Genomic DNA, 60,948 nt, shown 5'->3' with positions numbered 1-60,948 from the left:
ATGTTATGTGTGAATGAGTGCATATATAGTATAAATGTAATATGACTTTATATAATTTAATAATTAAGAAATATATAGGATTTATTATATATGTGCATATTGTTATCATGTTATAATAATTAACTTTTTGTTATAAAGTTAGTGATTCAAGAAAAAAATAGTAAAGTTGGTGATTGTTCAAACATTTTATTGGTTAAGTAGATACTTAGAGTGTATTTGTTTGGAGGTGAAATAGGGTGGATAGAAAACTTTGAAGAGAAAATAGAAAGGAAAACTTTTTTGAGTGTGTTTGGTTGGGTAGGGAGGAAGGAAAATAAATGGTGGGCCCAGATGTTTTCTCCCCGAACCCACCAAAAAATTTTCTCCCCAAAATGGAGAGAAGGCAAAAGGAAGAAAATAAGGTTGCTTAATGAACAAAAATGCCCATGTCCAGTTCTTTTCTCTCTCTTTCCCCCCCCCCCCCCTTTTTTTTTTTTATGTTTTTTTTTGATTTTCATTCTTGTGGGTGGCACATTGCCTTTTTTTTTTTTTTTGGGTTGTGGAGTGATAGTGTTTTGTTTTGTTTTTTTTTTTTTTTTTTGTTTAACTTGACATGAATTTTTTTTTTGGTTCACAATTTTTTTTAATAAATTGGGTGATTACTTTTTTTTTTTTTTTTGGTTGTTTGTCACTTTTCTGTTTTAATTGGCCATCATTTTTTAACAAGGGTGTATGAGTAAATTTATACAAACTCATTTTTTCCATCCCTCCACTTTTCCACTCCCAACTAAACAAAAAGGAGAGAAATTAAAATCTTTTCTATCCTCCCACTTTTCCACCCCTCCAACCAAACAGACCCTTAATGTATTATTTATATATAAATGAGTATGCTTGGGTTGGTCAATACTGTAATTAATACAGTGCAAGTCATCATTGAAGTATCCAATAAGAGAAACAAGGTGGCCATGGCAAAGTTTAGAAAGCATCTCGATCTCAGTCTTGAACTCCCGAGCACCTTATCGAGACTCAGGGTTCAAGCGCTTGATTGCCATAATCATACTCTCATTGATGAAACCCTTATATACATATCCAAAACCACCTCGGCCAATATGTTGGGAAATTGCCTCAAATTCCAATTGTGACTTGGAAAGTCAATTAAGTTTCCTTATTGGGTTTCCTTGTTATAGAAGGAAAGACTATTCCTTGGTGTGGAAGGAAGTTTATTCCTTGTTAAATAGGTAATGTATTCCTAGTCCAAAAGGAAATAGACTCCTTGTTAAAGAAGTAATGTATTCCTATTCCAAGAGGGAATAGCAAAAAAGTCTTATAAATAAACAATACTACAAAGAATTTGATGGCTTTAACTCAAGGGTCCTTCCTATGGGGAAAGGGAAAATAGAGCTTGAAACCAAGAGAGAGAAAATGGTTTTTCACTTGAGAGGAACACAAGAAGGAGAGAGTAAGGTACTACCGCCTTTGAGAAGATACAAAGAGAGTATTTGCAAGAGCAAAGAAAGAGGAAGCCACACAAGAAAGAAAAAGAAGAGAGAACAACCAAGAGGGAGCCGCATGGAGAAGAAAATAAAAATGAGAGAGCAAAAGGATTGCCGCCTTTGAAAGAGATAATCAGTGTGTGTGAGAGAGGAAAGAAAAACAAGAGAGATTTTTCTTTAGTCGTGAGACATACACAAAAATTATTGTAATTGATTTGATAATAGTGAAATTATTCGGAGTTTGTCCCGTGGTTTTTTCCCTTTAAGAAGAAAGGGTTTTCCATGTAAATTTTTGTGTTCTTGTGTGTAATTGTTATTTTGGATTGCTAATATTGTTGATAATATTATTTGGGTCCCAACACGATAATTAGTTGTTGGTGGAAGTTATCAGTCACTATTTTGATTTGGTCTATTGAGAACTGGCGGCATGGTTCTTCGGGTAATGATGAAGCCTTCTTCCTTGTTGACTTTCCTTTGTATGTATCATGCCAGCAGCAGCACTTTGATAGTTGATAATAATAAATGTAGTGCTCGGACTTCCTTAATTTCAAGAGAACCATGCAACACACTAAAGTGAGTACCACTTCCGTACCCCCAGACCACTTCCAATTGCAATGAATAATGTTTTCTTTGTTTTGGACTCCTTGGTTGAAGAGGCAGCAGGTAGAGAGGGCAGCATTTGATTAGGTTCTGCGAGGTTACCATCTGGGTTGCTCAGTTTGAACACTTCCACACAGGGACGGAGTTGTACACAGGGACCGGAGTTATTCTTGGACCAGGGGGGTAGTGGCCCCTCAGATTTTCAAAAAAAAAAAAAAAATTAGTATATATATAATCTATTATTTTTAGCAATTTGTTTCAATAAAATTTCACTTTACCCCCTTAATAATATTATTGATACTTTTAAATGCTATAAAAAAAAAAAAAAATAGCCCAACAACAAAAATTAATCCCAAACGATACCAAAAAAAAAAAAAATCAAAGCCAGTTCTAATTAGATATCTACCTAGCCTAGGAGTAGGAAACACCCAACTTACCTCACACATATAATAAAAGGGAAAAAAGACAAGGATTTCTAAGCGATAAAGGAAAACCTAACTTACAGCTGAACACAAAGAAGAGAAATTCGGTAGCCAACGACAGAAGAAGCAAAGGTATCCCTCTCAAGTCTCATCTTATATTGAATTCTTGTTTAGGATGACTTATTTTTAATAATGTGTTGACACTTGATACTATGACTTATAAAAAAATCTTAAGAGAGAGCACAGAGCAACTAGGCAACTAGCGTAAGGAGTCAGCCAATCAAGGACACTGGGGCTGGGAGCCTAGGACGAAGAGACCTGAGACTCAAAGATAGAACATACTAGAGAGAAAGAGTCAAAAGAAAGGTAAAAATCAGATCCAAAACCCATCTTTGTCTTTAGCATTCTTTTATAAATGAAAAAGTTGCATCTGACAAATACAACACCACATGCAACAGTCAACACATATTGCTATTGATGTTTTGTAATTTGTTTTTGGTAGTTTTGTCTTTAGCAATAGTCAATAGCCTGTGATGTTTTGTGATATTTTTATTTTTTTTTAATTTTTTTTTTTTTTTTTGTAGTTGTCTTTAGTGTTTTTGTCTATTAGTTAGTGTCTTTTAAAATGTTTGTTTTTTTTTTTGTTTTAATTTTTTTTTATAGGTATTAACTTGTATAAAAATTAGGAATTTGGCAAGGCGTTATTCACTGCACCTGGTAAAATTACTAAGGCGAAGTGACTCAACTTTCTTGCACAAAAACTGTGCCTCCTATTCCACAATAAGATTTATTGGAAACACCCTTTAATCCATATTAATTTTTAGATCAAAGGAAGCTTATAAGAGGTACTTTTTAAAATCAGAATAAACAAAATTTAAAAACAGGTAAACAAACAAATAAAGAGAAACCCATCAGCCAAAAAAATTTAATTCAAAATAAAATTGAGATTTGAGAGAGAGATCTGAAGCTTTGCTATGGCCCGTCTTTTAAAACATTAAAGTTGGATAAATAATTAAAGAGATTATTTGTAACTTTAAAATTTATTGGTTAGTTGTTGAATGTTTGTGTGCATAGTATTTGTCTATTGTGTGTAATGATTGTAGATTATTGACCATATAATAACATAACAATAATTTTGTATATATCTATATATATATATATATATTGTTGAACGTTTATTAAATAAATGTTTATTTGGAGTTTCAAATTATTTTTTATTTATTTATTTATTTTGTTTTTATTTCTGCTCCCCCTAATTCTAAGTTCTGACTTCGTCCCTGCATAGATGAGGATACCATTTGTCATGTATTCGTAGATGAGGATCATCTCACCGTCATCATTGCAGTATCCAATAAGAGAGACAAGGTGACCATGGCGAAGTTGAAAAAGCATCTCGATCTCAGTCCTGAACTCCCGAGCACCTTGTCGAGACTCAGGGTTCAAGCGCTTGTTTGCTACAATCATACTCTCGTCGATGAAACCCTTATATACATACCCAAAACCACCTCGGCCAATAATCAGTTCTTGGTGGAAGTTATCAGTCGCTATTTTGATTTGGTCTATTGAGAATCGGCGGCATAGTTCTTCGCGTAATGATGAAGCCTTCTTCCTTGTTGACTTTCCTTTGTATGGATCATGCCAGCAACAGCACTTTGATAGTTGATAATAATAAACATAGTGCCCGGACTTCCTTAGTTTCAAGAGAACCATGCAACACACTAAAGTGAGTACCACTAAGATCCCCACACCACTTCCAATTGCAATGAATACTGTTTTCTTTATTTTGGACTTCATTTTAGTAATTTTCAAATAATCATTGATAAACATAAATATGATGTTAGTTGTGAGTCTATATTGGAACTAATAAGAATTTGCCACATTGATAATTTGTAAAAATATTGTAAAATAGTTTGTGACTGTAACATTACTCTTTTGAAAATACGTGTGAGTGAAAAAGTATGTGAAAATGTGTATAATGTTATTTAATTACTAAAAAAAGACCCTATATTACATTGCTTTTAAAATTTATTTACAGTAAAGTTTATTTTATCACGTAACCGGCTTTCTTAGAAAAAAAGAAAAAGAAAAAGAAAAAGCAGCATCAATTTATGATTGATATCAATGTATTAAAGATGATGAACTTACCAGAAGGCTCGCCCAATTAGAAAACTTGTTATATTTAGCAACCAAAAAAAATTGAAAGAGGTTGGTCTGGTGAGAAAGAGAGGGGTGTGTGGGGGAAGGGCAGTGAGAATAAGAGAGTGGGAATAAAAGCTGGCGGCTTAAAAAGGAGAGAGGAACAATTTCTTTTTCTTTAATACTATATAGATAAGTTGGTGGGCTAGGGTTTTCTAAACAAAGTCCAATCTCTTACATTTTTATTTTATTTTATTTTATTTTTCAGCCTAAAGTTGCCACTCTCAATGCAAACCATTTATAAAAATTTTAATCTTTTTTATTTTATTTTAATAGAGAATTTCAACCTATAGCGTCCGTTTCTGATAATAGCTCTTTATCATCAGACCAAGACATCAATCAATTTTTTGTGTAGGTAGAAATTGAACCCCATATCTTTTATACGACCATCATAGACTTTACCAGTTGAGTTAACTAGAACCCACAATCTCCTTTTTATGTTGTGTAAAATACGTAATTAATAAAAAAATAATGAATATGTTAAAATTTGCAGGGTATTACACAAGTGTTGGATGGATTCCATTTTACTGTTTTTGCAATATCTTGCTTGTTTCAAGTCTTATTTCGACTTATGAGCCATTTTTTAAAGAGAATTCAATTGTTCATAATGTGAGTCCAAATTTATCAAGACTGAACGGTCAAATCTTGGTCAAACATTGGTTAGACCCAGGTCAACCGTAGCCAAACTTGGGAAAAGTAATAGAAAATGTCAATTTTAATACAAAATGATGAATTTTAGTAGATGAATAAAATTTTGAAGTTGTTTGACCCTCAGTTAATTCGATTAAAACTTGATCAACAAAGGATATTTTGGTCATTTTTCCCTTGGCATTTTTTTTTTTTTTGAGATTGAAAACTACTATTATTATAAAAATCAGCCCGGTTCAGCAAAAAGTACATCAACTAAATGTGGTGAGACATCCTCCACCCACACCGACAAACCTTTGACATTTCTTGCATGTCTAGCTAGGTTGTGGGCTATTCTATTACCACATCTTCGTACATGGGAGAAGCTCATACCATTCATTGGACCGAGTAAAGATTTTGCTAACTCCAACAGGTGGCCAAATGAAGAGAAGGAGGTTTCTTTGCTACGGAGAGAGTTGACCACTACCTCTGTATCTCCTTCCAGTACAAATTTAGTTATCCCCAGTTCTTGTGCAAAGACCAACGCCCTTGCTGCTGCCATGGCTTCCACAATATCCGATGAGAATGGCAGAGGAGCTTGTTCAGACAGTAAGGCGATCATATTTCCTTGACTATCATGAATGACCACACCCAGTCCAACCTTACCCAACTCTGGAAAAGAGGCTCCATCAAAATTCAGTTTAAAGCAATTTGGTGAAGGCGGGCACCATTGTGTGCGAGGCTGGGTTCGCTGTGTTGCTGAAGGTTGACTGAGGGACTGTTGGCTTTGTTGGAAGATAGACAGCGCCTGAGTAGCTTGTTGGATGACCTGTGATCATGGAAAATTATTAGAGCTGACACGCAGTTGGTTGCGTCGATGCCAAATCGTCCACATCACCATGGTCATTAGTTCCAAGTTTTTCCTTTTCTCATGAAACACGTTGATCAGGTCTTTGGTGCTTGAGATTGCATGTTGTCGCCGGTTTTCAAAACCTGGAACGGCCTCCAATATTTCATCAAGCATAGCACATTCCCAAACAGCATGAAGTGCTATCTCAGACTCCACACCACAGTGCTCGCATTTGTCTTCCTTTAAGATCTTCCTCCTTATTAGGTTGTGCTTTGCTGGTACAGTTTCCTTGCATACTCTCCACATGAAATTATGCACCTTATTAGGGACATTAAGGCCCCAAATCTGCTTCCAAAAGCCACTTTGCCGCTGCTGGTTGGCTGTAGGAACCTGCACAGAATTGAGATTAGTTAGAAATTTAGAACCCAAGTTTACAGTATACTTACCTAAGGGGGTGAAGGGCCAAATGATCTTATCCTCCACCGAAGTACGGCTTAAAGGAATGCTAAGAACTAGAGCAGCTTCTTCCGGTGACAATAGTCCGTGTACTAAGTGTGAGTCCCATGTTCTTGTGAGTGGGTTGATGAGGTGAGAGACTCTCCCCTCTTCAAAGCCTAGAACGATATCAGATAGGACTCTTGGATGCTCCACAGATGGTAACCATGCATCGTTCCATACGCTAACTGCCTCTCCACAACCAATCCTCCATCTTGCCCCCTTAAGAAGAACATCTCTACCCTTTAAGATGCTATTCCAAGCATGTGAACTGGTGTTAGATTCTTGTGCCTCCCAAATGCTACAATTTGGAAAACACTTCATTTTAAAGACTTTATAGAAGAGGGAGTCCTTATTATGAAGTAATTTCCAAGCTTGCTTAGCCAAGAGGGCATCGTTGAAATTAGCTAGATCCTTGAAGCCTATACCCCCTTCATTTTTTGGGAGGCAAAGAGTTTCCCATTTCACCCAGTGAATTTTCCTCCTATCACCTTTCTGGCCCCACTAAAATCTTCGTATCAGGCTCTCAATTTCTGAGCAAAGACCCAAAGGAAGTTTGAAACAGCTCATAGTGTAGGTAGGAATAGCTTGGACAACTGCTTTGATTAAGATTTCCCTTCCAGCCTGTGAAAGGAGTTTCTCCTTCCATTCTTGTAATTTTTTCCAGACTCTCTCCTTTATACAGTTAAAGCTTGCTCTTTTGTTTTTGCCCACCAATGATGGTAATCCCAAGTATCTCTCATATTGAACAATTTCAGGAACCCCCAATGCCAACTTTATCTGATTTCTAATGTCATCCCTCGTAGATTTACTGAAGAAGATTGTCGTCTTGCTTCGGTTAATCTGCTGGCTTGAACATCTCCCATAAACTTCCAATATGTCCAGAACTCTTTGGCACTCGTCTATGGTGGCCCTACAAAATAACAAGCTATCATTTGCAAACAAAAGGTGAGTTAACTGAGGACTATTTCTACAGAGAGAATAGCCTTTGATGTGACCCTGTTGAGCGGCTTGGTTGATCAACCCATTTAATCCTTCGGTGCACAGCAAGAATAGGAAAGGTGAGAGTGGGTCTCCTTGTCTAATGCCCCTTGTTGGAGTGATCATGCCTTTAGGTTCCCTATTAACCAATATGAAATATGTCACAGTTTTAACACAAAGCATCATAAGACGGATCCAATGTTCATTGAAACCCATCTTAACCATAACTGAAGACAGATAATCCCACTCCACTCTGTCATATGCTTTGCTCATGTCAAGCTTGATGGCCATATACCCTTCCTTGCCTGTGTGCTTCTGCATACTATGTAAAGATTCAAAAGCTACAAGAATATTGTCAAAAATAAGACGACTTTTGGTGAATGCACTCTGATTTTCAGTTATAATATTGGGCAAAATTTTCTTAAATCTATTTGCTAGCACTTTAGAGAAAATTTTATACAATACATTGCACAAATTGATCGGTCTAAATTTAGAGGCAAATTCAGGGTTTTTCTTTTTGGGAGTAAGAGTAATAAAAGTGTGATTAAGGTGATTAGGTAAAGTAGCAGAGTTAAGGTAATGTAGCACAGAGTTAGAGATATCATGCCCAATTAAGTTCCAATAATGCTGATAAAAGAGAGGAGGCATACCATCCGGTCCAGGAGCCTTAAGTAGGGCCATTTGATTGATGGTCTGCTTTACCTCCAAGAGAGTGAATTCGGATGAGAGCATAGAATTCATGTCCTCAGTAATTACTTTTTGGACGGAATTCGTAGCTACAGAGCAGAGTTGCTGGTTGTGTGATTGAAAAAGGTTCTGGTAGTAGTGCACCAGACAATCAGCTATATCTTCATTGGTGCCCATCATTCTGCCATTTGGATCTTTCAACTTTCGAATCAAATTTTTCCTCTTCCTCTGAGACGCATGGTTGTGAAAGAATTTTGAGTTTCTGTCCCTAAATTTAGCCCACGTAACATTTGCTCTTTGGAACCACAGTCTATTTTCTTTATCAATCAACTCAGGTATCTCCTTCTGCAACACACGGACATGCATATTATTCCCAGTTCTCATGGCTATTTTTTCGGCCTCCGTTAGGTCCTTTCTCTTCCTACTCTGTATTAATTTGACATTCCCAAAGCAGTCTCACTCCCATTTGCAGAGTTCTTTACCACATTTATCTATTTTGCGCATAACATGGTCATGTTCTTCCTCCTCTCCCCTTGACAGCCAAACTGCCTCAACAATATCTAAACACCCACGGTCAAAGAGCCACATTTCATCGAACCTAAATGGTTTAGCAAAAGATGGAATGAAAATATATTGTATTTTTATTTTTATTTTTTGCTCAAATTGGGATTTTACAGGCAAAACAAAGGTGAACAAAATACAGTATCGATTACCACCTTTGATCTACTTTAGTTTCTTTGGCTCTTGATTAACATGTATGCTCCTTAGATCACTAGTACACCTGTTGACTATGACAATTGCAGTGCCATTCAAATCACCCATAATGATGTCTTTATTCAACAAACACATTGAGATCAATTGTGATTTTATTTGTTTAACACTTCTAACAAGGGAGTTTTCACCTATTCTTAGTTTCCTCTTAAGACAAACTGTTGACTTGTTCACCAAGTCTCACCCATTTTTCCGTCTTCAGGATCTCGTCTCAAAAGTCAAGATGGATTCCTCCTTAATTAATTAAGACCTCGAGTTTGAGGGGGTAGTTTAGTATATACAGTACTATATTTTAGATGTCTATTCAATATATATCAGATCCATGATTGAGCTAAAGTTAAGGGAGCATTAATATAATCTTTATTTTAGTCTCACTCAAGGGATTTTGTGTTTGATATATATCAACTCTATTGCGTATATAATCAACCCCTCACAATTTATTTGAATGTACAAAAACCATACAAATTATTTACAATATATACAAGCATAGGCTCATTCAACCTCTGCTCAACATTACCGAGCTTGTCAAATTAACGTCGAAATTGATTTCACAAATCAGCTTAATTCTGATCAGAAGATCGGCCAGACGTCTTGAATCCGAGGCGATTTCGAGCATTCACGCCCTCCCCACTTGCCACCAGGTAGTGCACTTAATTTTACTTTAAAAAAAAAAAAAATCTCACTATTCAAATGAAATTAATAAAATCCATTTCATAGTGTATATTTTATTTATTGTCATTATTGGTATACATGCTACTATGTCATTCAAAATATAAATGACGTTATATTGGAAATACATTTAAATTTATAATATAAATTTATTTTTGTTATTTGAATACAAAATTAGGTCAAATTCAGCTACCTATGAGGCAGAATCCAAATTCTCCTCAAAAATAGCAGATTTAAATATTTGAACCCAAAAATAAATTTTAAAATTCACAAACTGTACTATTAGAGTCAGGTTAAGTCCGGAAACTTACTAAACTAGATTAATTCCCATTCCTACGTTGAAAACTTATAAATATAAATTCTGACATCCAGATGAGTGACACAAGCAGCTCTTTTAAGCAAATTCTTCACAAAAATGCAAATCCTACACTTAGTTATCCTTAATGAGTAGGTACACTTACGCAGTTATGCTGATCATCCACGCAATGATCAAAACTAAAATGTTTGTGATCTTGCTTAATAAAATTTAAAATCTCATCAACAAAATTAAAAGAAATGAATAATAAAATTTCAGTCATAAAACAAAAAATGAGAAATAATTACAGGTCTGCCGTATTGTGATATTAGTAGGGATCGAGTTGCAGAATTAATAGCATATTTTAATTATTTTAAAAAATTAATTAAAAAAAAAAGTTCTTTTCTAAGGCCTTGTACAGCATCAAATGCTAATGCAAAATATATACATTTCACAACCCCCACCCATGATACAGAATAAAGATAAGTAAAATACTCAAACATGAACTGGAAAGCAAAAAGTGATAGACCAACAAACTTGAGTCACATGAATTCACTGCCTTTCGGTCACATAACACTTCCAACAACACCACACCAAACGAGTACACATCGGTTTTCTCATTCATTTGCAGACGCCTTGCATAATCGGGATCCAAATATCCCAGTGTACCCTTAACATTGGTGGTAACAGCAGCTTGATCCAAACCCATTTTGGACAATCCAAAATCTGAAACTTTAGCCCCCCATTTTTCATCCAATAGAATATTGGTGGCCTTCACATCGCGGTGAATGATAGGTTGTTTCATGCAAGTGTGGAGGTAGTGCAAACCACATGTGGACCCAATGCATATCTCAAGTCTTTGTTTCCACGTGAGAGGATCGTTTTTGGTGTCAAATAGATGGTCACTGAGGGTACCATTTGTCATGTATTCGTAGATGAGAATCATCTCACCGTCATCATTGCAATATCCAATAAGAGAGACAAGGTGGCCATGGCGAAGTTGAGAAAGCATCTCGATCTCAGTCCTGAACTCCCGAGCACCTTGTCGAGAATCAGGGTTCAAGTGCTTGATTGCCACAATCATACTCTCGTCGTTGAAACCCTTATATACATACCCAAAACCACCTCGGCCGATAATCAGTTCTTGGTGGAAGTTATCAGTCGCTATTTTGATTTGGTCTATTGAGAACCGGCGGCATAGTTCTTCTGGTAATGATGAAGCCTTCTTCCTTGTTGATTTTCCTTTGTATGGATCATGCCAGCAACAGCACTTTGATAGTTGATAATAATAAACATAGTGCCCGGACTTCCTTAGTTTCAAGAGAACCATGCAACACACTTGTTAATGTATATTATGTTATGGGCTTTAGGCCCAATTAGGTTACTTGTATAGCACACTGGTACTTGTACTACACTCTACTTGTACTGCACACATATGCCTCCTATATAAAGGCAGTGATGTATATTCTTTAATTTATGAAATACAATACAATTATTCTGTATTTCTAACATGCTATCAGAGCCACTGCTCTAATCCTTTGGTGTGCCGCTCTTAAGCAGTCTTGTCTTCTTGGGTGTCCTCTGCAGCTGTTTTTGTGAGCAGCACCGCTGCCTTCACCGCGACTCCAGTACATTAAAGACCACTGCCTTGCCGCCACCACCGCTTCCGCATCTCCGATCAGACCACAGATAGCATCATTGGAAAGTAGTCTCTCCGATCTGCCGTTCTGTAAAAATTCGTCTTCATCGGACCTTCCACGCGCCTCCACGCGCCACCAGAAATCTCGGCATCATCTGCACGCGCCGCCACGCGCCGCCAAAACGCGTCACGCGCCGCCACGCGCCTCCTGTGTCAGTCACGCGCCTCCACGCGCCGCCACGCGCTACCACGCGCCAGACTTTTCGCTGACGTCATCATCTGCTTGCTTACGTCAGCCCTAGCTGACGTCATCTGCATACGTCAGCGCCACATCATCTGCTGACGTCATCCGTTGACTTTGACCAGGTTGACCGTTGACCGTTGACTTTTGACCAGAGTTGACTTTTTGCAGTCCGGGTCCTCCTTACCCAGTTTTTCGCGTAAATTTCATTTTTGCGCTCCATTTTTGCATATTTTGCTTCTAAATGAGAAATAAGGACAGGTCTTCTTCTTGCAATAATCGTCGCCAACAATCCAGCAAACGTCTTTGCAGTTTTTGTAAACGTTTTGGCCACAATATTGAGACTTGCTATCGTCGCAACAAACCAGTTGTGTCTGTATCCGCTGCTACTGTTGCTAACACTGAGAGTGTCCAACCAATGGCTCCCATCTCTGCACAGTCTAAGTCTTCAGGACGCACTTTCACCATGTCCACAGATGACCTTAAAAACATCATCGCCAATGTCATTCGTATGGTTGGTAATGCATCTTATTCCTCTTCTCTCTCAGCTTTATCTGGTATGTCTCCTTCCTCTTGGCTTATGGATTCTGCTTGTTGCAATCACATGACTCCTCATTCGTCCTTATTTTCTGAACTTAAACCTGCACCACACCCTCTTAATATTCACACAGCAAATGGTTCCACTATGTCTGGTCATAATATAGGTTCTGTTTCAACCGCCAATCTCTCGGTTCCTAGTGTCTTTAATGTTCCTGACCTTTCTTACAATTTATTTTCTGTGGGCCAATTAGCTGAGTTAGGTTATCGCATTATCTTTGATTATTCTGGGTGTATTGTGCAGGATCCAAGGATGGGACAGGAGCTTGGGACCGGTCCTAGAGTTGGGCGTATGTTTCCCATGGACAACCTTCGTCTTCCACTTGTTGCTCCTGTTTCTGTTGTTGCAGTTGTTACAGCTTCTTCACTTCCTTCCCTTGCACTTTGGCATGCTCGACTTGGTCATGCATCTTCCTCTCGGGTACAACAATTAGCTTCTAGAGGTCTGTTAGGTTCAGTGTCTACAAAAAATTTTGATTGTGTTTCGTGCCAATTAGGAAAACAACCAGCTTTGCCTTTCAATACTAGTGAATCAATATCCACTGATATCTTTGACCTTATTCATTCTGATGTTTGGGGCCCTTCTTCTGTCTCTAGTATTGGTGGGTCTCGATATTTTGTTGTCTTTGTTGATGATTACTCTCGCTATAGCTGGATTTTTAATATGAAACATCGTTCTGAATTATTGCAAGTATATTCTAATTTTGCAAAAATGGTTGAAACTCAGTTTTCCAAACGCATCAAAATTTTTCGATCTGATAATGCTCTCGAATATACTCAATATGCTTTCCAAGCTGTTTTACATTCCTATGGCACTGTTCATCAACTAACTTGTCCAGGTACCTCTCAGCAAAATGGTAGAGCCGAACGGAAACTTCGTCATATTCTTGACACTGTTCGTGCTCTTCTTCTCTCTGCCAAAGTTCCTGCTCCTTTTTGGGGCGAAGCTGCTTTTCATGCTGTTCATACTATTAATCGCATTCCGAGTCCGGTTATCCAAAATCAAACTCCATATGAGCGCCTTTTTGGGTCATCTCCAGACTATCACCACCTTCGCTCCTTTGGTTCTGCTTGTTTCGTTCTTCTTCAGCCACATGAGCATAACAAACTTGAGCCTCGGTCAAGGCTTTGTTGTTTTCTTGGCTATGGCGAAACTCAAAAGGGGTATCGGTGTTATGACCCTGTCTCTCATCGTCTTCGTGTTTCCCGCAATGTTGTCTTTTGGGAACATCGCCTCTTTGTCGAGCTCTCTCACTTTCGTGCCTCCCTATCTTCCTCCTCTGTTTTAGATCTTTTTCCAGATGAGGCACATATTCCTTCTGTAGCTGCTCCTGATCCTCCTGTAGTTGCTCCTGATTCTCTTGTAGACTTCTCTGTCCAACCACCAGATATCACTGATCCCTTTCCTAGTTCACCCTTTAATGAACAGGTGGAAGATGAACAGGTTGAAGACGAGCTACCCAACCCCAACCCTGAGCTTGGGTCCCCTGCTCCTGCTCCGCCTGAGGATCTTGCACAAGACATTCCACCTCGTCACTCAACTCGAGTAAGATCTATTCCTACACATTTACTTGACTATCATTGTTACACTGCTCTTGCTACATTACATGAGCCTCACACCTATCGTGAGGCTTCCACTGACCCTTTATGGCAGATTGCAATGAAAGAGGAACTTGATGCATTATCTAAAAACCATACTTGGGATTTGGTGACACTCCCTCCCGGGAAATCTGTGGTTGGTTGTAAGTGGATCTACAAGATTAAGACTCGCTCTGATGGGTCCATTGAGCGCTACAAAGCTCGTCTTGTTGCAAAAGGTTTTACACAGGAGTATGGGATTGATTATGAAGAGACCTTTGCTCCGGTTGCTCGTATCTCATCTGTTCGTGCCCTCTTAGCTGTTGCTGCTGCCCGTAAATGGGATCTTTTTCAGATGGATGTCAAAAATGCATTCCTTAATGGGGATTTACATGAAGAAGTTTATATGCAACCTCCTCCTGGTCTCTCTGTTGACTCAAACAAGGTTTGTTACCTTCGACGTGCACTTTATGGCCTTAAACAAGCTCCACGAGCTTGGTTTGCCAAATTCAGCTCTACCATCTCTCATTTGGGTTACATGGCCAGTCATTATGATTCTGCCTTATTTCTTCGTCGCACTGACAAAGGCACTATTTTACTTCTCCTGTATGTGGATGATATGATCATAACTGGTGATGACCTCAGTGGCATTCAAGAACTCAAGGATTTTCTCAGTCAGCAATTTGAGATGAAAGATCTTGGACATCTCAGCTACTTCTTGGGTCTTGAAATCACTCATTCTACTGATGGACTTTATCTTACTCAAGCTAAGTATGCTTCTGAACTCTTGTCTCGAGCTGGACTCACTGATAGCAAGACTGTTGACACTCCAGTTGAGTTTAATGCGCATCTGACTCCCTCAGGGGGGAAACCATTGTCTAATCCCTCTCTTTACAGACGATTGGTTGGCAGCCTAGTTTATCTCACAGTTACTCGTCCAGACATCTCCTATGCTGTTCATCAGGTGAGCCAGTATCTGTCTGCTCCACGATCAACTCACTATGCTGCTGTTCTGCGCATTCTTCGATACTTGAAGGGCACCCTCTTTCATGGCCTTTTCTACTCAGCTCAGTCTCCTCTTGTACTCCGTGCATTCTCTGATGCTGATTGGGCAGGAGATCCTACTGATCGCAGGTCTACTACAGGTTACTGTTTTCTCCTTGGTTCTTCTTTGATTTCTTGGCGAAGCAAGAAACAAACTTTTGTGGCCCGCTCCAGTACTGAAGCAGAATATCGTGCTCTTGCTGATACCACATCTGAGCTCCTTTGGCTACGATGGCTCCTTAAGGATTTGGGTGTGTCCACCTCCTCTGCTACTCCCCTTTATTGTGACAACCAGAGTGCCATTCATATTGCTCATAATGATGTCTTTCATGAACGGACTAAACACATCGAGATTGATTGTCATTTTATCCGTTATCATCTTGTCCATGGTGCTCTTAAGCTTTTCTCCGTCTCCTCCAAAGATCAACTTGCAGATATCTTCACCAAGTCACTTCCTAAGGGACGCACTTGTGATTTGGTAGACAACCTCAAGTTGGTCTCACATCCACCTTGAGTTTGAGGGGGGCTGTTAATGTATATTATGTTATGGGCTTTAGGCCCAATTAGGTTACTTGTATAGCACACTGGTACTTGTACTACACTCTACTTGTACTGCACACATATGCCTCCTATATAAAGGCAGTGATGTATATTCTTTAATTTATGAAATACAATACAATTATTCTGTATTTCTAACAACACTAAAGTGAGTACCACTAAGATCCCCACACCACTTCCAATTGCAATGAATACTGTTTTCTTTGTTTTGGACTCCTTGGTTGTAGAGATAGCAGGTAGAGAGGGCAGCATTTGACTAGGTCCTGCGAGGTTACCATCTGAGTTGCTCAGTTTGAACACTTCCACACCGTTTAAAACTGCATCATCAGAAGTAGCTCCTGTATCAAGGTGTAGATCAATGGAGAGAACATGGTTGTTGTCCTTAACACCCTTGTTTTGGATTTTTACCACATAGTCCTTGTAAAAAGGCGTAACGCGTTCATCAGTCCACAATATTACATCAGCACCTAATTTGGCTAACAGATAGTCTATATATATGATGAACCATCTTTGGCCAACGAAGTATATAAGTTTGTCTATTTCACAGAAATGGAGCCTCACCAGGTAATGAAATCCCGAATCAACTGGTAATTCCCACGTCAAATTAGACATCTTGTTCTTGTTGCTATCTAAGCCCATTGTCCTTGCAGACCGATATACATCATCTGGTGCTGTGTAATTTGATATTTTAGAGTAGTTGGGTATGAAAGATGCATTATGAATAGTTAAGCCTGAACTTTTGAAGTACTTTATATCCGGGGACCATTTTCTAAATAAGCCAGTGTCTTCCGTTGGTGATATCAAGTTCCCACCCACGTTTAATCGATAAACCATCTCGAGTGCCATGTTGTTGCTTATGTAGAACGTAGGACTTTGGCCTACATAAAGTGGGTTTATGGGTGCACCTTTTGGACTGTAATACAGGTTTTCAGGCATGGACACAATCTCAATTCCATTAATGAAAGCATAGAAATTAATCAAAGTAGTTGGAAAAGAGATGAAGGTTAGATTCAAATTTTGATTTGCTGCAACGTTGATGCAGAACTCTTTTACAATCAAGTTTTGCAAAGAATCAGCAAGAATAACGGCAGTAGTGAAGTTTCTAAGCAAGGTGAACGAGCCTGCTTTGACAATGAAAAAGGCCTTAGACCCCTCATAACCATAGTAAGAAACCGGGTTAAAGTGCAACCGAACGAATTTCGGGCCAGCGGGGAGTGGAAATACGTAGGTGAATTGAGAATAAGATATACGTGCTGTCTTGTAGGGAGCTTTTGTTATGGTGCCTTCTCTTGGAGCGTGAGAGGTATTAGATTTCAGATTATGTTCGTCTTTGGGAAAGAACTGTTGAAGTGGGCCGTGTGTGTGGCTTGAATTGCCACAAGCCCACATCCACCTAAATCGGTCACTATTGACCGAATTTAACTAGGAATAACAATTCCTAGTAACAGCCGACTTAGGCATAAATATATATATTGTTAGTTTTTAGACCCCTTACAACACAATTGGATTAACCTAGGTAATTAGCCAAGTTGTTACTTAGTCCAATTTCACAAGTCTAGGTTATCACAATAACAAAGATCAAATCAAGTAAAGCAGCGGAAAATAAATAACACAAGATATGATCACCCAGGAAACCAAACCGGTAAAAACATGGGGAGGATTTGACCTAGCTATCCTCAAGGTAAACTTGAATCCACTATCTTGAAAGAATCGAAGTTCATACAAAAGGACTTACAAGCACCCCCGTTTGACTTCCTAATGCTACCAACCAGTAGAACCTACTGACACGACCACATGCAAGCTCCGAATCTACGGACTCCTTCTTTCTTGGATTCCCACCAGCTACAAGCACGCCCGCTTATGTATTCTTTAAACTTTAATGGCAGTAACTGAATTGATCATAAAGGTGTAGAAAATATCTTCTCCTTGAAAACCCTAAGTTTGTGTAAAGAAAAACTCCTCTAGATCTCACAAGAGATTTACATAAGCCGTAAATATGAGCAACCTTTAGAGAGCCTTTGGGTACAAAACCCTAAAAATAAAAAGAGACACAAGAGGCACTCTAATCTCTCTAAAAACCACTTTAAAAAACGTTCTAGGGTTTCCCTTATATATAGGAGAGTTTTACTTGAACCCTAATACGTTTAAGTAGAGTTTGGGCTGAACTGGAACTCTGCAGAAAAATAAATCTGCACGTGGTTCGATCGATCGAGTCTAATTTTCGATCAATCGAGCCTTGCAGATTTAGTCCAATAAATTCTGCAATCACTCAATTCCAATTTTACAAATAAACATACTTTGAGCAAGCCTAAACCTAGACTCTATGTTTTGATCATGATTTGCCAACATAATACAAATTGAAATTCTAATACATTAGCTCCTAATGTCTTAGAACCTAACAATCTCCCTCTTTGGCAATTCGTGACAAAACATATCACAAACATGAAATGCTCAAAATTACAAATAGCCCAAAAAAATTCAACCTAACTACTATCTATCAGTTGCAAGTGTAGACAGCAGCATGACTGAATCAACCTGTATATTTCCTGAAACACTCAACAAACGCATAAACGCATGTGTGACAGAAAAACAAAAACAGTAAATCAACAAATATGCAATCTAACTCTCCCCCTAAGTTAGATACATCAAAAACAATGTTAACTCAATGTTAACTCACCCTAAACAGAACATTCTTGTACTTTCCACACATTTCATCTAAATCTCTCCCCCTTTTTGTCATTCATTGACAAAGACAACTCAAACAAAGAGTTGACAGAAAACATACGCAACAGAGTAAGAGAAAATAGAGAAAGAAGGGAACACAAAACAATTCAACTCTATAAGAAATAGAGACAACTCCCCCTATTAAGAGCAACAACTCCCCCTATGAACAACAAGGGTTAAAAACAAGCTTCTCCTCCTATAAAAATAGGGAACACAAAACAAGTGTTGGGAAAAACAGTTTTGAGGAAAAATAAAAGGGTTGGGGATAAATAAAAAGACACAAACCAAGTTTTATAAAAAAAACTAAGTTGAGGATACACATGAAGAAAAATATTCTCTCTTTCAATAAAAATGCAAACATGGCACTATGTGACCCATAAACAGTTGCAAGAGTAGAAAAAATATTTGCACATTGATTATCCATCATATCTCTTAAGAAAAATATTTTCTACAGTTCACACATAAAAATAGCATATACTAGAAAGTACCTAACTCAAAAATTAATCAATCAATTTTTTTGATCAAGTTGAGTACCCAATGTAGTAAAGTGTATGCATGTTATGTGTGAAAATAATGAGAGATATGACTGCAAAACTGCAAGATGGATACAAAAACAATCAATGCATTACATGTGAATCCTAAACATAAATAATGCATGGAAAAATCAACTTTTTGAAAAACGGAACAATTTAATGCAGAAACTCCTCAAAGCACAATTTTTTTATGAATGAAATGCATGAGTATGAGATGAAAAGTTTTTCAAAAACACTTGAATACAATCCAGATTTTCAAAAACAAATTTTTCAATCAATTTGTCTCCAAAACTCAAATATTAAAGACATTTTGCATCAAAATCCAGGAACTTTCAATATAATGTACCAAGTTTAGCAAAGAGTAACTTGTGTAGTATGTGCAACTAGCAAAAAACTTGAGATACATGTGAGATGATATGTGAATAGCAATCAATCACAAAGTCTACAAAATTCATCACATAGAATTTACAAAAGACTATCACCTAAAGAGTTACATCATATAACTCCCACATCTCCGAGATCATAAGCTTGCAATCATATAAGTTTCTTGTATTTATGCCTCATAATATACACACCAATTTTAATTCATTTAGAAACTTATTAAAAGGCCAGGATAATGTACACACCAATTTTAATTATGTGATTTTGGCATCAAGCCTAATAGTACACACCAATTTTAGCATTTATAATCGACGCTACACCATATGTTCTTTTTGTGCATGTGCTACACTTTCTCGAGCACAAAATCTTATGATATGCACTAAGGTGTTTATGATTGGCTAGTGAACAGTAGTGAGATGGTTATTTATGCCTTTTTCTAAAGGTTCAAGTCCGACAGTCAAAGACATGTGACTTCAAGATCAAGACAAAGTGATCAAAAGCTATAAAAATGTCGCACACAACATGCACTACAAAGCTTAAACTAGTAAAGTGCAAAAAATAAGCCAATCCAAGCTAAACAAGGTACATACGCATGTTATGTAAAAATAATATGGCCAATCCTTGATTATAAATTCAAGATGTAAAATACAAAACACAAAAATCTTTTTGGTTTTAAAACATTTATGACAAAAAACAAAAAGCGCACATTATGCTAAATGAGTAATGCAAATGCAATGCATGACAGTGCTTAACTAAACTATAGAGGGGATACAAACAAGAAATATCAATTTCTTAATTAACCCATGAGTACATGTACAAACTAGTACATACTCACATAATAACAAAATAGCTTAGCACTTATATAACACATACTATTCAAGTTTCTCCACAATGTCAAGCATGTTCTAAATCAAGAGAGATATCATAATTCATGTAATCCTCAAGAAAAATAAAACAAGACTCAAAATAAAATATTTTTGTCTTTTTGAAAAAAATTTCAATGTTTTTGGATTTTTTTTAATTTAAAAAAACTTAAAAAAAAACAAAACAACCAAAACAGAAACAAGACATGTCCACAATTAATTGAAAGAATTAAATCAGGGACAAGTCAGCAACACTCACCTTAGAGAATTTTTTCTCACCCATATAGCACGAGTCTTCGGCTTTGTAGGTGAAAATCCATGAGAAGCAGAGTGTATTTGAGGGATTACACCAATTTTCTGAGAAAGACTGAAATCCTGCAAATTCCTTTCACAAGCCAACAAGCTCAAATTTTTCAAAAAAATATAAAACAATTTATATGGACTTATGGCAAGAGAAATATCATCACATATCCTAGATTGGAACACTAAATGCTTAAATTTCAATTTATGGCAATTAGGACGAATGTGACCGAAGACACCACAAAAGTGACAAACATGAACAAATTTAGGAACATCAGTATTCCTAATAACAAGTCTAGTCTCAGATTTTGGTTTTTGCCTCAACAAAGAACAATTTGGTCTAGTATGACCAACAACACCACAAAGGTGACAAGTAGGCACAAAAACAGATTTATTATGCTCTCTAACAGTAGGTTCAGACATAGGTTTAGAAACATCAGCGTCAACATCAGAACTTTTACCTTTGTCTAACCTAGCGAAATAAGTCTTTTCTTTATTATTCCTCTTGAAAGGAGGGATATAAACTTTTTCAGTTTTAGGCTTAAGAGAAACAGAAACACTTCTGTTATCAACAGCATGCTTGGTACTAGTCAAATTTTCAATTTTAGTCCTAGATTTAACTAACTCTTGTTCCAAGCTTTTCATCTTCTCATCTTGAGAGGAAATTTGATTTCTCAAAAATTCATTCTTTTTATTAGATTTATCTAATCTAACAACCAATGCCTCTTTTTCAAGATTAGTCAATTTTAACTCTTCCTTGAATTTCTTAGCAATTTTCACGGATTTCAATAATTCCTTACGAAGAGTTTCACAGGCATTAATAAAATCAACAGAAGCATAAGCAGAAACATGATCAGAAAGACACTTCAAATTATCCATGACAACAGGGGTCAAGGATCAGCTATTAGATCAAAAGATCTAAAACAAAAGAGTAACCTACTCTGATACCACTTGACAGTTTTTAGACCCCTTACAACACAATTGGATTAACCTAGGTAATAAGTCAAGTTGTTACTTAGTCTAATTTCATAAGTCTAGGTTATCACAATAACAAAGATCAAATCAAGTAAAGCAGCAGAAAATAAATAACACAAGATATGATCACCCAAGAAACCAAACCGGTAAAAACCTGGGGAGGATTTGACCTAGCTATCCTTAAGGTAAACTTGAATCCACTATCTTGAAAGAATCGAAGTTCATACAAAACGACTTACAAGCACCCCCGCTTGACTTCCTAATGCTACCAACCAGTAGAACTTACTGACACGACCTCGTGCAAGCTCCGAATTTACGGACTCCTTCTTTCTTAGATCCCCACCAGCTACAAGTACACCCGCTTGTGTATTCTTTAAACTTTAATGGCAGCAACTGAATTGATCATAAAGGTGTAGAAAATATCTTCTCCTTGAAAACCCTAAGTTTGTGTAAAGAAAAACTCTTCTAGATCTCATAAGAGATTTACGCAAACCGTAAATATGGGCAACCTTTGGAGAGCCTTTGAGTACAAAACCCTAAAAATAAAAAAAGGCACAAGAGGCACTCTAATCTCTCTAAAAACCACTTTAAAAAACGTTCTAGGGTTTCCCTTATATATAGGAGAGTTTTACTTGAACCCTAATATGTTTAAGTAGAGTTTGGGCTGAACTGGAACTCTGCAGAAAAATAAATCTGCACGTGGTTCGATCGATCGAGTCTAATTTTCGATCGATCGAGCCTTACAGATTTAGTCCAATAAATTCTGCAATCACTCGATTCCAATTTTACAAATAAACATACTTTGAGCAAGCCTAAACCTAGACTCTATGTTTTGATCACGGTTTGCCAACATAATACAAATTGAAATTCTAATACATTAGCTCCTAATTTCTTAGAACCTAACATATATATATATATATATATATTATGTTTGAGATGAAGTGCAGCCGTGAGATTATAGAGAAATTTCAATTAACCTAGTGAGCAGCCGCATGAGAGAAAATAGAGAAAAGAGAGGCAGCCAGCTTCTATTCTTATTTTTTCTGTGAGAGAGTGCTAGGGTGTAATTGAGATTTGGGATTCTTGAGAGTGTTCTTGTACACTATTGTATTTTCCCTGATAATAGTGAAATCCCTACAACTCTATGGACGTAGAAAAATTGTCAACCACGTAAATATTGTCTTGTGCGTGTGATTGTTTTTCTTTAGCGTGTGTTTTCTCTATTTGTTTTGTTTCTCACAGGTTGGGATTTTGATTAAATTCCCTACAACTAGTATCAGTGCCAGGTTAGGTTTGAGTGGGAGCAATGGCATAGGAAGCGGGAAAGGCATCTGGAATAGAAAAGTTCAATGGCACAACCTTTGGATTTTGGATGATGCAAATCGAGAATTACCTTTATGGGAGGAAATTGCATCTGCTGCTTCTAGGGGAAAAACCTGAGGCTATGAAGGCTGAGGAATGAGCTCTTCTTGACAGACAAGTACTAGGAGTTATCAAGTTAACTCTATCTAGGTCTGTTGCACACAATGTTGTAAAGGAGAAGACCACAGCAGATCTGATGAAGGCTTTGTCTGGTATATATGAAAAACCGTCAGCAAACAATAAGGTGCACTTGATGAAAAAACTGTTCAATCTAAAGATGGCAGAGAATGCATCAGTGGCGCAACATCTGAATAAATTTAATACTATCACAAATCAATTGTCGTCTGTAGAAATTGATTTTGATGATGAGATTCGTGCTCTGATCGTCTTGGCTTCTTTTCCAAACAGTTGGGAGGCAATGAGGATGACAGTAAGCAATTCTACAGGAAAAGGAAAGCTCAAGTACAATGATATACAAGATTTAATTCTGGCTGAGGAGATTCGCCGAAGAGATGTAGGCAAAACCTCAGGATTTGGTTCTGCCCTAAATTTTGACACAAGAGGTAGAGGTAATGACAGAAATTCAAACCGGGGAAGATCAAAATCCAAAAATTCTAATCAAAATAGAAGTAAATCTAGATCATACCAACAAATACAATGCTGGAACTATGGGAAAACAGGCCACTTTAGGAATTAATGCAAAAGTCCTAAGAAGAAAAATGGAGATGATTCTGCTAATGTTGTAACAGAAGAGGTACAAGATGCATTACTTCTTGCAGTAGAAAGTCCACTTGATGATTGGGTTTTGGATTCAAGAGCTTCGTTTCATACCACTCCACACCGAGAAATCATACAGAATTATGTTGCAGGTGATTTTGGTAAGGTGTATTTGGCTGATGGTTCAGCCTTGGATGTTATAGGTATGAGAGATGTCCGGATATTGTTGCCCAATGAATCTATTTGGTTACTGGAGAAGGTTCGACATATTCCTAACATAAGGAGGAATCTGATTTCTGTTGGACAACTTGATGATGAAGGGCATGCAATACTATTTATTGGTGGTACTTGGAAGGTTACAAAGGGAGCTAGGGTATTGGCTCGTGGAAAGAAAACTAATACTTTGTACATGACCTCAAGTCCAAGAAACACAATTGCAGTTGCTGATGCAAGTACTGATACAAGCCTATGGCACCGTAGACTTGGTCACATGAGTGAGAAAGGGATGAAGATGCTGCTGTCAAAAGGAAAACTACAAGAATTGAAGTCCATTGATTTTGGCATGTGTGAAATTTGCATCTTAGGAAAGCAGAAAAAAGTGAGCTTTTTGAAAACTAGCAGGATACCAAAGGCTGAAAAATTGGAGTTAGTACGCACTGATTTGTGGGGGCCTTCTCCGGTTGCATCCCTTGGAGGTTCAAGGTACTACATCACTTTCATTGATGACTCAAGCAGAAAGGTATGGATTTATTTTCTGAAAAATAAATCCGATGTATTTGAAACCTTTAAGAAGTGGAAGGCCATGGTTGAGACAGAAACAGGTTTGAAAGTAAAATGTTTGAGGTCAGATAATTGAGAAGAGTACATAGATGGAGGGTTCAGTGAGTATTGTGCTGCACAGGGAATTAGGATGGAGAAGACCATTCCTGGGACACCACAGCAGAATGGTGTGGCTGAGCGCATGAACAGAACTCTCAATGAGCGTGCTAGGAGTATGAGGTTGCATACTGGACTACCAAAAACATTTTGGGCTGATGTTGTTGGCACTGCAGCTTACCTAATAAACCGAGGACCTTCAGTTCCCATGGAGTTCAGACTTCTTGAGGAGGTTTGGAGAGGTAAAGAGGTAAAGTTTTCACACTTTAAAGTTTTTAGTTGTATTTCTAATGTTCATATTGATTCTGATGCTCGTAGTAAACTTCATGCAAAGTCTAAAATATGTTTTTTAATTGGCTATGGTGATGAGAAATTTGGCTATAGGTTTTGGGATGAACAAAACAGGAAAATCATCAGAAGTAGAAATGTGATATTTAATGAACAGGTTATGTATAAGAACAGGTCGACTGTAGTATCAGATGTTACAGAGATAGATCAAAAGAAATCTGAGTTTGTCAACTTAGATGAATTGACTGAAGGCACTATCCAGAAAGGGGTGAAGAAGATAAGGAGAATGTAAATTCACAGGTAGATCTGAGTACACCTGTAGCTGAAGTCCGCAGATATTCCAGGAACATTAGACCTCCAAAGCGTTATTCACCCACTTTAAATTATCTCCTGTTGACTGATGGTGGTGAGCCAGAGTGTTATGATGAAACCTTGCAAGATGAAAATTCAAGCAAGTGGGAGTTAGCCATGAAGGATGAGATGGATTCCTTGTTGGGAAATCAAACATGGGAACTGACTAAATTGCCAGTAGGAAAGAAGGCTTTACACAACAAGTGGGTATACAGAATAAAGATTGAGCATGATGGTAGCAAATGTTACAAGGCCAGATTAGTTGTTAAAGGGTTCCAGCAGAAGGAAGGCATTGACTACACAGAGATATTTTCTCCAGTTGTGAAGATGTCAACAATCAGACTGGTACTGGGAATAGTAGCTGCAGAAAATTTACATCTTGAGCAGTTAGATGTGAAGACAGCATTCCTTCATGGTGACTTGAAGGAAGACTTTTACATGATACAGCCAGAAGGGTTCATTGTTCAAGGACAAGAGAATCTAGTTTGCAAACTAAGAAAGAGCTTGTATAGACTAAAACAAGCTCCTAGGCAGTGGTACAAGAAATTTGACAGTTTTATGCATAGATTTAGGTTCAAGAGATGTGAAGCTGATCACTGTTGCTATGCTAAGTCTTTTGACAATTCTTACATTATATTACTGTTGTATGTGGATGATAAGCTTATTGGAGGGTCTAGCATTGAGAAGATTAATAATCTGAAGAAGCAATTGTCCAAACAGTTTGCAATGAAGGGTCTGGGAGCTGTAAAGCAAATCCTTGGTATGAGAATCATTAGAGACAAGGCTAATGGTAAATTGAAACTTTCATAGTCAAAGTATGTGAAGAAAGTTCTCAGCAAGTTCAACATGAATGAAGCTAAACCAGTGAGTACACCCTTGGATAGTCATTTCAAACTAAGTAAAGAACAGTCACTAAAGATAGAAGAAGAAAGGGACCACATGAGCAAGGTGCCCTATGCCTCAGCTATTGGCAGCTTAATGTATGCTATGGTGTGTACAAGGCTAGACATTGCACATGCAGTGGGAGTTGTGAGCAGATTCATGAGTAGGCCTGGAAAGCAGCATTGACAGGCAGTTAAGTGGATTCTGAGATATCTGAAGGGTTCATCAGATACATGTCTTTACTTCACAGGTGCAAGTTTGAAACTGCAGGGTTATGTAGATGCTGATTTTGCTGGTGATATTGATAGTAGAAAGAGTACTACTAGGTTTGTTTTTACTCTGGGTGGTACAGCTATATCATGGGCTTCAAATCTACAAAAGATTGTCATTTTGTTGACTACAGAAGCTGAGTATGTTGCAGCAACTGAAGCTGGAAAGGAAATGATTTGGCTACATGGTTTCTTAGATGAATTGGGTAAGAAGTAGGAGATGGGCATTCTACACAGTAACAGTCAGAGTGCAATCTTTCTTGCCAAAAATTAAGCTTTTCATTCAAAGTCAAAGCACATACAGACAAAATACTACTTTATCCGTTACCTTGTTGAAGATAAATTGGTAATACTTGAGAAGATTTGTGGATCTAAGAACCCAGCAGACATGTTGACTAAGGTTGTCACTATTGAGAAGTTGAAGCTGTGTGCAGCTTCAATTGGTCTTCTAGCTTGAGGACAGGAGGATGAGTTGCAGGGATGAGGGATTGTGTTATAGAGGATTGTGGCTAATGTTTGCAGCTTGTGAGCCCTTAAGGGCTAAGGTGGAGCTGATGGAGGAGTTTGCTAGTGTAGCTTGAATTGCCACAAGCCCACGTCCACCTAAGTCGATCACTATTGACCGAACTTAACTAGAAATAACAATTCCTAGTAACAACCGACTTAGGCATAAATATATATAAATATATATATATATATATATTATGTTTGAGATGAAGTGCAGCCGTGAGATTATAGAGAAATTCCAATTAACCTAGTGAGCAGCCGCATGAGAGAAAATAGAGAAAAGAGAGGCAGCCAGCTTCTATTCTTATTTTTTCTGTGAGAGAGTGCTAGGGTGTAATTGGGATTTGGGTTTCTTGAGAGTGTTCTTGAGCACTATTGTATTTTCCCTGATAATAGTGAAATCCCTGCAACTCCGTGGACGTAGGCAAATTGCCGAACCACGTAAATATTGTCTTGTGCGTGTGATTGTTTTTCTTTGGCGTGTGTTTTCTCTATTTGTTTTGTTTCTTACATGTTGGAATTTTGATTAAATTCCCTACAAGAACTTGGACTGAAAGTCTCTACTCCAGTCTCGCTCATACATATCCTTCAAAATGTTTGAAGTGGCACTGCCACAATTGAGGGTAATATCATCAACGGGGACATAACGAGGAGCTGTGAAAGAAGCAAGTTTGATATGATAAAAAAGGAAGACTAAGCAGAAGAGGGAAAGGGTAGGTATGAGTGTGAGCATCGAGATATGTAAGTGTGAGCAAGAAACAAATTGTGGTGGAAAAAGAAATGAGAGGAAAATCTCCTTTTATTCCTACTTTATAAAGGCAAACTAACTCATTATTGAGCTAGGACAATGATCAAGCCATCTACCCCCATTTTCTTTTCTTTTTCTTTCAGTAAGTGGCACTTGAGAAGATGATCTTAGTGGGAGACATCTTCCTTGTTTTTAGGGTTTTCACCGAATAAGAATTTTTTATTAGTTGAATGCAGGCATTAGTATCGATCATTTAGAGAGAATATAGAACTTTTAAAAGAGAGGCCCACCAATTATTAAGATTGTTCTTCTTCGTTCAGTTGCTTTGGTTGAGCATTGGTGTTTGCCCATGAAATTGGCCTTTGGGCCATCTTGTAGCTGATGCATGTCAACGAGGAAATTCTATAGCCCACAACTTTGTTAGGATAATATTTTATTAATAACTAGGTTCATTAATATTTTATTGGTGTCATCCATACCTCAATGATATACTTTTAATCCACTATAGTCAGTTTTTCTTAATAATTTTACTAGCGTTTTTCTAAATTTAAAAAAAAAAAAAGAAGAAGCTAAAAGTAGTTTAAAACTTTTTTCTAAGGGTTTATTTAGATATCGCTTATTTTGATGAAACTAAAAACTTATTGTTGAAAGTACTATAGATAAATATAAAAGTTAGTTTAAATAGTACAACGAGACTTATAAATAGTATCAATAAGTGTAGTGAGACCCATGAATAATAGCAAAAATAAGCTAAATAATAAAATAATTTTAATTTTTCATTAGTACCCAAACAGACACTAAAAGAAAAGTAGTTTAAAATGTTAAAATAATAAACTTTTTTATACAAAAAACTATTAGAATTATATGATTAAATAATTAAATATATTATTTTTCAATATTTTAATTTTTTTGGGAGAAGAGATTTTAACATAATATTAAAGCATGAAGTTTTACCATTTAAAATCTCATCTACTCAATCTCTCATGTAAAATCTCAAGTTTTAGTTTTTGGAAGAATCAATAATTTAACAAAAACCTTTCATATATAGCAATTTAACATATTTTTGAGGTGATAATTTGTTATTAATTTCCCTTGAGCCCATTCTTGATAACACTTTATTGTTTACCATATATTGAGAATTTTTCACCTTAACATTAATACAAAAAATTATGAGAGTTTGCCTATGTGGACTTATTGTTTTTTTAACCATCATGCTAGAGAACTACCTAAACTCAATACCTCCAATTTGTTATTGACTCAATCAACAGCCTATAATGACTGGTTTGGGAAATTTTTTATTTAAATATTATATATTGTATAATAAAACTTGGGTCTTACAAATGGTGATTTCACGCTAAGTAGTTAATAGTTAATGCCATCTGATGGGAGTGGTGAGAATGCATTACCTTGACGAAGCCAACACTAATGATGAGGTCATCCCTAACAACGAGGAAATCAGCCATCACTGACGAGGGAAGGAAAGTCATTCAATGATGCTAGCCAGTAGCCTGGATAGTTACGAAACCAGCAACACAGACCGTTGGGAGCCTAATAAAATCCCCATAATTGGGCTGGAGGTGTTACTAAGAGAGGCATTAACACTCCAACGGCTAGCAACCAAAATCACATATATAAAGCCCTTGCATTGGCAGCACAAGGTACACATACTGATATTCTAAGAAAATACCTATTACTTTTCTAGTTTGGCAAATTGCTTTTCTGTTCTAACTTTAGTATCGGAGGCGTTGTGGTAGGCACCACACTGATGACCCTTCATAAAGGATACATTGGTGCTGACGGGGAGTTCCATTTGCCCATTTCGACTAACGAGTTCACACTTCATCACCATCGTTTTAGTAGGATGATGACCGCAAATCACGAATGGTCAATACCGGTAAAGTTGCTGTCTACTCATGAGAAGTGGGGCAGGGGAGACTTGAAAAGTCTTGAGGAAGAAACTACAAAATGATTAGAAACTTGATAATGCACTCAAAAATCGAAATGTCTAAGAGCATTCACATCAGCTCTTGTATAGTTGTGTATAAATGTGTAAAATACACATTTTGAAGGTTTTTACACATTTTGAAGCAAAAAATGCACTACATCAGCCTTTGTAAAACCATCTAAAGTTGTGTATAATTTTGGACGAGCTACAATACCCGTGTAAATTTACACGGGCACTGTAGCTCGTTTATAACATATTTTATTAATTTCTTGTTTTGCGCCCTTTTTCTCTCTCTCTTCTCTGTGCAAAAGAAACTAACTTCTCTCCTCATTCCTCAGATACACAATCACAAACAAACCCACACACAATCACAAACACAAACACAAACACACAGACGAATCATCACAGAGGGTGCCTCGTTCTGACTCGGTGGAGAACGAGGATGAGTTTGACTCGGTGGGTTAGGGCTCCGAGTATTCTAAGGGTGCTGTGGATTTTAGGTCCAAGTCTAAAGAGACACAAAGGAGGAGAGGTGTCCCGTCGACTGAAGAAGAGCACAGGTATAAGATTCTCATTGTTTTTTCTTTTTTTTTTTTTTGTTCTGGGGGTGATGTGGGTTTTGATCGGTGATCGGTGATGTGGGTTCTGATCGGTGCTTCTAGATTGGAGAGGCATTGTGGTGCTTGTGATGGTTGATCGGTGATGTGGGTTTGAATGGTTAATCGGTGATGTTGGTTTGATCGGTGATGTGGGTGTTGATCGGTGATCGGTGATGTGGGTTTGAATGGTTGATCGGTGATGTGGGTTTTGATCGGTGATCGGTGATGTGGGTTTGAATGGTTGATCAGTGATGTGGGTTTGATCAGTGATGTGGGTTTTGATCGGTGCTTCTAGATTGGAGAGGCATTGTGGTGCTTGTGATGGTTGTGGTGTTGATGGAGTGCTTGTGATGGACTGATGAACTGTGCTCTTCTTCAGGGTTTTGACCGTGAGAGAAAGAGGAAGAAAAGAAAGAGGAAACGGCAGAGAAGGAAAAAGAAAAATGAAGAATAGGATAATGGATGTGTAAAATAATATTAAAAAAAGAATATAAAAATATTATTTATATAAAAGATAGTGTATAATAGATGAACTGATGTGGGTGTTTTGTAAAAATGATAATGAAAAATAGAAAAAGTAGGTTTTTGGTGTAAAATAGATGGAATCTTTTAAACGAGCTGATATGAATGCTCTAAGTTTTTGGTTTCTTTTATGGAGAATACAAAACCTATAAAAATAAGATAAGATAATATAAACCAACAAAAGAAGGCACGGACACAGACATGCAGTTGCCAGTAATGATACAAGGAAAAGTCTCACTGCTGACGTGCGCTCAGGAATTTGTACTAGATAATGAAATCCATTGGAGTCAAGCAAATTGCCTGTAATGATTAAAACGAAGTGGAAGATTTTTTGTGTGAGGGATATTTTATTATGCAACAATAATTCTAGTCGCAACAATTTTTTATAATTTTTTTTCGTAATTATGACATGGTATATTATGATTTTTTTAATCAAAGATATATTATGTTTAATCGATGTATAATAATGAAAAAGAAAAAGAAAAAAAAGAAACACATAATCACCTAGCAAGCATATTTGATCTTCCACGTAGGAATGACAACATGATAGGTATAAGGTTGGTTTTTTATTTTTCACTTCCACCACTTTTCCCCGCACCCATTCCCCCCTTTCCCCCACCTCCACTCTGGGACCTTTTTTTTTTTTTTTCCTCCACCATCCTAGGTGGCACTCAAGGGTACCCGTCTCACTCAATTGTAATTAATATTTGATTTAAAATATATAATACATTAAATTAAAACTCATAAATATTATTTTAAAAAAAAAAAAAAAACATGTCTAACGTTACAAATCTTTCTAAAAGCATAGCAATATAGCAATTCAACTATTCAAGTATTAAAAATCATAAAAACAATTAAAAATAATAATAATACAACAACAATTAAAAATTTATAAACAATATAAATATTTATCATAAAAATATCAAATCAATAATACAGCACCAAAAAACATCATAAATTAAAATTTGAAAGTTAAAGAACACATATTTGTAGTAAAAAAAAAAAAAAAACCAATAAAAAGTATAATTTTAAAATTTTAAATATAAACAGGGTAGTTCCCCTGATAGGCGCTCCCACCCCAAAGCCACTTTGGGGGGAAGGAATATTTAACCCCAATCCCAGTCCCATTTGTCAAAAGATCTCATAAAACACGCAGAAAAAAAACCTATACAAAATATTTTAAAAATTAATTCTTAATTTTTAAATATAAATTGGGTTCGAATACGCCCTCATCATAAACCCAAACCCATTTAGGGGGAAGGATTTAACCCCATTCCCAACCTTATTTACCATAAGGGACGAATAAAATCTACCCTATTCAAGGTGGGGATTGGGGAGATAAATGTATTTAAAAAGCTATCCCTACTTTTAGATAGAATTAAAAGACTTTTTTATGGATACAATAGAATTTCAATATATGACATTCATTTTATGATGATTACACTTTATTTTAGGTTTAGACACCAGTCATTTTATGGTGTGCTAGGGTCAAATCCCCAGGTCTCTTATTTGATAACAATAGATATTACCAATTCAGCTTACTAAAACTTGCTAATAAATTATTAGGCTAACATGTGAAATTAATCACACTTGAGTTCATGCATGCCTCGCCCCAAACCCAAAATGGTCCAAAGCATGAGAAATACATCACAAAGATACCTGTAGTTTTTTCCTTTTTAACAATTCAGTCCAAACAATTCATACCAAGTATCAACATCAAGAATTTTCATAATAATTTCATTTAAGATACTCCCAAAGTAAGTCAATACTCTATGCAATACTTATAATAACCATTTGGCTACAAAAGAATAGAGGTCTGAATTAATATAATTACACATCAATAACTTGTCTCGTCAGTGGAAATAAAAGTCATAACCACTATTAGATATAAAAGAATGAGTCAAGCCTACTCTAGGATGTACATCATCTAAAGATCACCATCACAAAAATGCAACATCTATCAGTAGTTAGTCTAACTACTACTAGCCACAAAAACCTGTCTCAAAATAATCTTTGTCTACTCTGAAAAATTTTGTGAAAGAATGGGATGAGATGGAATCTAGTAAGTAGCATAATTGGGGGAATTACATTTTACCATCCTAAACTATATCCCAGATTACACTTTGCATCCTAAACTTTTCGAATGCACATTTTGTAACCAAAACTATGACCCTTATTACACTTTGTACCCTGACATTAAGTTTACCGTTAACTTAGATGGAAAAATATGATATCATGTAAAAAGACCAAATTTCCCCTCTTCTCAATCCCTTAAAAACAAATAAGAAATTACACTTTACCCCCCTAAACTATTCTTTTGATTAGACTTTGCACCCTAAACTTTGGATTTCCATCCAAGTTAATGGCAAACTTAACGTTGGGATTCAAAGTATAACAACAGTCATAGTTTAGAGAGCAAAACTTGCATTCGATAAGTTTTGGGTGCAAAGTGTAATTTAGGGTATAATTTAATATGGTAAAGTGTAATTTCTCCTAGCATAATTAATGGGGGTGGGGGAAATGCAAATTTCATGATGATAAATAGTTTACAAAACATGTTATAGTATGGAAATTTCTAACTGAATACTACAAGATCATTTTCAATAATAACATGATAAGAATGATTAAATAATGCCACCCAAAGCTTCAAATTAAAATGATCACCATGAAACCACATAATATATATATATATATATAGCATAAGCATAACAACATTGTTCCAAAAACCTGAAAGGCCAACCCAAGCCATATGACAAGCCACCACAAAGACAGAAATGTCACAAAGAAATTATGGGTCTGTTTGGATTGAGCTTATTTTTGTTGAAACTAAAAACTAAAACTGAAAACACTGTAGCAAAATAATTTTTAAATGTGAGAATAGTACCGTGGGACCCATTTTTAATGAAAAAGTTGCTAAAAAGTGGAATTTGTGGGTCCATGAACAGTGCACGGGTGCACTGTTCACTGTGGAAAAGTCAACCTTTGCGGCTACTGTTCATGAACAGTGCATGAACAGTAGCCGCATTACTTCCTGAAACACGTAAAAAAAAAAAAAAAAAAAAAAAAAACTAGAAAATGCGAACTTGTAAACACAAATGCTGAATCCAAACCCTACCTATATCGCCATAGAGACAAGTCAAAACCCATAAACCACTAGCATGATATGTACCTCTTTTGACATGTGGTCTATTGGCCTCATAGGTAGCAGCCTCACCCACACCCTTAAGAATGCACCTCTCCCGTCCCTAGCTAGCAGGGGAGAACGCGTCATATAGTAACTCTTTTGCATGTGTTCTATTGGCCCTGCTTAGTCTCATCCACACCCTCAAGGATTTACTTCTCCCTCCCGTGGGCAACAAGGAAGAATGCGCCATACAGTACCCCTTTTGCATATGGTCTTTTGGCCCTATGGGTAGGAGCCTCACCCATACATTCAAGGATTTAGTTGTGTCATGAAAAGTGAGTGGCTCTATCTTGACTTGTCATCACAAAGATGGGATAATCTGACATCACACAAGCATTGTCACAAAGACGAGATAATCACCAATATTGTGGTACAATGGAAAATCACATCAGAAGCTCACAAATTAAATGTATTCAAAATACGTAGTTTACTTTCCAAGTAGTTTCATAAAATTGCCCAATAACAAAGATATCCATAAAATTCTCAAGGTTGTTAAAACCATTCCTTGTAATAAGATTTTCTATCAATTCCCCAAATAATACAAGTTAAGACAAAACATCTTTAGTATTTCCAAATAATACCACAAATTATGAAAGCTATTATCAAAGGAGTTCAAAGATGCTTTTCTTTTCCATGCCACATATTCATGAATTTCCCCATATGCAATATTAAACATGATGCACTTTTCATATATAATCATATATAATAGGGCCACAAGACAACACTTTTTAGAAGAATATAGTTTCACAAATAATTTTCCAAAATGTGTTTAACCCAAAAACAATGTTTCATGTCATGTTATTATTTTCCAAAAATCTCATTAAAAAGCTACTTACCTTAACCCGCAAAAGTCTAATTTTCTAAGCTCCAAAGGAGATTAGCTAGAACTTAAACAGTACCATGCAAACCTGTTACGATAAGCATAAAGCTTGACATTGCATCTAGTTACGAATTAGAGATCACTAAATAAGAAATTAATTAGGCAAACCTAAGTATTTAACCTCACAAGTAATGTATTCCACTTCCAAAGTTTCTCAACAATTTTATTTACAAGGTATAGACTCCAATTTATAAAATTAACTAATTCAAGATCATCTCCCTAATACTAAAATCTTAACAATTTATTAGTAACTTCCATAAGATTTACACATCATCATCAAGAGAGACCCATGAAACACAATCACAATATCTACCAAGACAAGAATTTTAAATCTTCAACTAGCTCCAAATAAACTCAATAGTAATGGAAAATTAGATTTACCAACTATCACATGATAGAATCCAAACCCCTAAATTTCCACCATAAGTAAACCTTAGACAGCCACCATTTGTAAAACCATAAACCCACTTATCAAATAAGTCCAACAAATCAAAACCTATACACATAAACACAAGATTATCACCCCAAAAGCTTAGATAAAGAGAATCTCTAGCAAAAGTATAAAAATCCACCAAAAAAACTTTTTTTTACCTTAAATAAGAGAGAAGAAAATGCCTTTGAGATTTCTAAGGAGTTTTCTGGTAAATCTCGCTAGAAAAGATGGTGAAAGTGGTGGTGAGGAGTGGAGACCGGTGGGAAAGTGTGAGGGAGAAAAAGAGAAGTGTGTTGTGTTTGTATGAAATGGAAAAAAAGAAAGTGTAAAAAACCATTAGTCTTCATTTAGGAGGAGAGAATGAAATGAAATGCAAATAAATAAAAAGAATAATTTTAGAATATATTTTTCCATTCCCTTATTTGGGAGTTTTAATGAAAGGAATGGAATCCATTCCTCTTTTTGAGAGTTTAAGTAGGAGGGAATGAAATGGGTAGGAGGGAACACTCATTTCTTTCTATTCCCTTAAAATCTCAAATTTCCATCCCCCTGAAATTGGGAGAAATGGGAGGGAACAAAATTAGATTTAATGAATTTTTTTACTAAATTTAATGATTTTTTTTTACTAAACTCCCAAAATACCCCTATATATTCAACCATTTATTTTAAAATATTGGTATAATAGTAATATTGTCATAAAATGAATTCATTCTATTCCATTTCCTTCCCTTTATGTTACTCCCAAATAAGATTACTTACATTCAATTTATTTTTATTCCTTTCCATTCATTTATTTTAAAACATCCAATTAAGGTTACTTATTTTCATTCTATTATTTTCCATTCATTTCCCTTACTTAAATACATTCCATTACTTTTCATTCTCTTATAATCATTTCATTTCATTCCCTTATGAACTCCCAAACGAAGCCTTAGTTGCATTGACTGGCCAAAGAGGGAGATAAGGGAGTGTGATGTGTGGTGGTAGTGAATGGGATAGGTGAGGTATGTGGGGGTCCAAAAAATTTGATATATATATATATATATATATATATTTATTTTAAGCTTGAGGCATTACAATGCATTACAACCTCTGAAAACACGGGAGTAAAATTATGAGCTAACAACTGGGCTGTTATTAATGTTGTGTACTGAATCATATGGGCTTTTGTTGTTGCCAAGTCTTGTAAAAACAGGTCAAAAAGATAGAAGAAACTCTTTATGTGTGATTGTGTTGCTCCAAATGACAAATAGTGGTTTTTTTTTTGTTACCCCAGGTTTTCTTATGCATCTAGCTCCCCCATGTTGTGAACTTCCTACATAAACTAGCAGAAACACTTATAATTTTAATTAACTAACATTGGTTATTCTTATTTTTTGTTAAATAATTAAATTGGTAATTACTTGTTAGTTGCAATGCACGAACTCATAAAGCAAGTTTGATTTATTGTAATATCTTTTACATGGTAATTGTAACATTATAGAGGAATTTTTTTAAGAGAACACTCCTAACCACTAAGATACTTAAAGTGATTATGTTAAACTTAGTTTAATATATATATATATATATATATATATATATTAGTAGTCTAGCAACTTTTGATTTAACCATTGGATTTTTTTTATTAAAAAACAAAAAAAAAATTAAAAACCATTTAAAGCCTTAATTTTTTTTTTAAAAAAAAGGCTTCCATCAACAAAACAAAAAATTAAATAGATTTGACCGTAAAATTTTTTAAATAAGTTTCAAATTTTTTGTTTTTTTTTTCCCTTAAAAAAAATAGATTGATTCCTCCCTTATAAAAAATTGATTCTTTACTTATAAAAAATAATAAAATAAGATGCTAATACAAAGCCATGGTAGCCCATTAGACCCAACTCGGTACCCCTACCTATTAAAGACAAAATAAGCATTGCCCACGAGTAAGATCATGGGCTAAGATTTTCTCTTTCGACCCAGCTTGACCTGTCCCGTTAACTAGTTAACAACCTGCTATGCCTAACCCATTGTACCCATGGGCCAAGTAAAAATGGGGAGCCAGCCCATTAACAACCCATATTCTCACTCATCCACATTTTGTACTATCAAATTCAAAATTTAAAATGATACAACTTAATACAAATTATGAAATAAGCTTATCTTTTGCTTACATTTTTTTTCTATTAAAAAAAAAAGAAAAGAAAAAAAAGAGTAAGGTTTTTGTTTTTTTAGTTAACAAATTGAATGAATTGGAGGGATGGGGAAGATTTTGTAATGGAAAGGCTTGATAGGGCATGTGCTCGTGTGGATTGGGTGAATGCCTACACTAGTTACTCTCTTAGAAATCTTCCTATTGTTCGATCAAACTATGCTCCTATTTTGCTAGATTTTGAAATCAACCAATCCTTCAAGTGTAGACCCTTTAGATTTGAGAGAGCATGGATGACACACCCTACATGCAAAGAAGTTGTCCAAAATGCTTGAAATTTTAAGGTAGTTGGTTCTAAGGCATACCAGCTAAAGAATAAACTTTCAAATGTGAGGAAAGATCTCATCAGTTGGAACAAGCAAGTTTTTGGTAAAGTTGAGAATGATATTCGGCTCAAACAAGCTCAATTGCAATCCATCCAAAATTCTATTCACACAGTTGACGATGTCAGAAAGAAAAAACTATTTAAAGAGGAACTTGAAACACTTATGCACAGAGAGGAAGTAATGTGGTCTCAGAAGGTTAGATGCAATTAGGTGGTTCTAGGACATAGAAATATGAGGTATTTCCAAACTGGGGTGAAGCAAAGAAGACCAAGGAGTAGGATCTTACAACTGAATACTGATGATGGTGAAGTAATTGAAGATTAGGGAGGAATTAAACAACTACTTTTACAACACTTCAAGCAATCTTATGGGAGGACCATATTCTTGAGGAGATCAAAACCTTGCCTATTCCATAGATATCTAACCAACAGAATTTGGCTCTTACCACACCAGTGACAAATGAAGAGATTGAATTCACCATCTTCCAACTTGGATCCTTCAAATCACCTGGACCAAATGGAATTCCAGCCTTTTTCTATCAAGAGTATTGGGACTTGGTGAAAAATGACATCTTCAACTATGTTCAAGCCTTCTTCCATACAAGTTCTTTACTTAAAACACTCAACTAAACATTCATTACTCTTATTCCTAAAAACTCTTGTCCTAAGAATGTCAACCATTTTAGGCCTATTAGCTTATGCAATGTCATATAAAAAGTTATTTCCAAAATTATAGTTAATAGGCTTAAACCCTTCATAGACTACCTCATCACCCCCTTTCAAAATGCCTTCATTAAAGGGAGGAAATCTCTGATAACAATTTAATTACATATGAAATCTTTGACATATTAGGAAAAATGAAGGGTAGGAAAGGTTGTTTTGGGCCTCTAAAGATTGACATGAGTGTTAGGACATATGTGGATCATGTTAAGAACATATGTCATTTAGAATTGGCTAATCCTTTGACAAAACGTACTTTACTTGTAATTAGGTAGATTTAGGATGTGTGTAATACTTCAAGGAACAAGAGTTCAAGTCCAAGTATTGAAGCCTTGCAAATTTGTCCAAGAATCGAGTAAAGAAGTTTTGTCTTTTAAAGCTCGATAGATGTATCTATCAAGATTGAAAATGCGATGCTCGACAAATAAGCTTAACAACAGTATCTATCGAAAATTATGAAAATCAATTTTTCAGAACTATTTTTCATGCATATCCAAGCTACGTGTTTAGGTTTTTCTTTTTTCACAACCTTAGACATATATAAGGATTATTTTAAGGGCCGTTAGAAGGTTGTTGCACTTGTTGTTGCAAACATATTGTGACTAGAGACAATTTGCCCTAGTTCATCTTTCTCTTTAAGAAGCTACTGTGTTTGTATGCCGTAGGGTTTTATGACCAAGGAGCTTCTCAATCTTCATCATATGGATGAACTGAAGAACTTTGCAGCCAACTATTTTCTCAAGTTGGTGTGTTAGTCACGTACTGAGATCCGTGCATCGGTTGGTTAGTCACGTACTTGGAGCCGTGCATTAAAAGGAGAGATTGTCACTACATTACAAGTCCAATTGTGTATTGGCGTAAAGGTTCAATTGTAGGTTGGTATAAGGTACTGAGATTCCTTTACTTGTAACAACTTATTTTGATAATAGTGGATTCTCGGGAATGGTGACCTTAAATTCACTTGGTGGGATTTTGCCTCGGTAGTTTTCCCTATTCATAAACAAATCACCCATGTAAAATTTATTTTCCGTTTCATTTAGTTATTTGGTGATTTGTTTGTACTACCACGCTTATTACATGTAATTGAACCTAATTAATTGGTTAATTTACCAAAGGGGTCAATAGATTCTTGGCCTATCAATGAGTAAATCCTATGATAGGCTGGATTGGAACTTTCTAAAGGCTGTTTTGTTGGCCATGAACTTTAGTCCTAATTGGGTTGGGTGGATTATGGAGTGTGTTACAACAGTGCAATACACCTTGCTAGTCAATGGTTGTACTACACAGTCTTGTACACCTTCCAAAGGCTTAAGGCAAGGGGATCCCATATCCCCTTATCTCTTTCTTTTATGTGTAAATGTTCTTTCCCTATCCTTTTTAGAAGTTGAACAAAGGAAAGAGACTTAGGGATTAGAATTGGTAGGAATGGATGCACCCTTACACACATTTTCTTTGCTGATGATGCCATTCTCTTCTTTAAAAAGGATAATAGATCTCTAGATTGTATCCAAAGGATCCTTAACTGGTATTGTGCTCTCTCAGGTCAAAGTATAAATCTAGCTAAATTTGATCTTTTCTACTCCCCAATATGTCAAGTGATGATCAAATCTCTCTTGCAAGGTCTTTACAGGTTAATTTGGTTTATACCCCTAGCAAATACCTTGGCCTAGATTTTAAATTAAGTAGCTAACTTCCATTTCTTGGTGGACAAATTAACTTCTAAGTTACAAGGATGGAAAGCAAAGCTTCTTTCCCAAGCTAGCAAAACTACTCTTATTTCCTCTGTCCTTCAATCAATACCCTTGTACACTTTTTTGTGCTTCAAAGTCCCTGATACTATTTGCAAGAAATTGGATTCTATTATCAGAGACTTTTGGTGGGATCATGATCAAGGGGTTAAAAAAATGCACATGTTGAATTGGGATACGGTTTGTATAAACAAATCAGAAGGGGGTATTGGTCTTAAAAAATTCAAATTAATCAACCAATCCATGCTTGCCTCCTAGTTTTGGAGAATAAGTCCAAAACCCCAATCCTTGCTAGCAAAGACCCTTAAATATTTCCCTAGGTGCTCTATATATGAATGCTCTCCCAAACCCCACCATTCTTGGTTTTGGAGAAACATTATAAAATAGGAAAATTCAAATTTGAAGGAAGCTAGATGGTGGGTTGGTGATGGATCTAACATCCCCTAAAGCACCCCAACTGGTTCAAATGCCCTACCTAAAATCTGCAAAATCCAAACCTGGTTACTGGTACTATTGCTGACCTTATTGACCATAATAATAGGATTTGGAAGGCTGATCTAGTTAGAAAAATTTTGTCCACCTCCTCAATGTGCTGATATCCTTGGAATTCCTATCTCTAAGATAGGGACTGTCTTAGATAAACTTCTGTGGAAACACTCAAGCTCAGGGGGGTACAAGGTTAAAAATGCTTATAAGCTCCTCCTTAAGGACTTTGTTCAAAACTGCTCCCTACACTCAAGGCCTTACTTGATTCCAACAGAGGTGTGGAACCTTATTTGGAAAGTTAATGTACCTCATAAAATTAGTCTTTTTGTGTGGAAGTTAATGCATGATAGCCTCCCCACCTATCTTACACTTAGGAGCAGAGGTTTCGCAACTACCAATACTTGCCCAATGTGCAAGGAAGAGGATGAATCATCTTCCCACCTGTTTCTTTACTATTCTTTTGCTAGAGCATGCTGGCATGGTTCCCCTTCGGCAATACACACATCTAAATTAGAAGTTGCTCCTGTCTAGCAATGGCTTAACAATTTACTGATTAGATATAAAAATTTGGAGCAAGATATGATGGACTACTTGAAAGCTGTCTTCACCTTTCTTTAGACCATCTGGAATCACAGGAATCTTGTTACTCATGAAGGCAAAAATCCTAACCCTTTGGAAGTTATTCTCACAACTTAAAGATTGTTTTGTAGGTTTAAGGAAGCTTTCAGCATGGAAAGGAGTCAAGGCAGAAAATCCACAAGAACTAATTCAGCTAGCCAGAGCATAGGAGGGCATTGGGAGGTGATCATCAAAATCTCAGGAGCTAAAACAAGAAGAAGTGGCAGAACAGCCCTAGCTTATGAAGCCAACACCCTTCAAGGCTTGACCATTTTCAAGGGTGGTGCTAGTAGTGCAGTAGCAACAGTAGTTGGAGCAACGCAAGAAGCTCTAGTAGAGGCTACATTGATAGCTAAAAATCTTGGTTTTGGTAGAATTTTGTTTCTGTCTACTAGCAAAGGAATAGTTCAAGCTTGTAACTTGAAATGTCCAAATGGTTGGAAGGATAGAACTATGGTTGCTGATATTGTGGCCCTTCAACGGTAGGAATATGTGTGTAAAGTTGCTTTTGTTCCAAGGGTCATCTTAAGCTCGGTGTATAGGTTAGCTAGCCTAGCAACCAAAAAACCCGGCCACCATAGTTGGGTTCACCTAACTCTTTTGTAATCTGTTGCTGTTCTTTTCTATTGGTACATAAAAAAAATAATAAAAAAAAATAAAACTTTTTTTAAAAGGAGATTTTAGTTAAAAACTTAAAAGAGCAATTTAGCATTATTACACTTACCGATTTCTTTTTATGAACTTATCAAAAAATTTATTATACTAATTAAAAATTAGAATCTTTCATAATGTGATTCAAGGACTCCCATCCTATGTGATGGGGTATTTTAATTTGCCACAAAATTTATGTCACGAGATTGCAAAGATGGTGAATTCATACTAATGGGGACAAAGTGGAATAAACTGTGCATTTCGAAAAATAAGGGCGGATTGGCTTTACAAGAACTTAATCTTTTAACTTGGCTATGTTGGCTATGAGCATTAGCATCCGGGATGCAAAAAAGTTCTATTTTACACTCTCAAACCCTACTTTATCTATTATACTATCTCATTTTACAACTCACCCAACATCCCAGTTTCTATTTTTACATACAACTCATTAAAATAATATAAATTTTATTCTCTCTCTCTTCCTTTTTATCTTTTTTTTCCTAATTTGCTACTGCCTACCAGTCTTCCTCTCTTCTCAATGCTCCCCGCAACTAACTCCATACCACAAGCCCAACAACCAAATCCATCCCTTCCAAAACCCATTAAATCTATCTATACCAAAATCAACAAGAATCCAGACCCAAAACAAACATAGAAAAATCCCAACAAACCCATTCCAAAATCACACAAAACCAACAAAATTTTTTTACAACAAACCCAAATCAAATCATCCAAAACCATAGAACCTGCCACCGCCGCACCACCACAATAAACCCAGCGCTGCTAACAACTACCTACAATTGAAACTAAGCCACCATCGAAACACTAAAATCAACTAACAAAACCAATTGCTGATCCACACTACTGAAACGCAAAACCAACTGAAAACCCAACCACACCATCAGAACCCAAGCCAAAATACCCGATCTCCACACTGATTCAACCTAAGCCACCACACCCACGCCTACAACAACCCACAACCACCGAGAAAGCCACTGATTTAAACCCACTGAAATCGCTGCCAACCATGCCGCCCGATTTAAACCCACCGATTTCAACCCAAGCCACCACACCCATGTTGCCCACCACCGATTCAAGTCCCAGACCCTAAACCAAAGCCCAACACCACCGATTCAAGCCCCAGCCCCAAAACCAAAGCCCAACGCTGCCAAAACCACCAAGAGGAAACCCAAGGCTTAGCCACTGATTCAAAACCTGGCCACTGATTCAAACCTCAGCCACCAAAATCTATGCCCAATACCACCAAATCCATGGAGAGAGAGAAACAGAAACAGAGAAGAGAGAGTAAGAAGAGACAAGAGAAAGAGAGGAGTAAAATAAAATATTTCTTTTTTATATCTTGTGCTACAGGGATCTATATATAAGAACCAACTGCTCACAGGATGCAAAAATTTATAAAAACCCATACCCAAGTGGAGCATTATTTTTGAGGATTTGATTGCAAAATTGCAACTTGGGGGTGTTTACACACCCTATTGCTAGTGCTCTAAGCAAGGTCAGAGAGTGTTTCCTTCCACCCCCCCCCCCCCCTTTTTCAAAGCGTTGGAGAGTGTTAAATGTTCCGGACTTGATTTTGGAAAGAATTTGGAAGGCCAAGTATTATCGTAAATGCTCTGTTTATGCATGCTACATTGGTCATTCTCCATCTTATACATGGTACAGTGTTCAAGCAGGTTAGGAAGGAAGTTAATTGTTAAAGTAGAGTCTGCGCTGAAATATTGGAAATGGAGAATCTATTCGAGATTATCAAGAATTCAAGATCCTTGACTCCATCGTGCTTCTTATCAGTTGTCACAAGAATATTTTGCCTGTTAAGTGATTAATCCAGATATGAAGGTGGCTACGATCTAATTAATAGGGATACGCATTGGTGGAAATTGTAGCTTTTATATCACGCTTTTATGCCTGATTATGTTGCTAAAATATTGCAGATACCACTGCCATAGTTTGATGTTCTAGAGATATATATACTTTTTTCGCATAACAGGGGAACTTTATTAATGAAAGGAAACGTACAGACACAGAAAAATTGAGTTCAAACAAACTAAACCAAAGTAGAAAGACCCTGAAGACAACACTGGACTAAACAGAAACAATTACAACAACACAAAAATAGAACTAGTCTTCCACTACGCCCAAAACATAAACAGCAACTAAACATTACAAAAGACCGGGAAAAACTTATTTGCAGATCACTTCACGGGATGATGCAAAACCCATGGAATCCCTGAAGAGGCATTGCCACAAAAAGGTGGGGCATATGTCATATTTGGATTGCCACAAAAAATCGGGTGAGTATTTTGTTCAGAGTGCTTGTCATTTGAACTTAAAAGACTAAGGCTCAATAGCAAATTAGGGAATGCTCCACAGAATCAAAATTTCATAATTCAATGAGGAAATTAAGTAAGGACTTTGGCAGTTATGATCGGACATATTAAAAATTAACTAGCAACTTCTTTTTTCTTTTCTTTTTTTTTTTCCTTTGTTCATCGACCTTTAGGATCGATAATCTCAGAAAACACTGCCCTGGGGGACATCAATCCATCTGAATCCTTACTAGCAAAACTTCCCCGGCTTACTACGGTCACTTGACTACTGCCGTTAGTACTCGATACTTTTCCACTGCTACTAAAATCATGTCATCACTTTCATTGACATCGGACATAGGGATCAGAGCTTGCTCATCAAGGTCCTTCATGTCAATTTCTTCTGACAAATCAAGCTTGACATCTTTTTCTACACTCTCTTGCAACTCTAATGCTAACTCAAGACCCCCAACCACATCATTCATTGGTAGTCTTTTGGTTCCATTGTCAAGCCAACAATTCACCACAATCTCGCCAAATTTCATCCTTCAAAAATGGATCAACAATTCAATCAAGCTTTCTGTTGTGATAGCACTGCAGGACCCATGCTGCTAGACCCATTGGATGCTCCTCAATCGTATGTATGATTGGTGGCCTTCCACACAACAATTCACACAACACCACACCAAAAGAGTACACGTCAGACTTCTCAGTTAGTTGTTGAAAGCGATAATATTCCGGGTCCAAATATCCGAATGTACCCTTAACCACTGTACTAACATGGGACTTAGACGTAATGGGACCAAATTTTGACAACCCAAAATCAGACACCTTGGCCAACCACTGATCATGTAATAAGATATTTGTACTCTTCATATCAAGATGAATGATTGTATGTATCGCACCTGTATGAAGGTAGTTCAACCCACGTGCTGCACCAATGCAGATTTGGAGACGTTGCTTCCAACAAAGTGGCTGATAATTGGTGTTATAGAGATGGTCACGAAGGGTCCCATGAGCCATATAATCATACATGAGAATCATCTCGTTATCATCATTACAATATCCAATCAGAGAAATGAGATGGAGGTGGCAGAGCCGAGACAGCATCTCGATTTCTGTATTAAACTCCTGGGCTCCTTGTTGAGAACCGGGTTTTAATCGTTTGATCGCAATGGGGGTGGCCCCATCATTAACATACCCTTTGTACACGTCACCGAACCCTCCAGCACCAATGATAAATACTTTGTCAAAATTGTTGGTAGCTGCTATAATCTCAGTGAGTAAGAAGTAATGACATAAACTGCACGGTAGAGTTGAGCCGGAGCCTGGGTTGAATTGCAGAAATCCTTGTCTCTCTTAGCTAGTCGGAAAATCAAGAATCTGAGAATCAAGAGTATGGTAACACCGCCAATGACGGCAATTATTGTTGTTCTGTTATTCGTCGACTCAGCTGAATGTAGCTGGGGCACAGCCATTGGAGGGGTCAACGGAAGTGGGTCGAGGTTGGGTCCAGCGAGTTTGCCACAGTACTCGCTTACTTTGAAGAATTCAATACCGTTCAATATTGCATCACTGTAACTAGTCAACCAGTCATCCGGATTTGCTTTTATGGCTATAGAAAGGTTCTTTTTCTTTTCGCTTTCTTCGCCAAACATCGCCACAGCATAATCCTTATATACCGGAACACCCTTACTCCCACTCCATACTATAACGTCGGCTTCTTTCTTAGCGGTTTGATTTGCTATGAAAATAAGAAATACTCGGTCATGCCATTCGATAATCTCCGGTTGAAACTCGCAGAAGTGCAACCTAACAAGGTAATAAAACCCAGAATCTACGGGAAATTCCCAAGTTAGGTTGTACAGCTTATTGACAGCTTTGTACCTCCCAATAGTCCGGGTAGTTCGATAGACAGCTTCCGGTGCAGTGTACGGAGGTATTTTGGTGAACATAAGTTCAATAGTTGAGTTAACAGGTATAACAGATGACATAACATCTGCCAAGTACTTTTCGTCCGGACTCTAGCTCCCAAGCATTCCAGTGTCTTCAGTGGGTGAGATGTAGTTCCCTCCAACATTTACTATGTACACCGTCTCCAGAGCAGTTGCGTTATCAATGCTGAACATGTACTCCTCGCTGATTAAAGGGAACCTCTTATCATCAGATGGAGTGTAATAGAGATAAGAAGGCATGGACAAAATTTCAATTCCGTTGATAAAAGCAAATGAATTGGAATTGCTTGGATTGAAGGTTATGTTCAGCCTCAAATCTTCCATGATGTCAATACAGAACTCTTTAAATATTGCATCATCCGGATCACCATCGGCATCTCCTGTAAGTGAAGCATTGAAGTCTCGAAGAAGGGTAAAAGTTCCAGCTTTGACAGAGAAGAGGGCATTAGAGCGGTCGAAATTGCTGTACGTAGCTGGGTAGAAGTATAGTGGAATGAATTTTTGGCCAGTAGTGAGTGGGAATATGTAGGTGAATGGGGAGACAGACAAGTGGGCAGTGGTATAGGGTACTTGCAAAGCAGATGAGGATTGCTTAACTGAGTTTGTGGCTAGAGAGGCCTGGTTTTGTGATAGTTCTTGAGGGAAGAATTTTGAATTGACATCTCCAGTCCAGGTCTGACCATCTAATGCAGTTGAATTGTCAGAGGAGCCACAGTTAAGGATAATATTATCGACTGGTTTGTAAGGAGACGGAGAGTTAACGACCAATGTGTTGGACAAGTGGAGCAGAAAGAAGGTGAGGTAAAGAGTTGTGAAAGTTAAACATGGTAGGACTGTGGTGCAAAGATTCGTGTTGCCCATTGTAGCAGAGACAGGGAGAACGAGTGTGAGTGATTTTCAAAAGAAAATAATTAAAAAGTTATTACAAAAGAATGTGATAATTGATATAATTCATTCAAGTGGACAAGTTGATTTATTTATAATATGATGTCGAGACCACTCTTTCCGCGCGAGTAATGATGTGATAACTGACAACTGATATTCTGGTACGCGGAAAATTATTGGTAGGCGGAAAATTATTTCATACAATATCAAATCCAACGAATGAGAGGTTTTATTGGACAACCAGTAAAAGGTTGATCAATATAGCAAAAAGTTTCTCTGTCATTAAGAAAGGTGGTCTTCCTCTTCTCTTAGGTAGTAGAATTGCCGTACCTTCTTGTTGATAGAAAAAGAACAGATCTTGATAAAGCTAATGAAGAAGACAAGGAAGACAACGGCTAATCTCCAACGGTAAAGACCTAAAATAGTGCCGTTTGTTTTAATGACAAACGACATCGTTTTGAGCCTCAATGGTCTAAGTTATAAGTCATGATGACAAAAGATGCCATTTGTACTTAAGAGCAACGACGCCATTTCTGCCTTCATTGAAGTCTGGGGTTTGATCTTGAAATCCTCTGTTCTTCTTCTCTACATAGCTCAGTCCGTATAGTTAAGATTTAGATATTTACTTGACAGTTATACCATACTCAAAATATCTGATTAGATGTTGTTATAGGTTTGTTAGATTTTCTATTATAGCAGGACCTTCTAGAAGGTTCTAGTTTTTAGTCTAAGCTATTCACTATAAAAAGAATCTTAGTGTACTGTATTATTATCGAGCTTGAAATACAATTCAGTTTTTTTACTACTCTCTCTTCTCTCTCTCTCTCTCTCTCTCTCTCTCTCTCTCTCTCTCTCTCTCTCTCTCTCTCTCTCTCGTTCTTCACACAGTTACAAATCCGCCATTGTTGTAACCTGCTCAAGCTCAAAATTTCACATGGTATCAGAGCCAGTCATGACTTCCACCACAGACACTGCTCAGACTTCTCATACTACCACAACACACACGGCTACTCAACCACACTCAACACCATCACCTTTACTTCTTCTCTCTAACATGTCCAACCTGATGTCAATCAAATTGGACTACACCAACTATATTCCATGGAAGCATCAACTCATCACAATATTGGAAGCCTATTCCCTAATTGAACACATTAATGGTTCAATCACTCAGCCTTGTCAATTCCTTCTTGGTACTCAAGGGAATTTGACTACTAGTGTCAATCTAGACTTTCTAACCTGGAGAATCAAAGATAAAGCTCTGCTTTCTTTTATCAACTCAACCTTGAATCCACAAGTCTTCTCACTTGTTGTTGGAATCACAACTTCAAGGGAAGTTTGGAATACTTTGGAGTAGAGATTTACTTCAACTTCGAGAGCTAATATCTTGAATCTGAAACTTGAACTTCAAAGACTCAAGAAAGGAAATGATACTGTGAACAATTTCTTGCAGAAAATCAAAGTTACTCAAGACAAACTTCTTGCTATTGGAGTAATTGTGGATAATGAAGAACTACTGTGCATTGTTCTTCGTGGATTACCAAAGGAATTTGCACATATCTGTTCTGCAATTTGTACTAGAAGTGATCCAATCACATATGAGCAACTCTCAATCATGTTACAAAGTGAAGAGCAAGCCATGGCTGAGAACTCTGAAATTTTCTCTCATTCTTTGGCTATGTTTGCATCTAACAACAAAACCTCTGGACATTTATAGTCTCACACTCAAGGTGGATTCAATAGAGGTAGAGGCAGAAACAATTCTAGTTGAGGAAGAGGTGGTGGAAGGAATGGACAGTAGTATCATAATCAGTTTCATCAAAAATTTTCACCTCAGTATCATAATCAGTCTCATCAGAATCAAAATTTTCAGAATTTTTCACCTCAAGTCTATTCTAATCAGACTTCATCATCTTCATCCTCTGTTGGTGGTCAAACTTATAAGGGAGATAGACCTACATGTCAGATTTGTGGCAAATCAGGTCATCAAGCTCTTAATTGTTCTCATAGGATGAATTTTGCCTATCAAGGTAAACATCCTCCCACCAAGCTAGCAGCTATGGCATCTGCCTCAAATGTAGCTATTACCTCTAATCGAGATCCTTGGCTAGCAGATTCAAACACTTCGGATCATCTCACAGCCAATCTTAATAACCTGTCCATTCAATCCCAATATAAAGGTCCTGAACAAATCACTGTTGGTAATGGACAAACTCTTCCTATCAACCATATAGGTAATGCTTCTCTTCACACCAAATACCATAAATTTCTTCTTCAAAATGTTCTTCATGTTCCAAGAATAGCCATGAATCTTCTTTCTGTTCACAAATTCTGTTTGCATAACAATTGCTCATGTCACTTTGATGCTAATGAACTAAAAATCCAGGATATTCCTACGAGGAGACTCCTCTACAGGGGCTTGAGTGAAAATGGTGTTTATCCTATCTATTCAAAGCTCTTCTCCAAGCCTTCTAGTTTTGTTTTCACTCCACTACAACAAAAGGTTTCTACAGCCCACACATCATCACAGCCACCTAACTCTTCAGTTTTTCATGTACATAGATCTAATAAGGGGTTGCTTTGGCACCACAGACTAGGTCATCCTAGTGATGTTGTTCTTAATTTAGCTATCTCTTCTATTGATAGTTCTGTTGGTTTTTCCAAATCTAATATTGTATCTCATTGTAAACATTGTCTTAGTGGAAAGACAATGTTTACAATATAAATCTTATATTGATGATTTTACCAGATTTACTTGGGTTTATCTCTTGAAATATAAATCTGATGTGTTTGACATCTTCAAATACTTCAAAGCTACTGTTGAGAACCAACTGGGCTCTAAAATTAAGATTCTTAGAACAGATTGTGGTGGGGAATTCACTTCTAAAGCTTTTAATCTTTTCTGCTTATCTCATGGCATCATTCATCAACTCTCATGTCCTCACACTCCCCAACAAAATGGCATTGCAAAAAGGAAGCATAGGCATTTGGTTGAATGTTCTCTTACAATGCTTTCTCATTGCAATTTACCCTTATCCTACTGGTCATATGCTATTTCTACTGCTACACATATAATCAATAGACTTCCCACTCCTGTCCTTAACAATAAATCACCCTGGGAATCTCTTTTTCACTCTACGCCTGACATAACACACCTTAGGTCTTTTGGTTGTATTTGCTTTCCTTTATTGAGACCATACAATATCCATAAGTTACAACCACACACTAAACCTTGTATATTTCTTGGATATCCAACCCATTCTAAAGGGTATATCTATTTAGAACCTTCAAGTCTTTGGGTTTACATTTCAAGACATGTCTTGTTCAATGAAAATGAATTTTTGTCACTCTCTTCACCCTCTTTATCTACTGGTCATTCTATAGATACTTCTGCCTCATCCACACCTCCTATTGCACATTGGTTATCTTTCCTCTACAATCTTTCCACACCTGCTCAATCTGCCTCTTCCATACCTGTCCCATCTCCTTCACTAGCCCCTAATTCTACAGAATCTTCAGCTTTTCCCACTTCTGCTGAATCCTCTACACCTAGTCCTATCATAGCTGACCGTATTCCTACTGGTGTAAACACTTCTCCACTTGTTGCTCCTAGTCCTCTATCTCCCATACCTGACCCTATCCCATTTATTACCTCAACATCTGCTACCAACACCCATCCTATGACCACTAGATCTAAAGTTGGCATTTTTAAGCCCAAAGCCCTTGCTGCAACTGTGTCCAAACCAAAATTTGCTGTCAAGGCCACTGTTGACTATACTCTTACTGAACCACCATCCTTCAAGATTGCTGCTCAATACCTTCAGTGGTGCTCAGCTATGGATGAGGAATTTGATGCCCTTAAAAGGCAAAACACTTGGTCTTTGGTTCCTGCTTTCCCTTCTCAGAATGTAGTTGGTTGTAAATGGGTGTTACAATTAAAACACAACAGTGATGGCAACATTAGTAGGTACAAGGCCAGATTGGTGGCTAAGGGCTTTCACCAACAGTATGGTGTTGATTTTGAGGAAACTTTCAGCCCTATCATTAAGCCACCCACTGTGAGGATCATCCTTTCTCTTGTTGTTCAATTCAATTGGCTATTAAGGCAATTGGATGTAAGGAATGCCTTTCTTCATGGTTTTCTAAGAGAGAAGGTCTATATGGTTCAGCCCCTTGGCTATGTTGATCCAGCTTTTCCCAATCATGTTTGCAAATTGTGGAAGTCACTCTATGGTCTTAAGCAAGGCCCTTGGGCTTGGTTTGACAGATTCTCTACTCTGCTTTTGCACATGGGATTTGAGGCTTCCTTGGCAGACTCTTCCTTGTTCATCCTTAAGCAAGGGAAGGTCTTGGTCTACCTCTTGGTCTATGTTGATGATATTGTTCTTACTGGCAATCATCCTGACTTCTTGACCTCTCTAATCAAGCAACTCAGTCAAGCTTTTGAGCTCAAGGACCTTGGTCCTCTTCACTACTTTCTTGGACTTCATATCACTAGAACTTCCAAAGGATTGTTCTTAAGTCAGACCAAGTATGCTCATGATCTTTTAGTTAAGCACAATATGCTCTCTTCCAAGCCTGCTCAATCTCCTTGTGCCCCCACTCTCAGATTGGTCCCTCATGAGGGTTCTATACTTCCTAATCCCCATGAGTATAGAAGCATGGTTGGTTCCATTCATTACTTGACATATACTAGGCCTGACTTGAGTTTTGTTGTGCATCAAGTGTGTCAATTCATGAACACTCCTACCGATGCTCATCTTGTTGCTGCTAGGCGCATTCTGAGGTACATTAATGGCACCTCTAATTTTGGTATCTTTCTTCAACCTGGTCCTCTTTCTATTTCAGCCTTTTCTGACTCAGATTGGGCTGGGGACCCTTTTGATAGGCGTTCCACTACTAGATTTCTAGTTTACCTTGGTTATAATCCCATTACCTGGAGTGCTAAGAAACAAGACACAATGTCACGATCTTCCACTGAATCCGAATATAGAGCTCTTGCAACCACTGCTGCTAAACTTTATTGGCTTCGAAAAATTCTCAAGGATTTTGGCATCTTTCTTGCCTTTCGTCCCAAACTCTGGTGTGATAATGTCCTTGCTCTTGCGATTGCCTCAAATCCTGTGTTTCATGCCCGTACAAAGCATATGGAGGTGGATTACCATTTTTTTCGTGAGAAGGTACTTCGTCGAGACCTTGAAGTGAAGTATATTTCCACGGATGATCAGTTGGCAGATATTTTCACCAAGAGTCTTTCTACTTCTCGCTTTCATTTTCTTCGCTCCAAAATCATGGTCTCTGTTGAGCCCATGGTTTTGAGGGGGGATGATAGAAGAAGAACATATCTTGACAAAGCTAATGAAGAAGACAAGGAAGACAACGGCTAATCTCCAATGGTAAAGAGCTAAAACGGTGCCGTTTGTTTTAATGACAAACGACATCATTTTGAGCCTCAATGGTCTGAGTTATAAGTCATGATGACAAATGATGTCGTTTGTACTTAAGAGCAACGACGCCATTTCTGCCTTCGTTGAAGTCTGGGGTTTGATCTTGAAATCCTCTATTCTTCTTCTCTACATAGCTCAGTCCGTACAGTTAAGATTTAGATATTTACTTGACAGCTATACCATACTTAAAATATCTGATTAGAGGTTGTTATAGGTTTGTTAGATTTTCTATTATAGCAGAACCTTCTTGAAGGTTCTAGTTTTTAGTCCAAGCTATTCACTATAAAAAGAATCTTAGTGCATTGTATTACTATTGAGCTTGAAATACAATTCTGTTTTTTTACTACTCTCTCTCTCTCTCTCTCTCTCTCTCTCTCTCTCTCTCTCTCTCTCGTTCTTCACACAGTTACAAATCCGCCATTGTTGTAACCTGCACAAGCTCAAAATTTCACACTTGTGAGGTTTTCTTCTTCTCTTGCGTGACAAGTTTGCGTGTAAGGCTTATGGTTTTCACTTTTTTTACGTGGAAAATTATTGGTAGGCGGAAAATTATTTCATACAATATCAAATCCAACAAAAAAGAATGAGAGAAGAGAAATTAAGAAAACAATAGGAAAAAGGGGAGCCACTCATTTTCTTAAAAATAAAAAATAAAACTCATCTTTTATGATGAAAATTTTAAGTCTCACTTCATTTGCACACATGAGCTAAGTTACAAACACCATAAAAAAAAAAAAAAAAAAAAAAAAAAAAAAAAAAAAAAAGCCCTTAGAAAAATTGAGTAGGTAAAGTTTTATTAGTTCTTATCTAGACTTATTACTAACATTACTATTTTTATTTGCCATTGATAATCTACTAATTTTTTTTCTATAAATTTGATCTCTTTGTCACATATAGAGAATGAACAAGATCATAACAATCGTTACACGTGAAATCCCAATACAAGTTGAAATTGACCAAAACACACCAAAATATACTAGAATTAAGAGGATTCATGGTTGATAGATACCCTTAGGCCATTTGTGTATAAACTATTTTAGAAAAAAATTTATACCACTTTCATGGAAAATATAAAAATTATTAAAAAGAATTAGTTATTTTTTTTTTTGCTTATAAAAATTTTTTATATGCGTAAATGCACTTTTGATCCTTAAATTTTAAGTCATTTCTCGATTTGGTCCTTAAACTGATTTTGCTCCTAGGTCAGTCCCTGAAATCAGAAAATCGATTCTATTTTGGTCCTTGTCATCAACCCACTAACAGAAAATACATATGTGGCAGACAGAATATACTGTTTGCTGATGTGGCTAATAAAATAATAATAAGAAAATATAATTAGCATTTTCTAAATGCCACATCACATTTAAATTAATAAAAAAAATGCCAGCTCAGAAAATTTAAACAAAAAATAATTAATCTAATTTAAAGTAAAATCATTTCTTTAAAAAAACAAAAATCATTATCTTAGTCTTTTTCTTTTTAATTCTTTTTCTTTTTCTTCTTATTTCTTTAACCTCATTAGCATTTACTAATGTCAAATTCTCTCTTTTTAAAATTCTTTTTATTTTTCTTCTCATTTCTTTAATCTTATCTTTTTAAGTCTATTTCTTTTTCTAATCTCAAATATTCTCTCTCTTCACTGTTTATGGACGGAATCTCTCTCCATTGTAACTCCATGGCCGGAGCTCACAAGCTTGATGCAGTCTTGGGTCTTGGTTCGGCAGAGTTTCCCTTGAGGGTTTTCACGTGAGAGGTTCATTGGTGGTCCCATTTTCCTCTCTTTTTTTGTTGGGTAAAAGCAATTTTAGCTTAGCTAGAAAGAGAAGGAAGTACCTGGGAGTAAGATTTGGGAGTTGAGGTCGATGATTTGGTGAGTGAGAGCAGAGAAATCACGAAGAATATCTAATGACTGACCAATGGCTTTGATTGAATTGTGCTCGATGATGATCCCACCATTGCGAAAGACTCGACTTTGAGGATCCATGGAAACGATCACAGCATTGTGGTGTATAATCCATGAATTGCCCTTTGCTTCCTCCATTATCAATCTCTCCTTTTTCAATTGCAAAACTTTGTTCCTCTTGTCCTGGGTTTGTTTTTGTTTTTGTTTTTTGGAGAGAATGTGGAGTTGTTTGATTTTATGGGTTTTTTGTATGTTTGTTTCCCAAGAAAATCTATTGGTTTATGAGTGGTTGGAGATTAGGTTGGTTACTGTGTTTATAGGTTTGTTTCTCGAGTTTATTTATGGTTTGGTTTCTTGGATTTATTTTTTGGTTTTCTAGATTTGATGGAGATTGGATTTGGTTGTTGGATTTGGATTTGGGGTTTGCTAGAGATTGGTTTGGTTGCTTCTTGGACTTGGGAAGAACATGAAGAATATTTCCTGTTAGTATTTAATTTAATTTTTTCTTCTTTTCATTTGTGTTCTTCTAATATGGGTTTGAGTTCTTGGTAGCTGGGTTTGTGTTATTGTGATTTGAGTTCTTGGTTGCTGGGTTCGTGTTCTTGTGATGGGTGAGTTCTTGGTTTGTGTTCTTGTGATTTGAGTTCTTGGTTGCTAGGTTTGTGTTCTTGCGATAGGTTTGAGTTCTTGGTTGTTGGGTTTGGTTTTTGAAGAACATGAAGAACAAGTTGAAGAACATGAACAACATTAAGAAATAAATAAAATTTTTAATTAAATTAAATTTAAGGTTTTTCTTTAATATTTTTTTTTTTAATTTTCTTAGGTGGCTTTTAAAAAAAATTAAAATACTGATGTGGCATTTAAAAAAGGCCAAATAAAATATTTTATTATTATTTTAATAGCCACATCATCTTTTAATGTGACAACAAGGCACTTCATTTGCCACATCAAATTTTTCCTATTAGTAGGTTGACGGCAGGGACCAAAATAGAATCAATATTTTGATTTCAGGGACTGACCTAAAAGCAAAATTAATTTAGGGACCAAATCGAGAAATGGCCCAAAATGTAGGAACCAAAAGTGCATTTACGCCTTTTTTTTAAACATTGACCTTTAGGATATTTATTAACTTTTTCCTATATATAAATAAAAGAAAGAAAGGGGCAACCGTGGTAGAGAAAACAAAGATTAATAAAAAGAACAAGAAAAGGAAGAGGAGTGGGGCAGGGAAGACTTGCGAAGTCTTGAGGAAGAAACCAAAATGATTGGAAAAGTGATAATGCACTTCAAATGTTTATGTTTTTGGTTTCTTTTATGGTCAATACAAAAAAGCTACAAAGATTAGATCTTAGACGAACAAAAGAATACGCGGACACATAGAAGAAATGTGGTCTTCGGCAGAAAAGGCTCACTGCTTAACATGTGTTCCACGCCCTCAAGGAAATTGCACTGGATAATGAAGTCCTTAGAGTTAAGCAAATTGTCTTGTGGAAGATTTTTGATATGATGGATATTTTATGCAATAATAATTCTATCTAGTCATAGCAATTTTTTATAAATTTTTTCATAATTATGACATGGTATATTAAGTTTTTTTTTGTTTTTTTTTTAATTGAAGAATGAAGATATATTATGCTTGATGTATAATGAAAAAAAAAAAAAAAATCACATACCAACAAGGACGGAGCTAGGATTTTAAGCTAGCAAGGGGCAGAGTATAAAGAAAAAAGAAAACTCCAAATAGATATTCATATAGCATTAAAAATTTATAAATATATAAAATCGTTATTTTTAAATACATTAAGATGCAATCATTTAAAAAAACAAAAACAAAAACAAAAACAAAATAATGATTTTTTAATATTAGGCTGGTTAGGATTTTTATTTTTTAAAGTTAGAGCATTCACAGTTGTTGTGCTATTTTAGTACCTCAAATAGCTACTTTATCAATTTTATCACCTCACCTTACAATATGCCTAATATTAAATGTTCTATTTTATTTATGACTTCATTTAAAATAATATAAATAACACATTAAAACAATAAGGAGGAGGGAGAATTTGAGTTTTTTAATTGAATGAAGAGATATAATCTTAATTAAATATTGTATTTTATTTTTAACAACTTGCTACAGCCAACTTTCATTTATACTAGTTTATTATAGTTGCAAAAAATTTAGCTTTAACTTCTCCAATAACACATGATTTTTTTTTGTTCTTTGGTAGTAAAATTGTTTTTTTTGCTAAAATACAATCACCATTGTGAATATTTTTATTATTATTTTTTTTTTAAGTTTTTGGGTTGGATAGTTGCTATTTGAGTTAGAATAGCTAGACTAATTGGAGAGAAGGGAGGCTCAACTACAAAAATGAAATATAGAATAACTAAAAAAAAAAAAATTTGGACCCAGGGGGCCTGAACCCCCATCTGGGTCCCTTCCTGCATACCAACCTAGTTTGCATATTTGACCTTCCACATAGGAATGGCAATAGAATTGGTATAGACTGATTTTTTTTTTTTTTATTTCTCACCCCCACCCTTTTTCCCCCACACCTGTCCCCTACCCTCTCAAATTTCTACTTCTATCTACTAACTATATACCCTCTCAAATTTCTACTTCTATCTGCTAACTATATAAAATAACTATATAAAAAGAGCCAATGGCTCTTGCTACAGTACTTTTGGTTTATTCAACTTTTGTTTTTTGTAATAAGCCAAAAAGGTGAGTTTGATGAGAAAGAAAAATGTTTTACATTAAAAAAATATTATACCCACAATATTTTCACAATAAATTTTAAGTAACAAGTTATTATTGATTCATTCTAAAAAAAAAGGGTTATTATTAACTATTATTGGTGGCGAAAAAAATTTAATGGTGAGTTCAAATTAGAATCATTAATAACTTAAAGTCGAAGATCTATTGTAAAAGTATTGTAGAAATATTGTAAATGTAACACTTAGTATTTAATTCTATTACCATAGCTAAAAATAAAGGTATTGTGAAAAAAAGTACTATATCCACAATATTTTTCACAACATTTTCATAACAAATCTTCAGTTGTAAATTGTTATTTTAATTTAAACTTACCAATGAAATTACTTTTTTGACCACCAATAATAACCTATAACAACCTACTACTTATGATTTGTAACGAAAATATTGTGGACATAGCATTTCTCTTGTAAAAAATGTTAAGACATCTTGTTGTCATTACAATATTTTCACAACTACTCAGATATCAATTCTTTACAAGTCAAAGTAAAATATAACAAAGTTATAAAGACATTATGAAAATGTTGACCCATTCTTTGTGTTTCTAGAAATTTTTTTTATTAGTCAATTTTTGTTGAGCCAAAATTCACTATTTTATATACAGTTTCTTAGGCTGATTTTTTATATTTTTTTCTTTATGCACCATTTTACATAAAACCACATAGTTTCACACACACACACACACACACACACACACACACACACACACACACACACACACACACACACACACACACACACAGAAAAACAAAAAACAAAAAGCAAAAACAAAAACAAAAACTTAGAATTAAAACACTTTTCATCCTTTATGTTTTGGGTAATTCACAATTCCTCCTTAAACTTTAAAATCAAGCAATTTCCCCCTTGATATTTTGGAAAAGAGCACTATGTCACCCCAAGCTTCAGAATTGTGAGAATGTTAGCTAGCTAAATGAGCTTTTGCTTTAAAGTTTCAACTCCAAGGGTAAAAAGTGGTTGGCCTACTTTGAATCTAATTAGGGCCTTTTATATTGAGTTTTAGGTGCTCTTAATGACTAGTTTTGGGCAAGGAGAGAGGCTTTGGACCTCCTAAATGCAAAATTGATATTTAGTTCAAATTTGCTTTAATTGGGTTTAAGAATTAGCTTGCTTTATGCATAATTAAGGAAAAAATTGACTAAACCCCCATCAGCTCCTCATTTTCAGTTGTTTCAGACTCTTGGGAGGCTCACCTAAGTAAGGGCTAGCAACTAGATTTGGCCAATGAGAGCCAACTATGTTTTAAAGGCAAAAAAGGGTTAGGGCAGAAACTTTGGACCATAGTCAGTTAGAGTATAAAATCTCTTGTGGGGTGGAAATTTAGGGTACAAGACCTCCTCCATGAGCTTGATGTGCTACCAATGTCCTTGCCCACTTGGTAGCACGCTTGAGTTGAGCTTATACAAAAAGTCTGAAGGAAATTGACCCATATCCTCCGAACTACACTTCCTCAATTTCTCCAATAAGTTACATTGGCTTGCCATGCTTAAAAGAATAAAATATAAATATAATACATGAATTGAGCTTGTGGAAAAAATGTGTCGCTAAAATAGATATTAACAACAGTCTTACAGTATACTTTGCTTAGCCTTTTGCTTGAATTTTTTTCATACATTGATCAGATATACATACCACACATTGCAAACATCCAACCTGCTTAACCCTTTTCCATTGAACTCCAAGTTTATCTGTCCAAATATAGCATCAATAAGCAATTTCAAATTTAATAAGAAATTTTTCTTGTTTACCTTGATTAACTGCAATAACTTTCTTTTTAAATATCGAATTGTCCATTGCTCAAATATCCATCCAATTTCAGGGCTTACCTGGATTTTCTTGGCTAGGTTTGCACTTCTTAGTACTAGCTTGGCTTTTGCTTTTTTATGAACTACCGAACATGTTGTGTTTATGGAATAAGTACATGCTAAAATTGATTAGAGAATGAGAGAAAGAGACCTAATGCTTCAGCACTAAGGTTGAAACTGTTTGTCAAAACGCATTGTCGTATAGTACTAAAAACTAGCTTCAAATTAAATTGTCCATATATGTATATTTATACATAATATGTGCAAGTTGTACAGAGAACTCATAGTTCATGATTATAATTTAGTCGTTGAGATTGTCTGCGTGTGATTTTGATATGAAGTTTACGTTTGAATATACTAGTTTACTCACAAGTATTTTTAGATGCACTTCAAAGGTTATAAAATAATTTCCCATAACCTCCATATGGTAATATCGTTGCCTAGTATATTTAAAATTTGGCAAAAATACACTATTAGTTCCTACATTTTGGATTGAGTCTCATTTTGGTCCCTATTTTGATTTTGCTACTATTATAGTCCCTAAAAACAAAAAATTAATTCTATTTTCGTCCTGGCCGTCAATCCGCTAACAGAAAATTCTTAGGTGGTAGGCGGAGCACCCTGCTTGTTGACGTGACCATTAAAATATTATTAAAAAAATTATTTGGCATTTTTAAATGCCATGTCAGATTTAAATTATTAAAAAATTAATTTTAAAAAAAAAGCCAAGTCAAAAATTTTAAAAAAAATTAAAAATAAACATTAATCTAATTAAATTTTTTTACTTTTCATTTTTTATTTTTTACTTTTCATTCTAATTAAATTAGTTTTCTTGATGCAGCAAGAGTTTCTTTTATTAAATTTTTAAAACATTTTTTTCATTAGAGAATTTTCGGAATATCAAGTTCTTCCCCAAACATGTTCTTCTTCTTACTCTCCCTTCACACAGACTCTCTCCCTTCCTTCCACCCAGAGCCCTCCATGAACAACCACTTTAAGCTATAGGTATTTGCTGATTCTCACTCTCCCTCTCTTTGTATTGGGAAATTTAGACCCCGATTGATAGAATTAACATGTTTTAAACCCAAGTTGTTAATTAGATTTATTATGAATAAAACTTGTTAAAACAAACAAACATCAATATCATATCAAAATCATACAGCGGAAAAATAAATAAGACAAGATATGATGACCCAAGAAAACCAATGAAACAAACTAGTTTCACAATAATTAAAAAAAAAAAAAAAAAAAAAAAAAAAAAAAAAAACCCCGGGGGGAAACCTTCCCGAAAAGCAATCCACTATAGTAAAGAGAAGTTTCAAATCTAGTACAAAACTTTTATCCCTAGACTCTACAATCCCTGTAGATGATCTCACAACAGAAACCTTCTACCGCTTCAGAACCTTTAAACTCTTCAATATATGAACGCCACCCTTTGATGCATGAATCCCAGTACATGACTAACCAATTGCGTGGATCCCAATATGCGACTTAATCACCAGCTAGAAAAAGATTATTGGTTACAAAGTTCTTTACTTCATCAACAATGAAGATCAAAAAGCACTTGGTTACAAAACCCTAAGGCGCAAGGGCACAGTAGCTTCTTTCAGAGAGAATAAGGCATCAATCACCTTTTGCATATGTTCTCCTTGTATTCTCTTACGTGACAGCCTCTAAGATAAGCCTTATATAGGTCTAGGGTTGTGAGAAAATAAACCTTACACAAATACAAAAACTTGGGCTGAAAATTAGATCTAAAAATCTGAATTCCCGTAACGTCGATCAATCGGGAGGTGTCAAGGAGGTGTCGAGCTTTAAACTTCGATAGATACAGCTATCGAGAAGCTATCGAGGAGCTGTCAAGGAGATAGAAGCTTTCTCGATTGATCCACTAGCTTTCGAGAGGTGTCGAGATTGCGATAACAATCAATTGAAGAGCTCAATAAATAGCCTAGCTATCGAGAGGTGTCGAGTAGCTGTTGAGCCATTTGTCCACAAGTGTTGAGCTATTTGTCCAGCTTTAGTGAACAGCCTTTCT

At 36.3% G+C, this 60,948-nt stretch overlaps 1 protein-coding gene and 1 pseudogene across 1 annotated transcript; both read right to left on the bottom strand.

Moving 5' to 3' along the window:
* Positions 1-10,516: 10,516 nt before the first annotated feature.
* Positions 10,517-28,961, bottom strand: LOC115972825 (receptor-like protein kinase FERONIA). Its single transcript, XM_031093067.1, has 6 exons — positions 28,905-28,961; positions 27,302-27,546; positions 25,758-25,765; positions 15,879-17,065; positions 14,080-14,095; positions 10,517-11,403 (listed from the first exon to the last, which is right to left on the bottom strand). Exons 1-6 carry the CDS (start codon positions 28,959-28,961, stop codon positions 10,517-10,519), a joined length of 2,400 nt encoding a protein of 799 aa, XP_030948927.1.
* A 15,343-nt stretch (positions 28,962-44,304) lies between these two features.
* LOC115972839 lies at positions 44,305-47,009 on the bottom strand (annotated as a pseudogene).
* Positions 47,010-60,948: the final 13,939 nt, after the last annotated feature.

This window comes from Quercus lobata, unplaced genomic scaffold (genome assembly GCF_001633185.2).
Source record: "Quercus lobata isolate SW786 unplaced genomic scaffold, ValleyOak3.0 Primary Assembly Scq3eQI_53, whole genome shotgun sequence".
Classification (NCBI taxonomy): domain Eukaryota; kingdom Viridiplantae; phylum Streptophyta; class Magnoliopsida; order Fagales; family Fagaceae; genus Quercus; species Quercus lobata.
Note: the sequence above shows the minus strand (reverse complement) of the source record. Positions and strands in the feature narration are given on the sequence as shown.

Coding starts and splice junctions, on each gene's coding strand:
- LOC115972825 (XM_031093067.1), bottom strand. CDS start 28,961: ATGGCTGATTTCCTCGTTGTTAGGGATGACCTCATCATTAGTGTTGGC. Junction 27,547..28,904: donor TTAGTGTTGGCTTCGTCAAG/GTAATGCATTCT, acceptor TAGGAATAAAAG/GAGATTTTCCTCTCATTTCT.